Source organism: Telopea speciosissima, chromosome 10, assembly GCF_018873765.1.
Source record: "Telopea speciosissima isolate NSW1024214 ecotype Mountain lineage chromosome 10, Tspe_v1, whole genome shotgun sequence".
NCBI classification, from domain to species: Eukaryota; Viridiplantae; Streptophyta; class Magnoliopsida; order Proteales; family Proteaceae; genus Telopea; species Telopea speciosissima.
Window position 1 is genome coordinate 19,771,360 of NC_057925.1, and position 72,089 is coordinate 19,843,448.

Here is a 72,089-nt window from a genome sequence, read left to right on the forward strand (position 1 = left end):
TGTCAAGGACGGTGGCTGCCCCTCTTTAATGAGGAGGACCCCAACAAACTCCCTCTCAGACTCACAAGGGGGGACCTGCCATGCCTGCAATGCTTTTGTAAAAATTGTGCTTTACTTTGGGTAAAGCCTTGATCATCATATCTGCTCCGTTCTTGTCAGTATGAATCTTTTCAAACTGCAAATGTTTCTGCTCTAGTACATTTCATATCCAGTGATACCTTACATTGATGTGCTTGGTCTTGTAATGGAAACTTGAATTCTTAGTTATGTGGATAGCACTTTGACTGTCGACGTACTTGTCTTGCTTTAGACCTAGTTCTTGAGTGAACCGCTTCATCCATAACATCTCCTTACAAGCTTCTACAATAACTATGTACTCAGCTTCTGTGGTTGATAAGGCCACACATTTCTGTAACTTGGATTGCCATGACACTGCTCCCCCTACAAAAGTAAAGAGGTATCCTGATGTGGATTTCCTCGAGTCAATATCTCCTCCCATATCTGCATCTGTGTATCCCTGCAACACAGGTTTTCCACCTCCAAAGCACAAACAAGAATTAGTTGGACCTTTAAGATATCTTGTAACCCATTTCACTGCTTCTCAATGCTCTTTGCCTGGGTTAACAAGAAATCTACTTACAACTCCAACTGCATGTGCAATGTCCGGTCTTGTACATACCATGGCATACATCAAGCTCCCTACTGTTGACGAGTAGGGTATATTCTTCATTCCAATTCTTCCTTCTTCAGTTGAGGGGCTCTGGTCACTGCTCAACTTGAAGTGGCATGCAAGTGGAGTACTTACATGCTTTGCTTTGTCCATATTGAACCTTTCAAGTACCTTCTGCACGTACGTTTCTTGTGATAGCCATAGCTTGCCGGCTTTTCGATCACGGGAAATCTTCATCCCTAAGATTTGTCGTGCGTGCCCCAAATCCTTCATGGCAAAGGACTTGCTCAATTCTTGCTTTAACATGTCAAAAACATAGAGCAAAAGAATAATAAAGTTATTTTCTGAAAAGTTCTTAACAAATACACAATGGTCTGATGTTGTTTTTGTATACCCATGATCCATCATGAATGAATCAAATTTCTTGTACCATTACCTTGGTGCTTGTTTCAAACCATATAAGCTTTTTCTTAACCTGCAGACCATGTGTTCCTTACCCTTGACTTTGAAGCTTTCTGGTTGCTCCGTGTAAATTTCTTCCTCTAGATCACCGTGGAGAAAGGTTGTTTTTACATTAAGTTGATGAACTTCCAAGTTCATACTTGCAGCCAGACTTAACATTACTCGTATGGATGACATTTTTATTACGGATGAAAAAATTTCATCAAAGTCAATACTTTTCTTTTGCCCAAAACCTTTCACAACCAACCTTGCTTTGTACCTTGGTTGTGGGTTGTTCTCTTCAGTCTTTAATTTGAACAACCATTTGTTCTTGAGTGTCTTCTTACCCTTAGGTAAACTTACCAGGTCATAGGTATGGTTCTTATGCAGGGAGTCCATCTCCCGCATAGCTTTTAACCATTCAGCCTTGTGCTTATCAGCTTTTGGATCTTCGAAGCACTCTGGTTCACCAACATCTGTTAGTGTAATATATTGATGAGGTGGATACCTGGTAGATTGTTGTCGCTCCCTGGTGGATCTTCTTAACTGGGACTCAACTGGTGGCTCTTAAGTCACCTGCTCCTCCTGTTCACCATCATTGGTACCATCTGTAGGAGCATCATTTTCACCATCGACATCACCGGTTGCATCTTCAACGCCATCTTGCGCATCTACCCCATCATCATGTGCCATGGATGGAGAATCTGGATCAAAATCCATAAGGTCATCAATGAACGACTGAGATTTTTCAATCTTGTCAAAGTCTTCAATTGTTTGGTCTTTAAGAAAGACCACATCTCTGCTTTTGATTACCTTCTTCTCAACCGGATCCCAAACCTGTAACCAAACTTATCATTAGCATATCTTAAGAAAATGCATTGTTTAGATTTGTCATCAAGTTTGGACCGTTTGTCTCCTGGAACGTGCACGAACGCTCTGCAACCGACCACCTTCAGATGGTTGTAGGATAGGTCTTTTCCGCTCCATACCCGATCAGGAATATCTCCATTCAAAGGAGATGATGGAGATAAATTAATCAAGCAAACGGCTGTCCGCATGGCTTCTCCCCAGTATCATCGTGCCAATTTTGCATGTGAAAGCATGCATCGGATTCTTTCTATAATGGTGCGGTTCATCCTTTCAGCTACACCAGTATGCCGTGGGGTCTTGGGAACTGTTTGTTCATGTCGAATTCCATGGTCTTTGCAGTACTCTTCAAATGGACCAATGTCCTCACCACCATTATCAGTATGAATGCATTTGAGAGGTTTTCCTGTTTCTCTTTCAACAGTAACATGAAATTGTTTAAATACACCAAAAACTTGATCTTTAGTTTTTAATGCAAATGCCTACACTTTTCTAGATGCATCATCTATGAAAGTAACAAAATAAGACGCATCACCAACTGATTTTACTTTCATAGGTCCACAGACATCAAAATGTACCAATTCTAAGACGTCTCTTTTCCTTTGGGGAGAACTTTTGTTGAAGGTAACTCGGTGTTGTTTACCAACTAAACAATGAACACAGCGGTTTAGGGACGTACCTTTAATGTTTGGTAAAAGATTACCTTTTGTGAGAATTTGCATCCCTTTCTCACTCATGTGGCCAAGTTGCCGATGCCACACGTCCGTAGTGGATTCATCCTCCGTTGTGTTTATTTCAACCTTGCAAATTTGCACTTTTGTTTTGTACAAAGTGCAACACTTACTTCCCTTTGCCATCACAAGAGATCCTTTGGTAAGCTTCCATCGACCGTTACCAAAGTGATTGTGATAAAGGTTCTAAGACTTGGGTCTCGGTGGCATCTCAGCCAAGCCAGAAACCGAGTCGAGTCGAGATCTGTCCGAGATCTTGGCGAGTTGCTGCATTTTATTTTTTTTTTTACTCGGACCCCCAACTCGGTGGGTTTTACACATATTTTGGGTCTGAAACTTGGTTTTCAGCCTATTTCAGGCCATTTAAACATAATGACATGCCCAGATTTGCCAAAAAACAAGTCCAAAAATGAGTTTTACTTTGGAATCCTATAAATAGGTGATGATTCTTATTCTTGGACTGTTGGAGTTGAATCCTCACTGTAGCACTTGAATCTCACTTCAAACAATGCAATCCACCTAAGATTTGAAAGAAAGAGGAAGAAATTTGAGGGAGAGAGTTGTTTGAGTGTTTTCCCCTTTGTTTAGAGAGCTATGGACAGAACTATTGACATTTTCGAGTTCTGTCCGTTGGCCTCTTTTAATAAAAATGGGCACATGGATGGGTAATTAAAATGGGTAAAAACCATGTTCTAACCCGATACCGAGATCTCGGCGAGATGTTGAACTTTTAAAACTAAAAAAAAAACTGGAAAAAATGTGTATCGAGACAATACCAAGATCTCGCCGAGAAAGTGTAATTTTAGAATGCGTATGGCGTCTCGTCTCGGGATCTCATGAAACCGAGAAAATCGGCGAGATCTTGGCGAGATCTCGCGAGTTCTCGAACCATGATTGGGATATCCTTCTTCATCTAATTTTCCTGTAGAGATTAAATTTAAACGGACGTCTGGTATATACCTCACGTCCTTGAGAACCAATTTACAGCCAACATTTGTTTCAATGCTTACATCACCCATCCCCATAAGTTTTGAGGTGCCACTGTTGCCCATTTTTACAACACCAAAATTACCCATTTTAAGAGAAGTAAAAAATTCTTTGTGAGGGGTAACATGGTAAGATGCACCTGAATCGATGACCCAGCTTGAGTCATTGCATGCGAGGGTGAGACAAGATTTTTCACAGCTCGAGATGATGACAATGTCTCCATCTAAGCTCACGGCAGTGGTGTCGTTTTCTTCTTTCTTGTCATCCTAGTTCTCTCTTTTTGCTTTGAGCTTTCTGTAGTCCTTTTTCATATGTCCTACCTTTTTGCAGTAGTAACATGTGATCCTTCCTTTTGACTTGGATCTTCTCTGTGACTTCTCACGATCTTGTGGTCTTCTGGTTCTGCTTCTCCCTCGGCTTTCCGTGACAAGTGCCTCTTGCTGAGACAACCTCAAAGATTTTCTCCTTGTCTCATTTTCCAATAAAGCCGTTGTCACCTCATCAACTTCGAGAGTGTCTTTTCTAATCAATAGGGTAATCACTAGTGTATCAAATGAAGATGGAAGAGAAGCCAAAAGAAGAAGAGCTTTATCCTCATCTTCAATTTTTATTTCAAGGTTTAACAGTTGAGTAACAATTCTATTAAAAACATTTAGATGATCCATGAGGTTAGTTCCTTCTTTCATCCTCAATTGATATAATTGTTTTTTCAAAAACAATTTATTTGTGAGGGATTTTGACATATATAAACTTTCAATTTTTAACCACAATTTAAGAGCAGAGGTTTCATTCAACACATTATACTTTACCTCAAGTACGAGACATAAGCGGATGGTACTTACTGTCTTCATTTCATGTTCTTCCCAGTCATCATCAGACATGGATTGTGGTTTATTGGCTTTGCCAGACAATGCTTTGAACAACCCTTGTTGCACCAAGATGTCTTTGACCGTGCTTTGCCACAAACTGAAGTTATTTTTGCTATAAAAAAGCTCCATGTCGAACTTATCCATTGAGATTCCTTTTCCAGTCATCGTATTGCAATCAAGCTTTTACACATGTTCACGCGAGCCAAGGTTCTGATACCACTTGTTGGGAAAAGTGCGGAAATCCTTTTCCACCTGTGTGCAAAGAAAATTGGAGAAAATACGGCAGTACTTGAATAGTAATTGTGAATAGTGTTATGTGAATAGTAAACGTGAATAGTGACCACGTGTGGAACCCACGTTAACACAAAGTGAGAGCGTACAAAGAGCGTATAAAAATGATAAAAGCAAACAAACTCACAGACACAAGTGCTTACGTGGTTCGACAATGCCTACATCCACGGGCGTAATTAGGACTTCTTCAATATGAGAGAATTGAGACAATAATCGTATAAGTAATGACACTTGGATTTAAACCAAACCCAACACTATATCCAAAGCCGGATACCCCTTGTACACCCTCTCTCAACTCATACTCTCAAACCCCTGAAGAGATTGCACTAAACCCAATAGTTTGATGGATTTTTTCTGATCCAAAATCACTAGCAATCACTCTGGACCTCATTGGAACCTAATGTTTTTGGGCCTTCATTTCAGTTTGATGGATTTTTTCCTGATCCAAAATCACTAGCAATCACTCTGGACTGGAGCTTGGTCTCTTTGTGATCGTAGTACTCAATCTTTGTTCCTCATCTATCAGTCATAGTTGTCAAAGCGTTGTCTATGCGTCACTTAGGTGTCCAGGCAGAAAATCTGGGCCAAAGCAAGCTGTTGCATTATTGCCCATGACACTTTGGTGTCGGCAGCACATGCTCACCCCTGCGACTCGACAGTTGACTCCCCTACTCCTGAGAAGAAACCAACAACGGAAATACTGCCACTGCCATAGCAGCAGTGGCAGCAACGTAATACTAGAAGAAGATGAAGATGGAAGGAGGGGGAGGTGGAAGAATGGAAGATTGAAGAAGCAGTAGTAATGGCAGCCAAACAATTGCCGCTAATGAAGAGCTGTTGCCGGGGCCACTGCCACATCATCATTGCTATCATAAAAGAAAAAAAGAAGAAGAAGAAAGAGGAGGGAGCATACCTGTTTGAGTTTCCAGTGCCGCTGCCACTCCATTCAATGTTGTCGCAGCCTTGTCGAGAACATGCAGCCATAGAGTCGCAATTATGCATATAAGCACATTTCAGTGAGGATGAATGGTTTTTGCTCCGCTATTCCCTTGGACCTTCGGTCCCGCTTCTAGAATTGATCGAGAATGCCCTCAACTCCCCCCTTCTTTAAGATGATGTTTGTTTATCTTATTTTATAGTGAAAATTATGTGTACACCCCTGTACTTTGCCTAAAACATTAATAAATCCGAGGTTTCCAATAACCACCTTGTACACCCCCTCATTTAGAAAAAAAAAAAAAAACACAAAAGAAGGATCCAGATCCTCTACTGCCGAGCTGCCCGGCAGGACTGTGCTGCCTAGATACGGTGCTGCGCGCAATGACCGCATTATCCCTACTCGGACAAAGCATTTGGGCAGGGGTAAGGCAGACATTGCGCTCAACACCATGTCTGGGCAGCACGATCCTGCTGGGCAGCTCGGCAGTAGAGGATCCAAATTGCAAAAATAACAGTCCATTAGCAACTCAACGTTAAGACATGACGTGGAGGATAATTTGGACATGAAATGGCTCTTATACCCTCCTGTGTCTGAGTCTCCTCCCCCACTTTGGCAACCGACCTTCTCCCTCTCCGGCTCTGCAACTCTCTCCTTCCCCTCTGGCCCCCTCTCAGTTTCTCTCACTCTCCAACCGGCAAAAGCAGAACCGGCATTCCTTCTCCAAGACGAGGCCAATAAGGCCCTCCTCCTCGACCCAAAAGACTCCACCGCTCACATCCTCAAAGCCCTACCTCTTGATCCGCAGGGCCACGAATCTTCTCAGATCAATCGGTATCGCTCTCTCTGCACCAGCCGTCAAGACTCTCTCCGAAATATCAGACTCACACTTCCTCTGGTGTTCTTGAATTGGCTCCTCAAAGCTTCTGCTCTGATTTTAAAACATCTTGTGGCTGAACATCGATGAATATGGGAAAAACGGTTTGACCATTGGATAAATGGCATTCCCCTATCTCAGAAAGTTCCAATAGGCAATATATGCTATCTGCGTAGTGTTCAGATAAGACAGGAATCAAGATTCTGGACCCTCGGATTGCTCTTAGAAGCGATGGGAAAATCTCTTCTCCTTCCCAAAGTTCTTTGCTCTCTATGAAGGCTAAATTCCTTCTCTTGTTAAAGAATCGTAAAAGTTTTCGCGAGTATCTACAGCTCTGAAATTAATAAACACATCGTAAGAAGAAGGCTGGCGGGAGAAAGCAGATGAAGACGTAGCCCGTGATGATGAAGCCATGAACTTGCAGTTGCAGAGATATTGGGGAATGGGCAGCCCTCTTCTTTTTTCTTGTTAGACTTGAGGAGCTTCATTGCTACAAAAAGTGAATTTGAAAGTCTAATCTGTGCATGTGAAGGTGTTTTCTTTTTATCTCCTTGCCAGAAAAGGATGCGTTTCTTCTGGAAGCTGCATGAAGACAAACACAGTTAACCTTTTAATGGTACTAATGCCGTGCCATAGCTAAACAGTTGTCCTATAGCAGTTCTGCTACTTGTCTGTCTCATTTTCTCTTCCTTTGTTGGATATGGCGGAAGAAACGAAATTTTGGGTCGTCCGTTGCCCTAAGTGTGAGAATCTGCTGCCGGAGCTACCAGATTACACGGTCCTATGCTTGATTGAAGCTTTTTGGGTAGAACAGAGACACAGATTTGGGGAAGACGATGGTTATTGGTTTGTTAAGGGTGTTATGAAAGGGTATAATAGTCATTTCATGTACAAAGTATACTCCATGTCATCACTTAATGTTGAGTTGCTAACGGACTGTTATTGTTTGTGTGTTTTTAAAAAACAAGGGGGTGTACAAGGTGGTTATTGGAAACCTCGGCTGTATTAATGTTTTAGCAAAGTACATGGGAAGTATAATTTTCCCTATCTATTATATTAATTCCCTCAACCCTCTCCCCTTTCTTTAATTAATATTTGTGGCAGAGTCTATTGAGGATACCCTCAATCCCCCCTTTCTTTAATAAGAGATTTGTTTATCTTATTTAAATATTAATATTCTATTTTATTATAACCAAAAGGACCTCGGCGCAATGTTAAGGCTGCTCCATGCGACCTAGTGGACGCGGGTTTGAGCTTGGAAACAGCCTCTCGGCGAAGCAGGGGTAAAGCTGTGTACGTTATGACCCTCCCCAGACCTCGCAGTGGCAGGAGCCTCCTGAACTTGGTACGCCCTTTTTTTTAATATTCTATTTTATTATAACCAAAAGGAACAAGAGTAAAAATTAATGTATAAGTAAGGCTTCCAAAGTCTTTCTGGACAATTTAAGATTGAGATGATGACAAAGCTTATGAGAATACATTAAAAACATACTAAAGCACCTAGGCTGGCGCCTTGTCTCCTAAGCACTTAGCTGGTCCTCGAGCACCTTGGATTGCCTTGCACTTTGACAACTATGATAACAGTAGCCTTGGTATTGCATCTGCAACCTTCTTTTTCTTTCCTCATTCTAATGAAATTAACTTCATTGCCATTAACAGCTTCAGTTCACAACTACTGCCTCTGCTAGCTTCATGGGCTTTTTCTATGACTGCCTGCCTTTTCTCTGATCACTTAGACTATGGGAACAGGATATCTTTCATTTATGCCGGTTGTCGCTAAATGCACAGCTAATTGCAATTGTAAATTTGCATTTGTATTTTATAAGATGGCTGAAAGTAGGGCAATATTTACTTTGCCCTTGTATCAAACTTGATATGTGTTTCCATCATTTTGGCCATCCAGATGACTCTATTTTTCTTGTAGTCTCTCTCAATGCTGCCTTTAACTTCTAGATACTCGTTTGGATTTGGAACCAAATTGGTAGTGAAATCATTGAAGAGGTCAGACACCTGTTCGTCAGTTCCAAGTAAGTTAAGGAGTATGCCCTTTGGCTCTGTTCCTTTACTTCTTCAGCATGATCAATAAGTGCATCCATGAAACAGATGCAAGAGGCAAATGTATATTCATTAGGGAAATCAGGCATGCTTTGTAGGCAACCAAGTTCAAGAATATAGACTTGGTAAAGTTGTCGACAACAATTGGAAGAGGTAACAGATCTCCATGAAAGCTGTGAGTTTTGAAACTAACAGCCTTCAAGTTTGGACTAGTGCTTGTCTTGCATCCAATCCCCCCAAGACTAAGCTCAATGACTGAACGGAATGACTGCCAGTTATCAAATGCCTGTGGAGATTTCAGCTGAAGCACTGTGCCAACAAGCTCGTTCCAAAGAAGGTCAAGGAGACGAGGGGGATGATCATGTTTCTCCATGGAATGGTGGCTTTTGGACATAGTTTGCTTCTTGATGGATATGTGGACCAACTATTCTCCTCCCATTTCCAGGGATGTTCAAGCTCAACAAGGCCTGGAGAACTACAAAGGGAATTTGGTTCTCCAGTAAGAACGTGTCACTTGATACAAAAGCCGTTTGGTAGTTATTACTCTTTGTATCCTCGAGCTTGTCTTTCACCATGCAATCAATGAAATGGAGAAGAAAACAACTGTTCAGGAATATCATGCTCATGAATTCTTTGTCGCTGAACCAAGCTATCGATTCCTCGTCATTACACTCCCTTGCATCACGAGCCACCTCATCGAATTTGTAGAATTCTTCAAGGTCTCTACCCAAGACCAACTGCTTTGCTATTGTGATCTTCAGCTTCTCCAAAATTGCAAGCTTGGGGTTGCTATGGAGGTAAGCTTTTTTTTTTCATTTTCAGAAGTAATTCACGAGATCGTGCACCCTTCTTTCCTAGTTTTTAGTTTGAAAGCAAACAGGAGAATTTGTCCTGGAAGCGGAAGAGCTACTTAAACTCCGTGAAACCCTCACAAGGGTTTATGTACAAAGAATGGGAAAGCCACAAGAACCTAGATTCCAAATGAACAAATTCAAACTCGAAAAGGATCTTTCTGATTCTCGAAGAATCAGGGGCAAAGGGATTGATCGAGAAAGACCTCTTGTTCTTATTTTTCTATGAAACAATTGATTGAGTTTGATTACCCAACTTAATCTTAATTAGTAGTACCTCTAGAGTCTCCCCATACTACGAGGGAAAGAGAAAATGTAAAGACTACCATTAAAGCAGCCCAAGCGAGGCTTACTATATCCATGTAAATTATGTCCCCTATCTCTATGAATATGAAAGAATTATTCCGTTATGTTTTATTTTATTAATAACTAATATAATAAATGGGGTTGCTCCCTCAGCAAAACTGGGATAAAGTTGAGCCAAAAGATACCGATTCAAGATAAATTCATGAGGAAGTGGGATTTCTTTAGGATCTACTCCAGCGTCTAGAAATTGGTTCACAACTTATCAATGGATATAACCCTTTTTGTATGAATAGTTTATCGGTCTGGACGTGGATGTTTCTATTTGGACATCTTGTTTGGGCTACTGGATTTATGTTCTTAATTTCCTGGCGTGGATATTGGCAGGAATTGATTGAAATTAAAGACCAAATGAGACCACCATAGTATCAAAGCATTCCTTGTTTTTGTTGAAGTTATGCAGAATAGCTGGAACCTTGTGTATTTGGGGCTTTCTTGGAGATTGATGCGTTTCTTGCCGGCCACTGTCGGTCAGTATCGTCAGCAACCACTGTCTGGGAGCTTGATATCTCTATGTTAACAGAAGTCTTTCTCTCACACCCACAACCATAATGACAGGTTTGTTATTGCCTCTACTTGCTTGTTGTATTTCTTCCATGATCTTCTTGTCTTGGGCATCTTTAATGCAGAAACTAAATGGCTTTCTCTAATGCCAGCCAGGAATCGGTGGCTTCTCTTTTGCTAGGGAAGTAGTTCCACTTCCAAGGCAGGTATAAGGATTAGACTTTAAAGGATCAATTGCAATGTACTTACTTCTTGATGGTTCTTTTATGGGTTCTGCGTTTTCCAAAATTCACATTGGCTTCCTTTCTCTGAAATGTGCCTTACGTGTCCTCGCTGCTTAACAGTTATATAAAATTAGGAGACATCATCTCCACTAGGAGTAAAGGAGAGTTTAGGAAGAGAGCAGCCATTAAGTTTCTGCCGCAAAGAGGGATGGTCTGGTCATTCTGAACTCTTGAATCTTATCATTACATTTTCAGGGGAGTTTGTTCTGGTCAGTTCCTTGATCTCCCTCATTAGGAAACTTACTATCCTAATTAACTTTCATAAAAAGCATTATCCTAAAACTAACTAAAATCTCTCAACTTTGACACAGTTAATTATGAGACTAAAGGAAAGCCAGATAATTACGACAACGCCAATTCCTTCTTATGGTTATGTTGATGGGTGTTAGATTTTGAAATCACTCATTTTAACTTTGTGTACTGACACTAATAGCTAAAAATTAAAAAGAAAAGAAAGAAAACAATTAATATAATTGAAATTCATTCCACCAGCAAACTACTTAATAAACATATGGGAAAAAAGGCTCTCTGAGCCTAAGGCATATGCCTAATTAAAAGATCAGTGTAAGAGGATCTAGAGGACCCTGCTTGCTCAGAGAAGAACCCTCTCCCTAAACATATTTGAATGCTGTTTTAAACTTTGAATAGTAATGATGTATGAAATAGAAAATGGCAAAAATGGAAATTGGAACACATTAACCCAACCTTTGTAAGGGGAGATGCAGGTGATTTCTTTTAGACTCTTAATAAATCATTGTAAGGGGAGGTTGATCTAATTAATGTACGTTGTGAAGAAATGTTCTAGAAATACAATGTGGAAGTGCTATGGATGAAATTGCAGGCTGTCAAAGTAGCACCCTCTTGCAAAATACAGACCATTCTATGCAAAAGGAGCTGCTCATTTGGAGGACATTGGACTCCAAATGAACAGGCTTTTTTGTTCCCGTTATACCCTCATTCAACCACATATTATTGGCTCTTTCAATGGATACCTATAATATTATGCTGGAGGCATATGGAAATTGCTAATCTTGCAGAGTCGGTGATTTCACATTCCAATCACAGGCAGGAATAAAATCATTTCTTATTTAGGGTACGAGAACGCTAACCGGTCGTGTAGTCCCTGCACTAGTGCAGGAGCCAATGAGAGTACGCGTAGAGGTATTGGTTTGGATGGGATTTTCGATTTCACTAGAGGTTGAATGGTCTTTTTGTGCACTGTTGTGTCGGTGCAGTAACTACACGACCGGTTAGCTTTTTTTTTTCTTTCAATTTATCCTTTCTATTTTATGATGCAGCAAACCCAAATCGCTTCATTTTCCCAAACTTTTTTAATGGGGAAACCAGGAGGGTAATTTTTAGGAAAAAACTTAGATTATTCTTTGAAGGAAGAGGGTTTTTGGGGACAGAAATATATATATATATATATATTTTGAAGGACAATCCTAATCAAGAGCCAATGGCTACAGCCTACAGTTAAGAGTGGGAAGGGAAGGGAAGGGAAGGGGCTAAGACAAGCTAACAGATCTCCTCGGGAACAGAATCTCAATAGAGGGAGGATAAATATGAAACGATATTATTATCCAACAAAGACATTCAGAAAACAAGATCAATAACACGCCTGAAATATAGATAAAAATATGGTCCCAATTTCATCTTTGGGCCGGGAGGGGAAGGGAAGACATCGACTTTATTATCAAGTTCAGATTAAGTGTAGTCAATCATCATCTAACACTAGTAGTGAGAGGGTGATCAATTAGGGCTTCTTGGAGCTGTCTTTGTTGTTGTTGTTGCGAGGGAAGACTGTGTAATATGTTTGAACCATGGTAAGCAGGAGAGCCAATGCAGTAGCAACTAAGGCAATGACAGTCCATGGGTTACGGAAATATTTCTCTCGCAAATTAGTCATGCAAGAAGTCCTTGCAATGACATTTCGCCATTGGTTGTAGTACATCTCAATGCTGCAGTAAACATCTCGATACTCATTTGGATTTGGAACCAAGTTGGTAGCCAAACCATTGAAGTGATCAGCCACCTCTTCGTCGTTTCTAACTAAGTTAAGGAGTATGCCCTTTGATCTCAGCTCTTTCACATCTTCGGCATCATCAATAAGTCCATCCATGAAACAGATGTAAGAGTTAACTGTTAAGTCATTAGGGAAATCAGGGCATGCTTCATAGGCAGCAAAGTTCAAGAGCATAGTCATAGTTAAGTCATCCCCAACAATTGGAGGAAGGAACAGATCTCCATTCAAGTTGTTGAACCTAACATCCTTCAAGCTTGAACTATTCCCTTTATTGAATTTAATCCGCCCAGCCCTAAGTTCTGTGACTGAACGGAACGTATACCACGTATACAAGCTGCCTGATGTCTGTGGAGATTTCGGCTGTAGTACTGTGCCAACAAGCTCGTTCCGAAGAAGGTCAAGGATATGAGGGGGATGATCACGTTTCTCCATGGAATGTCGGTAATAGAGAATACTTTGCATCTTGATGAATTTGTGGACCACCTCTTCTCCGTCATTTCCAGGAATGTTCAAGCTCATCAATGCCTGGAGAACTACAAAGGGGATTTGGTTCTCCAACAAGAATATGTCTCTTATTACAAAAGCTATTTGGTAGTTATGCATCTTTGTATCCTCGAGCTTGTTTTTCATCAGGCAATCAATGAAATGGAGGAGAAAACAACTGTCCAGGAACATCATGCTAATGAATTCTGCGTTGCTGAACCGAGCGATTGATTCCTCATCATAACACTCCCTCGCATCATGAGCCACCTCATCGAATTTGTAGAAATCTTTAAGGTCTCTCCCCATGACCAACTGCTTTGCTATTGTGATCTTGAGCTTCTCCAACATTGCAAGCTTCGGGTTGCCATGGTGATAAGGACCAAATGTGACCACCATAGGATCAAAGTGTTCCTTGTTTTTCTTGATGTCACGCAGAATTGCTGGAACCTTGTGCATTCGGGGCTTTCTCGGAGATTGATGTGTTTCTTGCTGGCCACTGTCGGCCAATACCATCAGCAAACACTCAGGCTGGGAGCTCGATATCTCCATGTTAATAGGAGTCGTTCTCTCACACCCATCAGCCATAATGGCAGGTTTGATGTTGCCTCTGCTTTCTTGTTGGATTTCTTCCATGATCTTCTTGTCTTGGGCATCTTTAATATAGAAACTAAATGGCTTTCTTTAATGCTAGCCAGGAATCTGTGGCTTTCTCTTTTGCTAGGGAAGTAGTTTCAAGGCAGGGATAAAGATATTATTCCAATGGACACTTCTTTATGCGTTCTGCATTTTAAAAATTTACATTTGCTTCATTCCTTCCTTTTGAAATGTGTACTCGCACTGTGAAGGGTGACTCAGACTTAGTTTGGAAAATCCTTGCATCACCAACAGTTAAAAAATTATGAGGAAGATTTCCTCCAGTAGGAGTTAAAGGATATTTAAGAACAGAGCAACCTTTTCTGCCCCAAAGAGGGATGATTTGGTCATTCTGAACTTTGGGTTGACACTGGATGGGGAATGCTCTTGGTTTGTCAGTCCAATTTAATGGCCCATACCAAATTTTTTGTGCTCCATGCAGTGGATTCTTTATATTATACTTTCAATATTCCAAAACTTTCAAGAAATTCCATGATCTCTCTCATTAGGAAACTAATTATCCTAATCAAATTTCATAAAAAAATTATACTAATTAAGTAATTAACAATTCCATTCTTATGGTTATGTTGATGAATGTTAAATACTGTAACTTTTCAACATCACTCATTTTATCAGTGTACTGACATTAAGAGCTAAAAATTAGGAAGAAAAGAAAGAAATCAATTAATATAATTGAAATCCATTCCACCAGCAAACTACTTAATGAACATATTTAGCTATGATGAAAGAAATGTACCTATTGTTTAAATGTTGTTTATAAACTTTGAATTATTGATGTGTGAAATAGAAAATGCATGGCAAAATGGAAATTGGAACACATTAACCCAACCTTTACAAAGGGGAGATGCAGGTGATTTTTTTTTTTTTACTCTTCATGAATCTTAATATAGCGAGATTGATCTAATGTACTTTGACCCTATAAACAGGGGTAAGGCTGCGTACATTTGACCCTCCCCAGACCCTGCTAAACGCGGGATCCTTGTGCACTGAGTACTGCCTTTGATCTAATGTACTTTGTGAAGAAATTATCTAGAAATACAGTATGGAAGTCCCAGGGATGAAATTGCATGCTGTCAAAAATTCGGAACCAAGGTAGCATCCTAATGCAAAATACAGACCATTCTATGCAAAAAGGAGCTGGCATTCCATTTGGAGGACATTGGATACCCATCATATATTATGCTAGAGGAATATGGAAATGCTAACCTTGTAGATTCTATGATGTCACATTCCAACCACATGCATGCAGGGATGAAATCATTTTATTTTCTATTTCTTCTATTCTATGAGAAGATCTCTTGTGACATATCTAGGTAGGTAAGATGGTCACAGTCATTTATTTGAAGTTAGCAAAACCCAGATCTCTACATTTTCCTCAACTTTTTTGATGGGGAAATCAAGGTAGTTTTTAGGAAAAAAATTTAGATATATCTTTGAATAATGTTTCGAAGGAAGAGGGTTTTCGATGCTGCCTATGAAGGGGGAATCTCCCACGACAATTGAGGTAGATGAAATTGTTTGGGCTATAAGAACCCACATGGTTAAGGAGGAAAGATAGTGTAGGGAATGTGAGAGGGCATGGAAAACCATTCCCCCACTTATAGTATTAGCTGACTGGATTATTGATCGTTGTACAGAGACCATCCATGGTGCTTTGGTTATGAATGGATGAAGGGTGCCTGTTCTTTTTACCACCCCCTACCCCTCCTCTTTTCACCATGCGGACCTGATCCACGAGGATCAATCCTCAATCTTCAAAACTCATCTCTCTCATGCTTTCAAATGCCCTCCTTCCCTTCAGTTGCTCTGAATCCAAACACAAATGGGAGCAGAATCACAATATAGGATAAATATGAAAAATATATTATCCAAGACATTCATACAGCAAGATCAAAACACCTGAATTATAGGTAAAAAAATTATCCCAATTTCATTTTGGGCCGGGAGGAGAAGACATATTTTCTAAGATGAAATTGTAGTTCTTACAAACATAGTTGTCACGGCGCCATCGGCGATCCAAGTCGGTGGAAGGGTGTCACGTCGATATATCGACATGTCGACCATGTTTAATTTTTTATTTTCTCTATTTTTAATGTCATTGAGTATGCAATAATATATGTCCTATAACATCAAAAAGCAACATGAAAGTGTACTACACTACTCCTAATAAACTATGCCACTATGGTTTAATTCATGAAAGTGTAACTAATATCCATTAGCGTATATGAAAGTATGAAAAATTGAAAATATAGATGACCTATCAAATAATTGAAAGCAATAGTAAAAATCAAATGATAGTGGACAAACTATCAAAGTACTAGTTTTTCGCTATAACATTAAGTTGAAGGGGGAAAAGAAAAACAATCGAATTATGGACTAATGGAGTTGAATATGTGCGATGTTGTGTGTGGTCGTGTGGGGCAAGAAGAAGAAAAATAAAACACCTTCTCTCATTCTCTGTCTATGTGGAAGCCTGCAATTGCAAGGCAAGAAGCGAAAAGCTCAAAACCGAGAGGTTGTGTGCAAGCACGCAAGGCCGCAAGTGCAAGGCAACAAGAAGAAAAAAGGAAAAAAAAAAACGAGAGGTTCTGCTGTAAGCAAGCCGCAATCGCAAGGCAAGAAGAAGAAAAAGAAAAAAAAAGCAGTAATTGTGGTCATGTAATCGGAATAAATCCTCCCCCTCTCTGTCTCTCGACTATCTCCTCGTACAAGCATTGCGAAGAAGAAAAATAAAAAGAAAACCGAGAGGCTCTCCTCTCTGTCTCTCGAGTCTCGACTATCTCCCCGAGTCCCTGTTCACAGAGCGAACAAAGAGGTTGCGAAGAAGAAAAAAAAAAAAAAACCAAGAGGACCCCCTCTCTCGACTATCTCCCACTCGTACAAGTAGTTGCAACTTGCGAAGAAGAAAAGAGAAAAATAAAAATAAAAAACCGAGAGGACTACTACCCCCCCTTACGTCTCTCAACTCTCTCCCTATCTCTCGTGTGTAACACTCAGAATCGCGTATGTGTGGCTATGCAAGACAAGAAGGGGAAAAAAAAAAAAAAAAACGATACTACTACTACTGTGGGAGGAGAAGAAGCTGAAGAAGAAGAAGTTAAGATTAGAAGAAGAAGAGGATCTTGGGAGGAGAAGAACTCGAACTAAAAATCGAGTTGCAGAGGACTCGGGAGGAGGAAGAAGAACCAATTTAGACAAAAATACAAATTACAAAATAATAAAACCTTAGGAATGGAGTCCTAGAGGTTGCGACTTCCCGGAGATGTTCGTAACTTCGAAGGAGTGAAGAACTCGTTGCCTAGGAGTTGCAGGAAGCTTGCCGAGAATCTCGTCTCAACTCTCACGAGCTCTTCCTCACTTCCTCTCGTCTCGACTCTCCGAGGAGAACCTTGAAGTCTTGAACTGTTTAGGCGTTTAGCCTTTTGCGATTTCTATTTCCCCAAATTATTAGGGTAATATGTTTATTGCGGTGTATACTTTTAAGTTACACCTCCAATAGACATTAATAAAAAAGCATCTAAGCTATTAAATGGTTTAAAAAAAAATTTTAAATCTAACTTTTATATGTACAAATATCGACCGATATGCCAACATATCGTGGTATGGCGTCCATGGCGACGCCATGGAAGCCATATCGAACGATATATTTACATCCACCATGGCCTTACAAACACAAAAATAAGCAGAAAAACTAGTAGTCAATCATGTAACACTTGTAGTGAGAATGAATTAGTGCTTCTTGGAGCTGTCATTGTTGTTGCTAGGGAAGATTGCGTAATACGTTTGAACCATGGTAAGCAGGAGAGCCAATGCAGCAGCAACTAAGGCAATTACAGACCATGGGTTACGGAAATATGTCTGATGCATTTCAGCCATCCAGGTCCCTACATTGCTGTTGTAGTGCTTTTCAATGCCACTCTTAACATCTCGATAAAGCTCAGGGTCCGGCACCAAGTCATTTGTCAAGTCATTAAAGAGATCAGCAACTTGCTGGTCGCTGCCAAGTACATTGTGAAGTATTCCTTTTAATCTCAGCTCTTTCACATCCTCTGCGCTATCGATGAGAGAATCCAGGAAACAGATGTAAGAGGCAACGGTGAAGTCGTCGGAAGCATCAGGACATGTTTCATATGTTACCAAGTTTAACAACTTGGGCTTGGTTGAGTCATCTATGACAATAGGAGGTAGTAGCAGATATCCCTTGAAGATTCCACTTTAGAAACTGATATCCTTTAGGCTACAAGTAGTACTTCTCTTGCACACAATACGCGATGCTTTAAGCTCAGTGACTGCACGAAATGAATCCCAACCTTCCAAATCTGTGTTGGTGGCGGTGTCGCCATCTCTTGCTCGAGACACAGGCCAAATGTGGGAGAAAAGTGGCCTCTTGGAAGGTGCAGCACGGACTAGTTCGTTCCGAAGTAGGTCGAGGAGATGAAGGGGTTGACTGTCTTCATGTGATGGAGGATTGCTGGGGAAGATTGTTTGCCTTTGAATGAATTTGGTGATCAATTCTTTTGAATTGTCTTCACCGTATCTCAAGTTCATCTTTGTATCCTCGAGCTTGTTTTTCATCAGGCAATCAATGAAATGGAGGAGAACAACCGTCCAGGAACATCATGCTAATGAATTCTGCGTTGCTGAACCGAGCGGTTGATTCCTCGTCATAACACTCCCTCGCATCACGAGCCACCTCATCGAATTTGTAGAAATCTTTAAGGTCTCTCCCCATGACCAACTGCTTTGCTATTGTGATCTTGAGCTTCTCCAACATTGCAAGCTTGGGGTTGCCATGGTGATAAGGACCAAATGAGACCACCATGGGATCAAAGTGTTCCTTGTTTTTGTTGATGTCACGCAGAGATGCTGGAACCTTGTGCATTCGGGGTTTTCTCGGAGCTTGAAGTGTTTCTTGCTGGCCACTGTCGGCCAATACCATCAGCAAACACTCAGGCTGGGAGCTCGATCTCTCCATGTTAATAGGAGTCATTCTCTCACACCCCTCAACCATAATGACAGATTTGATATTGGCTATGCTTTCTTGTTGGATTTCTTCCATGATTGATCTTCTTGTCTTGGGCATCTTTAATATAGAAACTAAATGGCTTTCTTTAATGCTAGCAATGAATCTGTGGCTTTTCTCTTTTGCTAGGGAAGTAGTTTCAAGGCAGGGATAAAGATATGATTCCAATGGACACTTCTTTATGGGTTCTGCATTTTTTAAATTTACATTAGCTTCATTCCTTCCTTTTGAAATGTGTACTCGCACTGTGAAGGGTGACTCAGACTTAGTTTGGAAAAGTATCCTTGCATCATCAACAATTATAAAATTTTGAGGAAGATTTCCTCCAGTAGGAGTTAAGGAATATTTAAGAACAGAGCAACCTTTTCTGCCCCAAAGGGGGATGATATGGTCATTCTGAACTTTGGGTTGACACTGGATGGGGAATGCTCTTGGTTTGTCAGTCCAATTTAATGGCCCATCCCAAATTTTTTATGTTCAATGTAGCGGATTCTTTCTATTATACTTTCAATATTCCAAAAATTTCAAGAATTTTCATGTTCTCTCTCATTAGGAAACTAATTATCCTAATCAAATTTCATAAAAAAATTATACTAATTAAGTAATTAACAATTCCATTCTTATGGTTATGTTGATGAATGTTAAATACTGCAACTTTGCAACATAACTCATTTTATCAGTGTACTGACATTAAGAGCTAAAAATTAGGAAGAAAAGAAAGAAATCAATTAATATAATTGAAATCCATTCCACCAGCAAACTACTTAATGAACACATTTATCTATGATGAAAGAAATGTACCTATTGTTTGAATGTTGTTTATAAACTTTGAATTATGATGTGTGAAATAGAAAATGCATGGCAAAATGGAAATTGGAACACATTAACCCAACCTTTACAAAGGGGAGATGCAAGTGATTTTTTTTTTACTCTTCATGAATCTTAATATAGCGAGATTGATGTAATGTACTTTGACCCTATAAACAGGGGTAAGGCTGCGTACATTTGACCCTCCCTAGACCCTGCTAAGCGCGGGAGCCTTGTGCACTGGGTACGGCTTTTGATCTAATGTACTTTGTGAAGAAATTATCTAGAAATACAGTATGGAAGTCCCAGGGATGAAATTGCAGGCTGTCAAAAATTTGGAACCAAAGTAGCATCCTCTTGCAAAATACAGACCATTCTATGCAAAAAGGAGCAGACATTCCATTTGGAGGACATTGGATAGCCATCATATATTATGGTAGAGGAATATGGAAATGCTAACCTTGCAGATTCTATGATGTCACATTCCAACCACATGCATGCAGGGATGAAATCATTTTTATTTTGTATCTCTTCGAATCTATGAGAAGATCTCTTGTGACATATCTAGGTAGGTAAGATGATCAGTCATTTATTTGAAGTTAGCAAAACCCAGATTTCTTCATTTTCCTCAACTTTTTTAATGGGGAAATCAAGGTAGTTTTTAGGAAAAAAATTTAGATTTATCTTTGAATAATGTTTCGAAGGTAGAGGGTTTCCAATACTGCCTATGAAGGGGGAATCTCCCACGACAATTGGGGCACCTGAAATTGTTTGGACTATAAGAACCCACATGGTTAAGGAGGAGAGATAGTGTAGGGAATGTGAGAGGGCATGGAAAACCATTCCCACACTTATAGTATCAGCTGACTGGACTATTAATTGTTGTACAGAGACCATCCATGGTGCTTTGGTTATGAATGGATGAATGGTGCCTGTTCTTTTTACCACCCCCTACCCCTCCTCTTTTTCACCATGTGGACCTGATCCACAAGGATCTATCCTTAATCTTCAAAACCCATCTCTCTCATATGCTTCAAACGCCCTCCTTCCCATCAGTTGCTCTGAATCCAAACACAAATGGGAACAGAATCACAATATAGGATAAATATGAAAAATATATTATCCAAGACATTCATACAAGATAATCAACACACCTGAAATATAGGTAAAAAAAATTATCCCAATTTCATTTTAGGCCGGGAGGAGAAGACATATTTTCTAAGATGAAATTGTAGTTCTTACAAACACAAAAATAAGCAGAAAAACTAGTAGTCAATCATGTAACACTTGTAGTGAGAATGAATTAGTGCTTCTTGGAGCTGTCATTGTTGTTGCTAGGGAAGATTGCGTAGTACGTTTGAACCATGGTAAGCAGGAGAGCCAATGCAGCAGCAACTAAGGCAATTACAGACCATGGGTTACGGAAATATGTCTGATGCATTTCATCGGCTTTTCCTTCCATCAAGAATAAGTGCGCGGATACTTTTTTCCTATGACGCCGGGGGAATGTCAGGTCTCTCCCCCTTTCCACTGGCAGTATCAGAGGACTCAATTGAAACAATATCTGACCTCTCCCTGATGCATAAGCCAAGTTTTTAAATACTCTAAGGGTACACATGGGAGAAGAGCTGGTTCACTTCACCAACTAGTGGACCAACCCATTGGGCCATAGAACCAACCAACTTTAAGTTGGGCCAGCCCAATAGGGCTGAGAGTTGTTGGGTCTCTCAAACCCAGAATCGTGGGGGTATATTTGTCAAGATAATTGACAAAATTTTGTAACTCAAGTGTGGATCAATTTCACTTATACTGGTCCCCACTCGAAGGAGTGAAGTATCTACTATGTTTCTATTTTAGTTCAGTCAGTAATTAGAGTAGTTTCTAATTCTTAGATTGAGTTAATAAGTCATTTCTATTTTCTTTTTTTCTTGAGGAGCAAGTCTTGCCGTTTATTAATTGTAAGGATGTTGTAGCCACTCCCCATGATTTACAAGTTGAATGTAAATTAGCTTTTTTCTGCAAGTATGTTTTCTTCTCAAGTTTTGAGACTTGAAGGGTGAAGGAGCCTGGCGGGATAGCCAAATCCACCTATCCCAACCCCCACTGTCACCTTCTCCGTTCTTCTTCTCTTCCATCGAGCCAGGACTGCTGTGTGATCTTCCCTCCGCCTTGAAAGCTACTCGAGTGTGTTGTTCTTGTTCCTAGTGGTTCTTCGTTGTTCTTTGGTGAACAATATTGAAGGTCAAGACTTCTCTCATTCACCGTGATTCTTCTTCTTTGGGAAATCCATTGATTGAAGTGTACACCTCTGCATCTCTTCGATTGAAACTTTCTAATTCCATATCACCTTCAAATCATCACCAACCTGTGGGTTTTGAAACTCGATTTCCCCTTCCATTCCCTACACTCGATTGTCACTTCCATTCCATTCCACCGCCGAAACTTCCATAATCCACTCACTTTCTATTTTCATTTTCACCCTTCCATCTCCAATTCTAACCATCGAATTGATCCAAAGTTGGAGACCAGGCTTCATTCACCAAGCCTTACACTCGTGTTGCTAGAAGCCCAAAACAAGAAGGTTTCTTCAAACCTTCTATTTTGGTAACTCTTTTATATCTCTACATCGGACCATCGAATTGAACCAATTTTGGAGGCAAGCTTTCCCCTCGCACTCGATCCAAATGGGGTGACCATCACTTGGCTGGTTTGATCATAACCCTAAGTTTCTAATTGCGTTCTGTTCCTATTTGAATTTTTGTGGGTTTTTGGGACTAGTATCCTAGTCTTACATTCTTTGGTATTAGAGCCATGGGTGATGAGGAGAGTTCCAACCATCCTCACCATGCTCCATTGAGTACTAATGAAGATCTTCTTTGTAGATGTCCGACAGTTGATGGTAGAAATTGCTTCCTTCAAGAACGATGTGCTTGGAAGTGAAGGAAAACTCTAGGCAGCCTACTAATGAAGATCTTGCTATAGGTTTCCGACGGTTGATGGTAGAGATTGCTTCGTTGAAGAACGATGTCTTGGAAGTGAAGGAAAACTCTAGGCAGCCTACTATTGGAAGACCACCACCTCGTTCTAACTATCCTCCTCGTCTGTCCCAAAGAGTGTCACACAACCAATACCAGGATGATAATGAAGCTAGTGGTTATGGTGCTAGGTGTCAAGATGATAAACACAAGGTCAAGCTGGAGCTTAGAGACTACAATGGGAAATCTGACCCTATTGTTTTTTATGATTGGTTTTGCACGTTTGACGACTACTTTGATGGAGGAGCGTAAACTCAAGCTGGTCTGTACCAGGCTGATTGGACCAGCAAGAGAGTAGTGGAGAAATTATGAAGACAAACTGCAGCCAACACAATGAACCTACTACTTGGGAGGAGATGAAAGATCACTTGAAGGAGAAATAGCTACCTTCCACCATCCAAAGAAGGTTGCATGACCAGCTCAACACTCTTCGTCAAGGCAACTTGTCTGTAGAGGAGTACATGGACAAATTCAACAATTTGGTTGCCCATACTGGAGTAGATGAGGAAGACGATCAGCTTCTGTCCCATTTCAAATTGGGATTAAATATTGAAATTCGTGACAAGATGGGAGTAGTGCCAATTGAGAGTCTCAATGATTGCTTTGAGAAGGCCCTTGAAGCGGAGGGTTTATTGAAGGCAGCCCCTAGACGCTACAATTCTCAAGCTACTGATACAAAGAAGCCCTACACACCTTCTCACCCTAGTGGACAGCCTACACTAACCTGTTTACACTGCTCAAAAGAAAAGCAAGGCCCCTATGGATAGTAGGGAGAACAGCTCTGCACGTTGTTTTCATTGTGACGGCATAGGACATGTTGCCAAATCACGCCCCAAAAGAAGCAAGACAAACACTGTTAATTCAGCAATGAAAACAACCCGGAGATGCTTGTTTGTGAGCCCCAACTTGATGCTACATGGGCTGTTGACCCTGACCATGAAGGGGAAGATGATGGTGCCCTTTGGGACGATGGTGGTAAAGACAACTTCTATGAGGTGAACGTTGTCACAAGAATTTTGGTTGCTGAATAAAAGGGCGAAGATTGGAGGTGCCATTGCATTGGTTATACACTTATGACCTGTGGACCAACTACAGCTCAAGTCATTGTTGATAGTGGCAGCTGCGTGAACATTGTTTCACAAGCTTTTGTGGTGGATGGACAGCTCAAAGTGGAACCACATCCGCGGCCATATATGGCATCGTTGCTGAATAGTGATACTTTGGAGGTTAATCAACGCTGTTCTGTCCCTTTAAAATTTTCAGGTTATGAAGAAGATGTTTGGTGCGGCGTGATCCCCATGGTGCTCACCGGTGTGCTGCTTGGACGACCGTGGTTATATGACAACAATGTTCTGGTGGGTGGCACAAAGAACCAATGTTTCTTTGACTTCAAAGGGAAGCCCTTGGTGTTGACCCCCCTTAACATCCCACTGATGAAACCCAAGCCAAGTGTAGCCCAAGCAAAGAGATAGCAGATAATAAAGTCCCTTTCCAAGCAGCCCAAAGAAGAACCAAAGAAGGAGACGCGCCAAAGTAAGGGACAGCAGGCTGGAAAAAAGATATTAGCTTCCCTACCGTGAATTTATGTCTACAAGTGAAGAAACAGGCCTTATCTTAGATCTTGTGACAAAAGAAATTGAACCAGTGAAAGAAGTGCAAGTTCCTAAATCTATAAAGGAGCTGTTGTCTGACTTTGACGACCTTGTACCGGAGGACTTGCTTGATAAACTACACCCATGAGAGACATCCAGCATGCTATAGACTTAGTGCCTGGATTGGTGCTACCCAATCTGCCCACTTATCGCCTTAGCTCAAATGAGCATGCTGAGTTGAAGAGTCAAGTGGATGAGTTGCTGGGCAAAGGCTTCATCGTGGAAAGCATGAGCCCTTGTGCTGTTCCAGCATTGTTGACACCAAAGAAGGATGGCTCTTGGAGGATGTGCATCGACAGCTGCGCCATAAATAAAATTACGGTTAAGTGTAGGTTCCCTATTCCACATCTAGACCACATGTTGGACATGCTGACCGGGTCTTATATCTTTTCTAAGATAGATTTGAAGAGTGACTACCACCAGATCAGCATATGCCCTGGCGATGAATGGAAAACAGCCTTTAAAACTAAAGATGGGTTGTATGAGTGGCGTGTTATGCTTTTTGGTCCCACCAATGCACCAAGTACTTTTATGAGGAAGTTTTTTGTTGTGTAATTTGTGATGATATACTCATCTACAGCCACAGGCAAGAAGAACATGTTGAACACTTGAGGCGCGTTATGAGAGTGCTACATGATGAAAAGCTCTACATCAACCTCAAGAAGTGTTCTTTTATGCTGCCTAAGGTGATCTTCCTTGGATTCATTATTTCTTCAAAGGGAGTTGAAGCTGACCTGGAGAAAATTAAGAGTGTGCTGGATTGGCCTATTCCCAAGACCTTGACCGAAGTTCATAGTTTTCATGGTCTTGCAAACCCGAAAGGGTAAGTAAGCCAAGATCGAATCTGGAAGAGAATAGGGGTAGATGTTGGACAGCTTGGGTCAGATTTGGTTAGTTCTGATCCTGCTGTGTTGGTGTTTGAATGATGAAGGTGGAAATCGTGCAGATGGTGATGGATGATGAATGATGAAGATAGTAGAATAACTTTGGCAAGCTAGAGTCCCACTAGTTGCCCAGCCATAGGAATCCCACCTAGGCCCGCTGTAGGAATCTCACCTAAGCCCTCTTGAGTCATAAGAAAATATTCAGATTGTTTGTTGTAAAAATTCGTTGGGTGCCTTTGAGAGCAGCCCATGGTTTGCATTATATAGGAGTGGGGGAGGCTTTAAAAGCCTTGAGTAAATCAAGTAGCATTAAAGTAGACTCTTAGAATTCCAAAGCCCCTTTGGAATTCCCCATACATAGATAACAAATCCTAGACATGGAAAACTACCCCCCAGACCTAGAAATTAAAAGCAATAAAATATTAAAGACATAATAAATGAATCTAAGAATATGCAAAGATTAACACTAGACTCTAGATTAATACTTAGAAAAATTAAAAGACTTCACTAGCAGCCTACGAATAGGAAAAAGCTTATAAATATGCCTAGGAAATATGAAAATAAACTACTACTAAGCCTAATACCATATGCCTCCCTTGTACCCACATTTTAGGCCCATTAAAGTAGCCCATTATAAAGAAAATAGAGGGAATCAAAGGCCCAATGCATGCATAACCCCACCTAAGGCTTATTTCCAATAAAATAAGCCCATTATGTGACTTATCAGCATCAATTTTCCCCTTCTGTGGAAAATTCGACCTCGAGTTTTGATCAAGGAAGGGATTAGCTTGGTATGATGGAGATCAGACTTTAATCCAAAACAATGCTCTGGCAGCTCTCTGAAGTAGGGGATGTAGTCGTGCAATTGTGGTTCACGTTCGTCAAAACAATTGGGAGGAAAAATAAAATCAATATTCTCAGTCTCCACCCCTGGTTCAATCTCAGTTACAAAGGGAGTAACCACATATTCTTCAGAAACTATTTCACTATTCTTTATCTCAATATTGGAAAAAGTATCTATAGAAATCTTTGGATTGGCATCAACAATCTTTGCTTCAATGGAAGTGCTGAACTTATCGATCACTTTCTCATCTACTGTTTCAGCTTGGTCTTTTGCTTGAATTTCTTCAACATAGGCTGTCTCAGTAGAATCTCCAATTTGTTCAACTGTTGTTGATGATGCTTCAATAATTGTTTCTTCTTCTTGTGTTGATCTAGTCAGTTATTCCTATGCTTGCACGGTTGGTGTGGTCATTACTGGATTTAATCCTCTCAAATTTTGAGTTTTGTGTAGATGCGAGGGTCTTAGGATACAATGTTGTCAATCGGATCAAACTCACCCTTTTGCTGTTCTAGCCAATCACGACCAACTCTGATAATTCTCTTTGAACTTGGAAAGATTCGACATTGAGCATTGTCATAGCATGAAGTCATTTCAAATTCAACGATTACTTGATTGGCAGTCTTGATGACTATCTCGCCTGTCTGAGACAACACATCCACAATGGTTTGTGAAATGGTGTTGTCACGCTATCGTTCACCAACAACCAACAAGGCTGTTCTTCCATTAGGCAGTTGAACTCTGGTCTTGAATATGAAGGGATTTGAATCAAGGTTATTCTCTTGTCCAGCCTGTTCAGTTTTAGAGAAGAAGGAAAAAGGAGAAGAAGAGAGGAGAATCGATTTGTGTTAATCTGTTATGTCTCAACAAGAGACAAACATGCTTATATTGAAAAGAATGATAAATTACAGAGGGACCCCTGGCCTTATACAAATAACAGAAAACACATAAAACTAAATGGGGTTATGTACAAGAATACCCCTTAAACTAAACTCCTATCCTTAACACTCCCCCTCAAGCTGGGTGGTATATGTCATACATACCCAGCTTGTCCAATAAACAGTCAAAGTGATGAGTGCTAAGTCCTTTGGTGAAGATATCAGCCACTTGTTCATTTGTCTTCACAAACGGGGTGTAGATGGTCTTTGACTCGATCTTTTCCTTAATAAAATGTCTATCAACCTTAACATGCTTAGTCCTGTCATGTTGCACTGGGTTGTGGGAAATACTTATGGCTGCTTTGTTGTCACAATATAAACTCATAGGTTCAACAGTCTCAAATCCCAATTGTTGAACAAGTTTCTTTAGCCACAAGATTTCACACACTCCATGAGCCATGGCTCTAAATTCTGCCTCAGCGCTTGACCTAGCCACCACAAGTTGCTTCTTACTTCGCCAAGTAACTAGATTTCCACCAACAAAAGTACAGTACCCTGAAGTGGATCGTCGATCAGAAATAGATCCAGCCCAGTCAGCATCAGTGTATGCTTCAATCCTCAAGTGACCATTCCTAGAGAAGAGAAGGCCTTTTCCAGGACATGATTTTAAATATTTGAGGATTCTATAAACTGCATTAAGATGACCCATTTTTGGTGCATGCATAAACTGACTTACTACATCGACAGCATAGGCTATGTCAGGTCGGGTAAGGGAAAGATAGATTAGCTTGCCTACTAATCTCTGATATTTTTCAGCATCTACAAGAGGTTCACCACAATCTTCTCCTAGTTTGTGGTTCTGATCAATTGGGGAGGAGACTGGCTTACACCCCAAGTACCCTGTCTCTGTAAGTAGATCAAGGACAAACTTTCTCTGACAAACATTGATCCCTTGCTTGGATCTTGAAACTTCAATCCCCAGAAAATACTTCAATGGACCAAGATCCTTGATCTCAAACTCGCCGAGCCAAGTAAAGTTTAAGCTTTGAGATTTCAGCCTCGCTGTTTCCGTGACTACAATGTCATCAACATATACAATTAGGGCTGTAATATTGCTACCCTTCCTTTGTATAAACAAGGTGTGATCGGCTTGACTTTGGGTATATCCATTCTGTAGGATAGCTTGTCTAAACCTCTCAAACCAAGCCTTAGAAGATTGTTTAAGTCCATAAAGAGCCTTCCTAAGACGACACACTTTTCCATTGCCACTAGGATGCTTGAACCCAGGAGGGGAATGCATGTAGACTTCTTCTTCTAAGTCACCATGTAAGAAAGCATTTTTTACATCAAGCTGGTATAATGGCCAATCAAGATTTGCAGCCATTGAGAGGAGTACCCGAATGGAGTTATGCTTGGCCACTGGAGCAAAGGTTTCCTGATAATCAATGCCATACACTTGGGTATAGCCTTTAGCAACTAGCCTTGCCTTATATCTCTCTATAGTACCATCAGACTTGAACTTGACTGTGAATACCCATCTACATCCAACATGAACTTTCCCCTTTGGGAGTTCAACAAGATCCCAAGTGTGGTTCTTCTCAAGGGCCACCATCTCGGTATTCATTGCCTCTCTCCATTTTGGATCAGCCATAGCCTCTACTACATTCTTAGGTATAGAGATGGAGGAGATAACCACTGTAAAGGCAACACCTGTAGGAGAGATAGAATCATAGGAGACAAACTTGGCAATGGGATTAGTACAAGCTCGAGTTCCTTTGCGGTGAGCAATAGGAAGATCTAAGTCTGAGGATGGAGGAGTAGAGGAAGGTATACCTGTTTCAATGGATGGAGCCTCAAGATGAGGAGACGAAGAAGGATTTTGGCAGGTCTTCTTTATAGGAAGCCATGAAGGAGGATTTCTCTTGTCCTTTGTATAAACAAGTAGTTCCCCTTGTTCTCTGTTCACCGTGCACTTGGAGACTCCCCTCAACAACAAGATCCTCTGGACTTTTCTTTCCCTTGTCAAGCTGAAATGGGGAAATAGGAACGAAAGAGGAGGATGGAAAGGATACAAACTCAGGAGCCTCTTCAACCTCACCACCACGACACTCCCCTTGAAGAGGTGACTGAAAAAAAGGAATGGTTTCAAAGAAAGAAACATCTTTGGAGATAAGCCACTGACGGGTAGGAGGGTGGTAACAGGTGTATCCTTTGGAGGTAGAGGAATACCCAAGAAAGAGGCACTTCAAGGACTTAGGATCCAATTTAGTGCGGGCAGATTTGCTAATATGGACATAGCATATGCAACCAAAGACCCTTGGGGGAAGAGAGAAAGAAGAAGAAAGTGAGGGTAAGACCTCAAGAGGTACTTTGAAGTTCAAGACACTGTAGTGCTTTTCAATGCCACTCTTAACATCTCAATAAAGCTCAGGGTCCGGCATCAAGTCATTTGTCAAGTCATTAAAGAGATCAGCAACTTGCTGGTCGCTGCCAAGTACATTGTGAAGTATTCCTTTTAATCTCAGCTCTTTCACATCCTCTGCGCTATCGATGAGAGAATCCAGGAAACAGATGTAAGAGGCAACGGTGAAGTCGTCGGAAACATCAGGGCATGTTTCATAAGCTACCAAGTTTAACAACTTGGGCTTGGTTGAGTCATCCATGACAATAGGAGGAAGTAGCAGATATCCCTTGAGGATTCCACTTTTGAAACTGATATCCTTTAGGGTACAAGTAGTACTTCTCTTGCACACGATACGTGATGCTTTAAGCTCAGTGACTGCACGAAATGAATGCCAACCTTCCAAATCTGTGTTGGTGGTGGTGTCGCCATCTCTTGCTCGAGACATAGGCCAAATGTAGGAGAAAAGTGGCCTCTTGGAAGGTGCAGCACGGACTAGTTCGTTCCGAAGTAGGTCGAGGAGATGAAGGGGTTGACTGTCTTCATGTGATGGAGGATTGCTGGGGAAGATTGTTTGCCTTTGAATGAATTTGGTGATCAATTCTTTTGAATTGTCTTCACCGTATCTCAAGGTCATCAGTTCCTTGAGAACTATGAATGGCAATTGGTCCTCCAGCAAGAACAAGTCCCTTAACACAAAAGCCCTTTGATCAGTTTTCATCTTGATTTCGCTGGGCTTGTTTTCTGCCACGCAATAAATGAAATGGAGAAGGAAACAACCATCCCGGAACATGATTCTCGTGAAGAGATCGTTTGGGAGCTCAGTGAGAGTACCCAACTCGGAGTAGTGCCTTAGATTACTCAAATCATAGCACTCCCTTGCTTTCATAGCTACCTCATCAAAGTGTTTGTTAAAGGCTTGGAACAGATCACCCATATGGGAAATGAACTGTTTCTCCAGTTCAATCTTGAGCTGCTCCAGAAATTATGGTGGAAAGGACCAATTGAGACCACCATTGGTTCATAGCATCTTCTGTTTTTTTCGATTTGACGCAATATGCATGGAACCCTCTGTATCCGAGGCGGAGAATTGGATTGATTGTTGCTGGCTGCATCTACGGGGACAACAGTATGGGCCTGACAGTTCGACGCCATTGTTCAGGTTGTTAAGGCTCCAAACCAGTGACTGAAATTGACTAAGTTCGTTTCAGCTTTTGGGTTTGTCAATTGGCATTTTTATACTCTCTGAATGAAAGATCTTACCCTGTTCATATGCCAAGTTTGGTGATACAATAAGAATATATGCACTTTTCCTTGGCAGATGCTAGGCAATAGCTCCAAGTCATTAATAAAGATATTAAAGATTAAAGATCCATTGTAGCCTTGCAGGAAAACCCTTTTTCATTATTTGTAAAGCTTCTGCAACAACAACTTTCTTGCCATCATCTTCTGTATTAAAAAAAATAATAATAATAAAATAAAAACATTTTTTGAATTTCAGGGGTTTCTTTCTCTATGGAGATCAACCACTCCTTTAGTATAACTTGCTCGGGTCTTGTCCAAAGGAACCTGAGATGCATCAGTTGTGGTCATCTGAACCCAACAACTACCAGCTAACTCTGTATGTATTGTTTAATTTATCAGCAGCATATACTTCTTCCATTATATTAACCAATTCACTACATATATGATTTCTGTCATTCCATGGGGGCACGATGGTCATTTCGTCCGCACTTGTATTTGGGAGCAGGGGCAACGTACTACATGCGTTAAGATAACGTTCACTTTTCTATTTTTTATATTACACAAGAAAGATGACGAGATGATTAGGCCAGTTCGGATTTTGGTTGAAAGTAGAAAAGCACCTCTCCCTTCTGAAGGAAGGGATAGAAAGAGATAAGACTGACTTTTATAAATAAAGTGCAAGAATAGAGGCCACATTCTAAGGACCTAGATCCTCTCCAGCACGCATCTAACGGCTGGGCAACAGCCAGGCACACATCCCCTTCAGTTTCAGTTGTTGGATGCACACTGGATGCAATGGCGTGCAGAGGGAATCCTCTTCCACGTTTAAAACTCCCTTTCCCCTTAAAAAAAGGTGCAAAAGAATGCTAATCGGTTGTGTAGCTCTTGCACCAACGTGAGAGTCAATGAGAGTCCGCACAAAAACATTAGTTTGGATGGAATTTTCGATTTCACTAGAGCTGAGCGGTCTTTTGACATGCTCGTGTCTGGCACAGGAACCATGCGATAAGTTAGGCAGCGTTTGGTAAATGTCTAAACAGCGTTCAGAACAGGTTTTTCGTTCTTTAAGAACAAAAAAACGTGAAATTGCGTTTGGCTTGACGGTTCGTTTTTTTGTTCTTTAAGAACGAACCAAAGGAATCTTTGAGGTAAAGAACGTTCTTTACAGACCGTCTCCAAGACGGTCTGCAAAGAACAAAGAACAAATGCATCGCGATTGACGAGTAAAAACCCGTGAGCAAGCCTCGAAGACAAAAAAGCAAACTCAAAAGGCAGATCTAGGGAAGGAAGAGGAGGAGGAGGCGAATTTGCAGGTAGATCTCCTCTCTCTCTCTCTCGCTCTCAATCCCTCTCTCTCTCGCTTCCTCTCTCTGCTCTCTCTACCTCTCACTCTCCCTGTCCTGTTTTCTCTCTCTCTCTCACTCTCTGTTTCTCTCTCTCTCGGTCGTTTGTTGGGATGAAGACCTAACTACGAGTTTTTCTCCTTTGTCTCAGGATTTGGAGCAACAACCCTAACAATTGATGGTTTTTGCTATAGTGGTCCTCCCTAGCACGACCCTATCTGCAACTGAAGTTCACAACAACGATGGTGACGTGAGACCTCTCTCCCTCTCTCTGTAATTAGATCTTTGATCTTTGTTTTTCTTTCCGATTTTAGTAGATTAACTATGATGAACAGTAGCTGTTGTAATGGCTGTTTGTTTTCTAGAATTTGTTCTGAAATAATAAAACTCGATTTAGTTGGGTTTATTTTTCTTTCTTTTCTCTATTTACCTGAATATTTTGGTGTACGTTCTATGGGTAATATATTGCAAAAATTGCTCTGTATGTGTTTGTGTGTGTGTGTGTGTCTCAGAGAGAGAGAGAGAGAGATAGATTTGTTGGTTAATTGAACTTGGAGAAACAAGTTGCAGGTGGAGAGAAAGGGCCTTGAGGGGATACGGTCAATGACAGATCTTATCTCTGAGCCTTTCTTCTCAAATCCTTCTATTTTCTTCTTCATTTATTTGTTCTCCAACTCTGCTGCTTCTTATCTCCTACATAGGTCTCACAACAAGGTATATGGGATATACCTTCAGATTCTGAAATCAAGCAGTATCATTTCATTTATGAGACTGACTGGAACAAAATACATAACAGTCTTTCTTCAAATTGGATGGGAAATAAACAGGAAGTAATAGACAAAGAGAGATGAAAATTGAAAACAGAGACGATGATTTAGTAAGATGGATAAGAAACAGAAAAGAAAGAGAAGGAACAAAAAGATTTTAGTATTTCTTCCTTTATTCAAACTAGCGCACAAATCACAGCTAGGAGTTTGATTTTGGACAAGCTTTCTGAAAGCGCCAGTTAGGAATTTGTGAAGAGTAAGAGATGATTTCAGCTCTCATTTTGAAATTTCCAGGTAGCATAGATCCACAGAAGTATGAAAATAGAAGGCATTGGATGAAATGATTTGAGAGATTTAGATAATGCTTAGAAAGGAGACAGGCTGGCAGGGTATAGAAGCTCCCTTTTCTGGTTTTGCACACGACTCTAGTGCAGAATCAACCAAAATATTTGTGGAAATCCAGTCAGTCATGGAAGCTTTTGATAATAATTCTATGGTCAATCTCAGATTTTCAGCTTTTGATAATAATGCTATGGTTCACAAAAGTTCAACTACAATTTTGAGATCTTAAGCAATAAGAAGTTTTGGCTGAGTTGGTCCTTCATTCCATTTGTTTGCGCATAACACTTGGAAAATTACACATTATTTTTCTTTTGAAAAGTTATGCTCCTTTAAGTTCCTTATATTCTAATTTGTAAGTAGTTGTTTTCTTCCTTAGTTTTTATTTATACCTGGTTCAATGGCAAAAGTTAATGAGGAAGGCTAATTCTGCACTATTTTATAACAATGAAAGGAGATCAACAGAAATGAGAGCCTGCATTCCATTTATTTTCCAATAATGCGCTAGTAAAGGACAATGTTGTTTTTTTACCTTGAATAAGTTATGCTCCTCTAAGTTCCTTTGGTCTAATTTGCTTAGTTGCTTCTTCCATTTTTTTTATTTGGAATTGGTTCATTGTCAAGAATTCATGAGGGAGGTTAAAAGATGGTAGGGATTCATTTTTGTATTTCATCTGTCAGAATTTGCCACTGGCTTTACTTCATTGCCCATGCTTTGAGTTGGATCTTGGCATGCATGGGCAATGGCTCTTTTATCTTACTGTCATCCTTACACTAAAACAGAACCTTTCTTTTTTTGCTTTCATAACAAACAGCCGGGAGAATTGAGATGGTCTCCTTTCACTTGTTAAGGTTTGCTTATTGAGGGGAAAACAAAGCAAAACAATGTCTGTCTATGAGCTTTATACTCTTTCTTTCACTTTTTGCCTTTGCTCCATTATGCTTTTCCCACAAGAACAATGGTGGTTACCTCTATCCACAGTTCTATGACCATTCATGCCCAAAAGCCCAAGAGATTGTGAAGTCAGTTGTTGCAAAGGCTGTTGCAAAAGAGACTCGGATGGCTGCCTCATTGCTCAGACTCCATTTTCATGACTGTTTTGTTAAGGTTCTTTCTTTCTTCATAATCCATACTAAATGTGTCACTAGAAGACTAATAACATAACTTCATTGCTATCACCTCACCACCTTTTACTGTTTCTTTTATACATATAGTTCTTTTCTTCTCCTACTAAGCCTAATAGATGATTTCTGAATTATAGGGCTGTGATGGATACATTCTGTTAGACAGCAGTGCCACCATCATCAGTGATTTCTGAATTATAGGGTTGTGATGGATCCATTCTGTTTACAGGCTGAACAGATTGTATGTTTTTTGCATGTATAGACTGGTGGTCCTAGCTAGGAAGTACCACTGGAAAGAACACAGTAAATTAATTAACAATACTTTATCCTGTGTCCCCTAATCAATGAGTACTTGATGGGTCTTTAGCTCAAATTGGTAGAGCACCTGGAACATGAGCATGTTCCAAGGGGATGGTGGTTCGAATCCATCAAGGCCCAATTTTTATTCAACTATTCATAACATTGTCAGTTATGACACTAATACACACAATAACACAATTTTAATGGCATTTTCTAAATTGGGCATATTTTTATAATTACTTTGGTTATGTTAATGAGATATTTAATATGCTAAGGTTGGTAAGAGAGAAAAGAATTTTACAAGTATTTTTTGGTGTAATTTAAAAGGAAATGGCAGTATTATAATTAACAACAAATAGGGAACAGGTTTTCCCAAACACCATTTTCGTTCTGAACGGCGTTCTTGAGACCGTTACCAAACAGTCAATTTTGGTCTCAGAACGCCGTTCTAAACAAAGAACGCAAAAGAATGTTCTAAACAAAGAATGCCCGTTCTTTGTTCAGACATTTACCAAACGTAGCCTTAGAGTGCGTTTGGTAACGTTCAGAACAGTTCTTTTGTTAAAAAAGAACAAAAAAACAAGAAAAAGTGTTTGGCTTTATGGTTCGTTTTTTCGTTCTTTTAGAACGAACCGGAGGTCTTGAGCACCAAAAGAACGTTCTTTACAGACCGTCTCAGAGACGGTCTGGAAAGAACAAGAACGACAATTACATCACGATATCGTGAAAACCCGTGATTTTGAGAAAGAAGCCAACAGGCTCATTGCCTCCTTGCGATAGATTTGGGGAAGAGAAGGAAATAGGAGTAGGGGAAGAGAAGGAATTAGAAGGAGCAAAGGAAGAGAAGGTACTTGCAACTATGGCCAAACCATGATCTCATGTCTCTCTCTCTCTCTATCCCTCGCTCTCTCTCTCTCTCTCTCTCTCTCGCCCTCTCAATCTCACTCTCTCTCTCTCTCTCTCTCTCTCTCTCTCTGGCTCTCTCTGTCTCGCTCTCTCCCTCTCACTCTCTTTGTCTTCGAATTGGGTCACCAACCCTATACTTCGAAGGATTCAGCCGAAAAGGTATGGGATTTCAGAAATTTTTTTGGTATGAATCTGTAATTTTAGGGATTTTTTTGGTGTGATTTGGGAATTTTGTATGACCTATGACAAGGTTCATGTTTCTGTTTTTCCCTCCTCTTTTTATCTCAATTTTATTGGTTTTTTTATTTTTAGATCTGGTTTAAGAGTTGCAGATCTGTACGGATTCATTTTCGGTTCTCATTGTTCATTTGTTTCGGTTTTTTGATGCAGATGTGTTTCGATTGCAATGCGAAGAATCCGACATGGGCGTTCATCACGTATGGGATTTTTCTTTGCATCGATTGCTCCACTGTTCACCGAAGCCTAGGTATTCACATCAGCTTCGTGAGGTAATTCGATTGAAAATGGGGGATTTTTAATTTGAATTTGGTTGGTTCTCAAATTATGCTTGATGATTGGGGTTCTTTTGGCTGATTTGATCTAGAACAAACTTGTATGGTTTGCTCAACATTGATTTATTTTGTTTTCAGTATTAAATATTGTCGATTGGTTGAGCTCAAGTGTTAATCAACTGGTTTCATTGTATGGATTGATATTATGTGATTGCTGGACTATGTTCTGTAAGATGCCAGCTTAGATTGGAAGGCTTGGCATGGTAGTCAGGTCTCTAGCTAAAGGAATAATTCTTACAGAGCATTTGGTTGTACTTCAATCTCTTCCCCCCACCTCCCCCTTTCTAAATGAATAAGCACTTCAATTAAGAAGACAAAGAAACCCCACTAAGTGGGACGACAAACCAGATATTGTTCTATACAATAAAAGGTAAAGCAACATAGAAATATGGTGTCCTTGATGCATATACTCCCTTAAAGATACATCTATCTCTAACACATTCACTTATGAATTTGTAGAACTAGTTCTCTATGGGATGATCATGATGAGATGTTCCTACAGAAGCATGAGGATCATTATGAATGTGTTTCCTTTTTTTTTTTTTTTTCAATTGCACAACACGAATACCTGGTTAGTAATTGGGAATTAAAGTTTGGAGCTTCAGTGTTAAAGTAGAGAGAATCGAAGAGATTTTGCATTATGATGCTGTGCCTAATTCCTCTTCTTCTGCCCCCTCCCTCCTTTTATATCCTCTTGGCTTTCATTGTTTGTGTTTTTTTTTTTATCAGCATCCTGTGATTTTGGTTTAGCGTTCCAGCTAGTGTTATTGAGTTGGGTTTGGATTAGAAAGGGGAAGCAAACCCTTCTCCTTAGTTATTTTTATGGCTCCCTTGTACATCTCTTCTAAGCTGTACTTGAACTCAAATCCAAGATCTCGTAAGCTTTTAGAGGAGAAAACGACGACTTCTAGGCTTTCACTTGGGAAGTTAAACCGCATGACATATACCATTTTAGTATTAATGATCAAAGGACCTCCTAAGAACCGCATCAAAATATATTCGGTTCCATTTTTAATTGTTAATTTTGTTGTTAGGAGATCGAAGTTTCTCAGTAACAAAGTAAAATTCAGGAAGGCTTTAGCAGAGTGCAAATCTGGGATTTGCTTAGAATTGAAGACAAAGATTGTATAGATTGGAGATTACAGGCACACATATAGGGTAAAAATGCTTTCCTTTCCACGCTTCGTTGAGTGATTTCTTTTGTGCTTCTTGGGCCATTAAAATTCATTCATTGCAAATTGATTCAAAAAAGAATGGAGAATATAATTTGGTTTAATCTGTTGTGTTAATTCATTGACAACTTGATGGGTCTTTAGCTCAAATTGGTAGAGCACTTGGAACATGAGTATGTTCCAAGAGGATCGTAGTTCGAGTCCACCAAGGCCCTCTTTATTCAACTGTTCATAGCATAGCCAGTTGTGCCACTAATCCACACAAGAACCCAATTTTAATGGCATCTTTGAAATTTGACATATTTTCATACTTACTTTAGTTATGTTAATGAGATATTTTAATTTTATACTAAGGTTGGTAAGAGCAAAGGATTTTACAAGTCTTTTTTTGGTATAATTGACAAAGAAATGGCATTATTGTAATTAACATCAAATAGGAAAGAATAGGTTTTACCAAACACCATTTTTCGTTCTGAACGACGTTCTTGTGACCGTTACCAAACGGTCATTTTCAGTCTCAGAACGCCGTTCCAGACTAGAAACGCAAAAGAACGTTTCTAGTCAAGAACGGGTGTTCTTTGTTCAGACCGTTACCAAACGCGCCCTAGTAACTTAGCATTCTTTTAAATAAAAAGAGAAATAGAAAAGGAAAGAATAGTAGCTTGATAATTGATATGCCTATTTACACAAGCATCCTATTCAATATACAATTTCCTTTTCTTTCTTGGAAGATTCCCCTCCAGGAAAGCCTGATGTGTTTTTTTTTCTTCCGCAAAAGACTTACATAGAATGAAGGGTAAAGGGGAACCATCTAGAGGACTCCTTGATTTGATTGGGCCACATAGTCATAAAGGGGAACCATCTAGAGGACTCCTTGATTTGAGGGTAAAGGGGAACCATCCGTTTGTTGGGGACTTGGGGTCGGCTAGAACGAAGGGTGTCAATTTGGTACTAAAACCAAAATCGTTTATCGAATTGGTATTGTATCAGTCAAGGTTCTAAAACTTGGGTTTTGACTAGGTTTTGATTAGCCAGAAAACGAGTTCGTCTCGGTTTTGACCATATCTCGGTCGAAACTTGGGACTTTCTCTAGGCTAACTCAAACCTTGGTTTTGAGGTCCAGAAGTTGTTTATTTACCCTTATTCTTGTTGTGCTGCCTATTTTTGACATTTTAAACTCAATCCATGCATAAGTTTCACACAGAGAACCCTAAAAATATTACTTGTTGTTTTGATCCAAGTTTAATACTGTATATTGTTCTTGGACGTGGTATCAGATAAGGTTTAACTAAAACATAATTCCTTCAATATAAATGAGATTTAAGCAATCTTGGATTTGATAGAAAGCTTTGTTTTGATAGCTTTCCAATAAATTCAAGATTGCATAAATTTGATTTACATTGAAGAAATTATATATTGGTCAACCTTAATTTGGTGTACGCGAATACTGTCAAAATCTTTCTGAATAAAGAAAAAATATTTTAGAAATCAAAACAAATGAATTTGCCGTAGGAATATTGTCAAAATTGTTTGAATGAAAAAAAATAAAATTGGACATCAAAACAAATGAATATTTTACCATACTTTTGATTTTTAGCAATGTTTTACCATATTAAGATTTATGGAATTTTTAGATTTGAGAAAAACCCTAACAATAGAAAGTTGAAAATTGCACCTACCATCGAAAATCCAATTTTTGTTCTTGAATTGGGGGGGTTGACTTTTTTTTCTATTGGAATTTGATTTTTTAATTATTTTTATTGGATTCAAATAGAGCGGTATTTACTTATTTATGAATAATATCTTAAGTAAATGAAATACAAATACAAAAACATTTACTTAAATGAAATTAGGCATAACTAAGTGTCTGTCCTGGTTTTCGGAATAAATACTTGTCTGTCCTAGTTTTGAACCAAGTTTCCCCTAGTTTCAATGGACATATGTGTCGAAACCATCAAAACCCGATCGAATCCAGGGATTTTATAAAATTTTGCTTCAACTCGTCTCGAAAACCTGAAAAATCAAGTTAACTTGGTGGTTTCGACAGGTTTCAATCAAGTTTTTGTTCCATGGTATCAGTATGGGAAAATGGTATCGTACTCAGTACAGTATGGCATGGCACAACATCAATATTGAGGTTGATATCAATGGTACATACTGATATCGTACCGAATTATCAAATACTGGTATCACATCGTATTACCAGATATATATATATATACTAATTTATTTAATAAATAATATATATCTATAAGTATATATTTATAAAATATATATAATAATTTATATATATATGTATCAATTTAAATATATAATATAACAAACTACATAATGAATATTTTATACCATATCGAACACATACCGAATAAAACTATACACTGAATTGATACCCTATGGTACGGTATGGTATCAGTATGGGCAACACTAGACAAATAAATTGTAAAATGGAATTGGTTGGACCATGGGTTCACCATAGAAATAGTTTGGTTGGACCAAATTAATTTGACTTCCCATAGAAGCAAATAACAGAATTGAAGGCCTGATTTGGTATGATTTCTATTTTGGAAATTGTTTGGATTGATTTTTGCACTTTATTTTTCAAAAATAAAAATCAAATGAAATAAAAATTCTGAAATAGCTGAAGAGCTATTTCAGAATTTTATTTCATTTGATTTTCACTCTTGCTCTTTAATGAGCACATGGTTAATTTGATGAGCAAAGTAATAACTTTCTATTAAAAATAAAACACCACCCTTCTTCTTCTCCTAATGGTTTCACCAGTCACCATCACCCTACCACCACCACCACCACCTTCCTAGTCCCGCCCCTACCACCCTTCCCAAAGAAATTTGTAGAATCTATTTCTCAAAAATTGAACTACGACATTAATTTTTTTATTCTTGAAATATTTCATATTGATACGACTAAAACAATTTCAATTTCTTGACAAAAAATCTATTTGTTGACTATTTCACAAAAATCAATGCAAAATTGATATAGAAATCATACCAAAACAATTTCAATTTCTTTACCAAAAATCTATTTGTTGACTATTTCATGAAATCAATCCGAAATTAAAATAGAAAGGGGAAATTATGTGTACACCCCCTATACTTTGCCTAAAGTACTACTCAACCCATAGTTTGAGGTATTGGATCGGTATCGGTCGAGACTGATCCCGATACCGATCCGATCCAGCTGTACGGACAAGGGTAAAAATGTAACAAAATTAGTTTTTTTTTATAAGAAAGCAGGGACAAAAGTGTCATATTTGCTTAAGTTTGGGCGATCCCGATCCATATCGGCCGATTTGATCCGATCCAGCCAATATCGAGATCACGAACCATGACTCAACCTAAAGTTTAAAAAAACGTAATTGTACGTCCCTCCTATTTAGAAAAAACTATAAAATTGACCGGCCATTAACAAATCAATGTTAAGTGATGACATGAATATATTTTAGACATGAAATGACTCTTATACCCTCATGTGTTTGAGTCTCCTCCCCCACTCTGGCAACCGACCTTCTTCTCCCTCTTTGGTTTGCAACTCTCTCCTCTCCCCCTGACCCCTCTCAGTTTCCCTCACTCTCCCACCGACGAAAGCAGAACTGGCGTTCCCCAGTGAACTCTATTGATTCCCCAGTGGAAAATGTATGTAGTGCAATTCCTAGTGAATTCTATTGATCAAAGTTTGAATGCCGCTTCCCATAATGATTTCCAACTTTTATTTCTTCATTGAAATCTTGAATGAAGGGCTTTGATAACATTAGACCCGAGCTTGATGGTGAAACCGAAGAACCAGCAGTAAACTCTCTTCTCTAACCTGTCTCTCTCTCTCTCTCTCAAGCCGGTTTTATATTTCTTTTGAAGAAAGCTGAACGAAGAAGAAGATGGAGGTGCAGTCATGGCTATTGGGGTTCAGGATTACCTGGGCTCACATGGATGTGGCAGCCATGGCTACTGGAGTGCTCGATTCCTTGTTATCCCCTGGTTCGATTCCTTTTTCTTCTTCTGATTTCTAATATCTCCATTAAAGAAGAGAGAAGAGCAAAACCCTTCACAACGCCAAGTCTATGAAATACCTCCGATCTTGCATGGACTCCGACGTCTCCACAGCCCTAAAAAAGGCCAAACTCATCGAGGCCAGACTCGAAGCCCTAGACCGAGCCAACACAACCAATTGAAGCCTACCAAGTTGTGGGCTTGGAAGCTCCTCCGATCGCACATGAACATCTGTGGTGAGCGGCCTTAGGAAGAAACTCACGAACTCCTTGGAAGGGTTCAACAAGCTGAGGGAGCAGATCTCTGGAGAGTACATGGAGATGGTGGAGAGGAGATACTATATGATGACAGGAGAGAAGTCAGAGCTTCTTCTTGGCCGCTTAGATCTAGAGTGAGAGAATGCATCAGAACAGAGGAATAGGGCTGGTTCGCTTCTTCATCGGAGACAGGGTGGTGAGGTTTGAGGAAGATGATCGATTTGTGTTAAGGGTAGGGTGAAAGGATAAAAGAATCATTCCATGTTCAAAGTAGAGTCCATGTCATCACTTAACATTTATTGGTTAATGGACTGTTAGTTTTGTAATTTTTGAAAATAGAGGGGTGTCCAAATGCATCTTTTGAAACTTTGGGTTGAATAGTACTTTAGGCAAGGTACAGGGGGTGTACGCATAATTTTACCAAATAAAATTCATTCCAAAAAAAAAATAGAAGTCCTCTCTCTCTCTCTCTCTCTCTCTCAATCAAGATGTTAGGTTTCAGTCGCAATGCGGTCTTGTAGTCCCATAATCAATGGCGACATGAGATATTCTCCAGCAGTTCTCTGTGTCTCTCATGTAAGTTGGGGCAGAACCAACCTTTGAAGCCCAATTCTTTCCGTGGAGATTGCTGGTGATCTCTCTCCTTTTCCATCAAAATCGAAAAGTTAAAAAGAGGATCGGTTTATGATATTAGCAGAAGTTGTTTCTCTATCTCTTGCTTCCCCGCTTCGCTTCTTCCCCCCTCCCCACCCACACGCACACATTTTGCATCTCTATCTTCCCATCAATGGGCAGAGTTGAAAATATAAAACCAAAAAGAAAACCTTACCTTATCATGCGAACTCTCCAATGTTGCTGGAATCAAGACATCTAAAATCTAAATACTTTAAGTCATTGTAAGGCTGATAAGTGATAACCTTGAATAATACTCTTGGGCTTTAGCTCTTTCTGACAACAGATCTTTTATAGTTCTTATATTTATCAGCAAGTTTACCTTTTTCAATTTTCTTATTTGTTTTTTCAATGTTAATTAATTTATTAATCTTGTAATAGATTACCAGTCACTCAGTAAGATAGGTTCTCAGTCATTCTACCTTTTCAAGACCAATACAGCAAGCACTCTTCCTTGCATGAAACATTGGTTGGGATGACTTCTCATAACTCAGATTCAACCATGACCAGCTACTTGTAGCCTGGACTTAAAGCCATATTGTGCAGGGCTCAGGATCTCTTGTTACTAGAATAGCAAATAAGTCTTTTGGGTGTTCCACTCCTATACTTCGAGCAACATGAATGGTCATGGAGATCTCTTGCAGCCTTTCCCGCACCTTTTGCACACAAAGCTTGCTGATAAACCCAAAATCACACCAACCAATCAAAAGTCGCCACATGTCCCAGGCCCAAGGAGGTGGACCAAGGCCGGGCCAGCGAAAGACCAACTGTGGAAGCGAACCACACGGCCCTCTATGGGTGCGGCCCAAATAACTACCCTCCACGGACCTGGACAAGGATACTACCATCGTCCCCAATAAGAGGTACACCGCCACCTGGACTCTGTACCACCATCATAGACAAGACTTCTACCACCTTCAGGACTCTACACCATCCTCCATCAATCACACAATCCAAGACGGACACAAACACTTTACATTTATCTATTGGAAACATCATTCCTATCAGGACACTACCTCCCCGTAGAGAAGCAACCAACCATGGAAGACCCCTAACACTCCTGGACTCTATCTGCTACGGGGATTATTCGCCATCAACTAGGACTCTTCGCACTGCCATACTCCATTATAAAAAGGAAGGTATGTTACTCCATCAGGCATCTTGAATTCTATTCACTCATCTGTTTGCTCAAAGAGATCTAACTTAGGCATCAGATAGTCCTAGGCCGGAACAACACCGGTTCTTCTTTGTCACCCAGGGTCTTTTACAGGTTACGGCACTCGAAGGACCATCGGACGATTTCCTGACGCAATAGATTGGCGCCGTCTGTGGGAATAACGCTAGCCATTGTACCTACTAGCTTGTTTCCATATCTGCTCAACCATGGCACCACGAGGCAAGAAGACCATTCCCTCTACCAACAATGCTGCAAGGGAGGGGAACGGATCACCCCCTCCGGAGAGCTCACGCCAGAGAGCCACCGACCGTTTCTCTCAGGAGAGGAGGGTTCCAGAGGACCAACAGGTGGGGGTAGTCAACCTCAACCCCGAAACAGCCATTGAAGCCCCCGCGGAGCCAGTGCCTGATTCTAATGCACCAGCGACTGTGGGTCAGATCAATGACTTGCAACGATAGATCCTCAATGATCAATAACTCTTCCACGACTACTTGAGGTAGCGTGCGACATCACACCATCGTAGGACGAATCCCCGACAGGACCAGAGCCCTAGGAGATCACCTCCCAGGGGGGATAGGTCAGAGAGGCACACCAGGCAGCGGGGAGAGCCTTCCCAACCTCCAAGGGGAACAACGGACCTCCCAGTACGGTTGGACCGTGGAAGAACACCCTCACACCGATCCGTGGTACCCAACCCTGAAGGGTCCATCCGGAGATCGGTGTCCCAAGGTCGATTGGGAGGAAGTTATACACCAGAGCGAAGCCGAACATACCGCGAAGGAAGCCCCTCGCATTCACTTCAAGATTTGTCACGGCGTGATCCTTCACCATCTCGCTAACAGTCGAGAAGGGAGAGGACTTCAAGGAGAGGACGCGAACGAGGTCATAGTGAACGACCAGTCAGACGTGAGGGGAAATCAACTGGATGAAGAGCTAGACAAGAGACTGCGAGAGTTGGATGAGAAACTGGAAGGGTTGAAGAAGCAGACCAAGGGCGAGACGCACTCGATCCCTGGACAACACCCATTCTCAGAGGAGATCATGTCAGCCTTGCTCCCATCCAGGTTCAGGTTACCCACCTTTGAACTATACAATGGTACCACGGACCCTAATGACCACATCAACTATTTCAATGGCATGATGACATTGTATGGTGGATCGGACGTGGTCTCCTGCCGAGCATTCCCTGCATCCCTCAAAGGTGCAGCTACCTCCTGGTTCTCTAGGCTATGATCGAGGTCGATCGGTTCGTTCGTAGAACTATGCGAGCAGTTCGTCACCCGTTTCCAGAGCAGTGTCAAGCAGAAGAAGACCACGGTCAATCTACTGAACATGGTACAGAACCCTGGGGAATCCCTCAGGGAGTATGTCAGCAGGTTCACCAAGGAATCCTTAGAAGTCTGAGACTTAGATGATCAGACCCAGTGCGCAGCCCTGGTTGGGGGTATCAGGGACCTTGAATTGATCAAGCACCTGACCGTCATAAAACCCAGACCATGAAGGACCTCCTGGAACGGTGTGACGAGTTCGCCAACATGGCTGAGATAGTACAGGCCCGGAAGAAGGCGATCGAAGTCAAGCCCCAGGATAACAAGAGGTCAACGACGGATGACCGCAAAGAGAGCAAAAGGTCGAGGACTGAGCGTCGACAAGACAAGGGTGATCATCCCTCAGGTAGGGGTGACCGTCGCCTAGAAAGAAGTAAACGAGCAAGCAACCTAGAGTTCACACCTCTGAACACCACCAGGTCCCAGATCCTTATGCAGATCCAAGATCATGACCTAATCCGGTGGCCCCGACCCATGCTAGTAGGGCCTGAGAAGCATAACCCCAACAAGTTCTGCCTCTTCCACAAGCATAACGGGCATGATACAAAAGACTGCTACCAACTAAAGAGAGAGATAGAAAACCTCGTAAGAGCTGGGAGCCTGAACAAGTACATCAAAGGAAGGCGTGACGGCCGTCGGACCAAGGAAACTGAGGTTGTGAGCGAGAAAGAGAAGAACCAAGAAGAGATGAAAGGAGGGCGGATCGAGATAGGGAGAGAGACTGCACGGAAGAGACTAGAGATGTACCTGAACAGAGCGGCACCAAGGGAGGCCCCATCCTCACCATACTTGGAGGACTGGGGCAAGAGTCTACCAGAAAGGCCAAAGCCCATGCCAGGTTCGTGGGAGTAGCAGAGAAGCCAAGCAAGGTAGCAAAGACCGAGATGATGATCTCCTTTTCGGATGCAGACCTAGAAGGTGTGAGCTTTCCACATGAGGACGCCTTAATAGTGCAGGTGGAGATAGCCAATCGACCGGTACATTGGGTATTGATAGATATAGGGGCATCGGTGGATGTGCTCTCCTTGGAAGCCTATCAACAATTTGGGTTTGGGGATGACCAACTCAAGTCGGAGCCTACCTACCTCCATGGGTTCTCGGGCACCACAGCCTCCATTAGAGGCACCATAAGGCTACCGGTCACCTTTGGAGAACATCCTCGACAGGTGACCATCATGGTCAACTTCACGATCGTTGGGTCCATGGTCTCATTCAACGGCCTCCTAGGGCAACCCTCCTTGATAGCCTTTAGAGGGTTCATGTCATCGCTCCACCTGAAGATGAAGTTCCCCACTGACAACGAAGTGGGTGAAGTCCGAGGAGATCAGAAGAAGGCTAGAGAATGCTTTGCCACCTTCGTCAAGAAGAACAATGGTAACACCAAGGGAATGGCACTGTGCATGGAGAACCTGGTCAGCGACCAGAGAGATGAACAGACAAAGAAGAGAGGTAGGTCGGTGGAAGACCTCGTCCCATGGCAACTCAGCAAGGATGACCCTTTCAAGGCGGTACAGGTCGGTTCGTTGTTGAATGATGAACAGAAAGAAGAGCTGGCACACCTCCTCCAAACCAACATGGATGTCTTCACATGATCCACTACGGACATGCCTGGCATACCCAGATCCATAGCAGAGTACAGGTTACACGTAGACCCGACCAGGAAGCCCGTCTAATAGAAGCAGCTGAATTTCTCCCTCGATCGGGAAACAGCTATCAAAGAAGAGGTCGAGAAGTTGAGCCAAGCAGGGTTCATCCATGAAGAGAAGTTCCCTACCTGGCTCGCAAATGTGGTCATGGTACCAAAGCCTAATGGGAAGTGGAGAATGTGCGTCGACTACACCGACTTGAACAAGGCGTGCCCGAATGACGCAGAGACCAGGTACACCAGGATCGAGAAGGTAGCCTATGCACTGGTGATTGAGGCTAGGAAGCTCTGACCATACTTCCTAGCCCATACAATCATGGTACTCACCAATCTACCATTAAAGAAGGTACTCAACAAGCCAGACGTCTCCGGACTGTTGATCGCCAGGGCAGTCGAGTTGAGTGAACATGACATCAGGTTCCAACCCCGAACGGCCATCAAAGGCCAGGCACTGGCAGACTTTGTCGTCGAGTGTACCCTACCTGAAGGTGAACTAGGAGTGGCAGAACCAAAGGAGCAGGATCAAGGATCGTGGGAGATGTACGTAGATGGTTCGAGTAATGCAGAGGGAAGTGGGGTTTTCATACTCACCAGCCCCGAAGGATTTCGAATCCAGTATGCTCTCCGATACACCTTCCCCGCATCCAATAATGAATCAGAATATGAAGCATTACTCGCTAGACTCCGGGTAGCCAAGGCGACTCAAGTCACACATCTATCTACCCGGAGTGACTGTCAGCTTATAGTGAACCAGGTGAATGGAGAGTATGAGGCGAAGATCGAGCGAATGGCGTCATACCTACCACGTGCTCGAGCATTGATCGGGGAGTTCGAGAAGTTTGAGATGGTTCGGGTTCCTAGGATCAAGAATGCCACGGCCGATGCCCTATCCAGGCTATCCAACGATGAGCTCCGTAACCTGGCCAGTGTTGTCTACGTTGAAATACTACATGAGCCAACATATCAAGGAAAGCAGGTCAATGAGATGGAGGAAGGGCCTAGTTGGATGGACCCTATACTCAACTACCTACAGAACGACGTCCTACGGGGACGACAAGGTCGAGGCAAGGAAGGTAAGAATGAGAACTGCAAAGTACACCGCCCTGGATGGCGTACTATACAAGAGGGGGGTCACAGCACCACTACTCCGGTGCCTAGAACCCAAAGGAGCCCAATATGCCCTGGCGGAGGTCCAGGAAGGGAAGGACCTTGCATAGTTTCCAAGCAGATATGTCCAGGGACCTACCGCTTGAAAACTTCGGGGGGCAAGAAGGTAGACCGTACCTGGAACTCCGAACACCTAAAGAAGTACTACCAGTAAAAGCAGTAGTACCACCAGTAGCAGCAATACCGTCAGCAGTAGCAGCAGTACCACCAGTAGTAGTAGTAGCAGTAGCAGTAGCATAGTGAGATGTCAGGCAGGTGCATTTTCAAGGATAATTTGAAATTTATTTGAATTTTATTTGAAGTAAATAGTTGATTTTGGATATACTCGAGTCTACTGCACATCAATTGAATTGCTTCCATCGAGGCGTAATGCCACCAAGGCTCGTTGACCACCAAGGTCCGTAAACCACCAAGGCCAGTTGGCCACTAAGGTCCGTAGACCACAACCTCAACCCCAAAGCAGCCATTAAAGCTGTAGGGGGGCCAGCACCTGATCCCAACGCGCCAGTAACTATAGGTCAGATCAACGACTTACAGCTCCAGACATAGAAAAGAGAAGTAACGAGCTAATCGTTGATCGAAGTAGAAGCCGCAGGAACGGCTAATCGTCCAATGGTGGATCGGACAATCGCCAAACCACCGGTCGAGGGCCCCGCTCACCGCCAAATGATAGGCGCTAATCATCGATCGCAGGGTGGACGCTGATCGAGAACGAAGGACGGGCAGGTGTAAAATTGAACAAAAGACCCGCCAATCGCCGAACCACCGGTCACTGGACACTGATCGTGAATGAAGGACGGGCGGGCATAAAATTGAACGACGGACCCACCAATCCCCGAACCACCTGTCGCTGGACACTGATCATGAACAAAGGACGGGTAGGCGTAAAATGGAACGACGGACCCACCAATCATCGAACCACCGGTCACTGGACGCTGATCATGAACATAGGATGGGCGGGTGTAAAATCGAACGATAAACCTGCTAATCATTGAACCACCCGTCACTGGACGCTGATCGTGAACGTAGGATGGGCGGGTGTAAAATCGAACGACAAACCTGCTAATCGTCGAACCACCGGTTGGCGGACAATGATCGTGAACGAATGATGGGCATGGGGGCCAATCGTCAAGCCACAGATGGGCGCTGATCACCGATCATGGATGCTGATCATGAACGAAGAACGGCCAATCGTCGAACGACGAACCCGAGGACACGTGAACAAAAAATGGGCCAATCGTCGAACGACGGACCCGACGATCGTCGAACCATCGGTCTCGGGCGCTGATCGTGAATGAAGAACGGCCAATTGTCGAACGACGGACCCGAGGGCGCGTGAATGAAGGATGGGCCAATCCTTGAATGACGGACCCGACCATCGTTGAACCATCAGTCATGGGCGTTGATTGTGAACGAAGAACGGCCAATCGTTGAACAACGGACCCGAGGGCGCTGATCGTGAACGTAGGATGGGCCAATCATTCGAACGACGGACTCGACAATCGTTGAACCATCGATCGCGGGGCGAACGACGGACCCAACGATCAGAACCACCAGTCACGGGCGCTGATCGTGAACGAAGGACGGGCGAGCGCCAAATCAAACAATAGACTTGCCAATTTGTCGAACCACCGATCGCGGGCGCTGATCTTGAACGAAGGATGAACGTCTAATGATGGCCGCAGGAGCCAACCGAATGGAAGGCCCTGGGCGCTGACTGAACAAAGGTCCCGAGGATGAATCACCGAACGGTGGACCACGAATGCTGATTGTCGAAGGAAAGACCAAGACCGCCAATCAAAGGGCACTGATCGTCGCAGATGCTGATCGAATAGAACAAGCGTCACATGCGCAGATCGAATTGAACGGGCGCGGACCAAATCAAATGAGAGTACAAGGCATAGATCGAGTCGAATGAGCGTCACCAGACACGGATCGAACGCAAGCGCGGATAGAGCAGGAGCCAATCATGCACGAATTGGAGGGCTACTGCCGTGGATCGAGGCCATGGGCATGGATGAGGTTCGAGGTTCGTGGTCCAAGGATGAGGACCGAGGTCAAGGATCGAGGTTAAGGTTCAAGTAAAGATGTGTTCGTGACCAAAAATCAAATCAAGTAAACAAAAAAAAAAAATTTTGCCTCAGCCAAGACAGGCCATGGACGAGGATGAGGTCCGAGGTCAAGGATCGAGGTTCGAGGTCAAAGTTCGAGCAAAGATGTGTTCATGGCCAAAAATCAAATCAAGTAAACAAAAAAAAAATAAAAATTTTGCCACGGCCAAGACAGGCCATGGATGAGGTTCGAGGTCCGAGGTCCGAGGTCGAAGTTCGAGCAAAAATGTGTTTGTGGCCAAAGACCAATTCGAGTCAATATAAAAAAAATTAAAAAAATAAAAAAAATAAAAAAATAAAAAAAAAAAAAGAAAAGAAAAGAAAAAGAAAAAGAAAAAATAAAAGGGAAGTACGAGACGTCATATTTGTCGCGAGGCAGAGTTCAAGAAGTTCGTGGAGTTCGAGATGGTTCGAGTACCAAGGCACAATGCCACCAAGGTCCGTAGACCACCAAGGTGTAATGCCATCCAGGTCTATAGACCACCAAGGCGCAATGCCACCAAGTTCCGTAGACCATTAAGGTGCAACGCCACCAAGGTCCATTGACCACCAAGGCACGATGCCACCAAGGTCCGTAGACCACCAAGGCGCAATGCCACCAAGGTCCGTAGACCACCAAGGCACAATGCCACCAAGGCACAATACCAGCAAGGTCCGTTGATCACCAGGGCATGATGCCACCAAGGTTTGTAGACCACCAAGGCGCAATATCACCAAGGTCTGTAGACCACCAAGGCGTAATGCCACCAAGGCCTGTTGGCCACCAAGGTCCATAGACCACCAAGGCGTAATGCCGCCAAGGCCCGTTGGCCACCAAGGTCCGTAGACCACCAAGGCGCAATGCCACCAAGGTTCGTAGACCACCAAAGCGCAAGGCCACCAAGGTCCGTAGACCACCAAGACACAATGCCACCAAGGCCCGTAGACCACCAAAACCCCTAGACCACCAAGGCTTGAGGCCACCAAGGTTCGACAACCACTAAAGGCTCAAGGCCACCAAGGTAAAAAGGCAAAGTCTACTCTCTTGGACATTCTGATCCAAAAGAGTGGGGGGCAAATGATAAACCCAAAATCACACCAACCAATCAGAGGTCGCCATGTGTCCCCGGCCCAAAGAGGTGTACCAAGGCCGGGCCAGCGAAAGATCAATTGTGGACGCGAACCACACGGCCCTCTATGGGCGCGGCCCAAACAACCACCCTCCCCGGACCTGGACAAGGATACTTCCATCGTCCCCAATAAGAGGTATACCGCCACCTGGACTCTGTACCATTGTCATAGACAAGACTTCTACCACCTTCAGGACTCTACACCATCCTCCATCAATCACACAATCCAAGATGGACACAAACACTTTACATTTATCTATTGGAAACACCATTCCTATCAGGACACTACCTCCCCGTAGAGAAGCAACCAACCATGGAAGACCCCTGATACTCCTGGACTCTATCTGCTACGGGGATTATTCGCCATCAACTAGGACTCTTCGCACCGCCATACTCCATTATAAAAAGGAAGGTATGTTACTCCATCAGGCATCTTGAATTCTATTCACTCATCTGTTTGCTCAGAGAGATCTAACTTAGGCATCAGAGTCCTACGCCGGAACCACACCAGTTCTTCTTTGTCACCTAGGGTCTTTTGCAAGTTACGACACTCGAAGGACCATCGGACAATTTCCTGACACAACACTTGCATAGGAAACATTCCTGGTTTCTCCCCCATCTCTACTCTGTTACTTCTTAATGCTGCATAATGGTAACCTGAATATCAGTTATGGTCATCATTCAAGCACACAAAAGGTTAATTGGGTAGTTATCATCTATTAACTTTTGGCATTGCAGCATCTTCTTGATCTTCCTTTGGATTAAACAAATGAACTTATTGGGCTGTGCCCACAAGTCATGTAGAATAGGATTTCTATTTTGAAGATCTAAATCCTTTTCCTTTATCTTGATGCTTTCTGAGATTTTATTATTCCTTTAATGTCATTAGTCTTGATCCTTAATTAGTTCTCACAAGAAAAGAATAAAAAAATCTTAATCCTTGACTGACTGAGAAGATGTTGCTTTATGCTTTTACTTGTATAATAACTGTATTAAAATGCTTTCTCTCCCTTAAATGAACTCATTATATTCTTACTTTTTGAAGTATCCTAAGTCAGTAAATGCAAGTTAAGTAACTATTAATGATGATGTGTCAGGCCAAAATATGTAGGATAGAGAATTCAGGTACTAATGAACTGGCAAAGCAACAGCCTGTCATGGTTCACTGCGATTCTATAATAGCATGCGGAAAATGATCTCTGAACTTTGTTTCAGTGTCATAAATTTTTCTTTCATTCTTTCTTCTCCCCACTCATTTGTTTTTCCCTTCATTAGGGAAACATAAGAATCTTTAGTAAATTCTTAATTTGTTGAGGATTGATAAAGTTAGGTACTAATTTCATATTGCAATAATACTTGGATGAGAATATGTAAGCTTGCAGCTTGCTTCTGAATAGCTTGAAGAATTCAGGCAATACTAGTGTTAAGTTATTAGGGACTAAAATATAAGAGTATATCTAATTTAGGAGTATTATGAAATAGGATATTCAAATTAAGAAAGAGAAGATTTTGTTCGGTTAGGTTTCCCGTTCTATCATCTTTTTAACTTCTAGTTAAACCTTATAAGGGTTTCTATAATGCAAATATTTTCATGCTCTCTCTCCCCAACTCTGATTTTCCACATTAGTTTGAGCATTGCATTCAATAAGCAAGGGGAACCATTAATTTCTCTGATGTTAAAGGACTGTCTCCCTTTCTGGAAAGGCACAATTGGGGGGGGGGGGGGATGTTGGAAATGCTTGGGTTTTAGTGCTATTTGTACCCAAGTTGATGAAATCATATTTAGGATTCTTTTTGTAGGATTTAAACTAAAAAATGTGCAGCATTGATGTTGGAAATTATTACTGAAATCCTCAACATCTGCAACAGGCTTAGTATCAAAGAAATGGATCTATTTCATGTCAAATGGGGATATTTGGAGGAAAAAGTTCTGAAATTTGAAAATTGTTAAGCAGGGCATTCCCATTCTAATAGTAAAGTTTGCCAGTCATATTTCTTTTCCCCCTAAATATCATCCAGATATAGGTTCCCTTAATTGAATTCCACACCAAAGGAACTTTGTATAACATAAATGTCACCGAGGAAGAGACAATGGCATTTCAACTTACAAGCTCAGAAGAAGTTGATATTAGTACAGAAGCATCAAATGCAAGGTCAGCTGATAATAAACTGCAATTCAACTCCTCTCCACAATAGGTATTAAAAGCTGTCCCTAGATTTGTGGAGTTTAAAGCTGAAGGAAAATAGAATATTTGAAAACCAAACTAAATTTAGTAAAACAAGATAGAAATATATGAAATCATTTTTATCTTTTATCCCATCTATTTTGTGTGAATATCTCTTGTGACATCTAGGAAGGTAAGATGGCTGTAGTAAACCCAAATTTCTTCATTTTCCCAAACTCTTTTGATAGGGAAATCAGGGTATTTTTTAAGGAAAAAATTATATTTATCTATGAAGGAAGAGGGTTTTCAGGAATAGAATCACAATAAAGGACAAATATGAAAAATATATTATCCATGACATTCATACAACAGGATCAACACGCCTGAAATATAGGTAAAAATATGGTCCCAAATTTCATCTTTAGGCTGGGAGGAGAAGACATCCTTTCTAAGATGAAATTCTAGTTCTTACAAACACAAAAATAAGCAGAAAAACTGTAGTCAATCATGTAGCACTTGTAGGGAGGGTGAATTAGGGCTTCTTGGAGCTGTCATTGGCTGCATAATACGTTTGAGCCATGGTAAGCAGGAGAGCCAATCCAGCAGCAACGAAGGCAATGATAGACCATGGGGTACGGAAGTATGTGTTACACACTTCAGCCATCCAAATCCTTACTTTGCTCTTGTAGTGCCTTTCAATGCCACTCTTAACATCTTGATAAAGCTCAGAGTCGGGCACCAACTCGAGTGTCAAGTCATTAAAGAGATCAGCCACTTGCTGGTCGCTGCCAAGTGCATTGAGAAGTATTCCTTTTGATCTCAGCTCTTTAACATCCTCGGCACTATCGATGAGAGAATCCAGTAAACAGATGTAAGAGGTTACGGTGAAGTCGTCAGGTGCATCAGGGCATGTTTCATAAGCTACCAAGTTTAAAAACTTGGACTTGGTTGAGTCATCAATGATCATACGAGGAAGTAGCAGATGTCCCTTGATGAAGCCAGTTTTGAAACTGATACCCTTTAGGCTATGAGAAGTACTTCTCTTGCAGCTGATACTCGATGCTTTAAGCTCAGTGACTGTACGAAATGAATACCAGCTATCCAATTCCATGCCACCTCTCAGTTGAGACATAGGCGGAGGTGCATCACGGACTAATTCCTTCCGAAGTAGGTCAAGGAGATGAAGAGGTTGAGTACTGTCTTTCTGCAATGGAGGAGAATTGTTTTCGGCGATCCCCATTTGTCTTCGGATGAATTTGGTGATCAATTCCAAGCTCATCAGTTCCTTGAGAACTATGAATGGCAGTTGGTTCTCCAGCAAGAACATGTCCCTCACCATGAAAGCCCTTTGATCAGTTTTCATCTTGGTATCGCTGGGATTGGGATTGTCTGCTGCCATGCAATGAATGAAATGGCGAATGAAACAACCGTCTCGGAACATGATGCTCTTGAAAACATCTTTTGTGATCTCCCTGAGAGTACCCATATCGGTGAAGTATTGTAGAGCAATCAAATCGTAGCACTCCCTTGCTCTAATAGCTACCTCATCAAAGTTTCTGTCGAAGGCTGGGAATTCACTGCCCATATCGGAAATGAACTGCTGCTCCAGTTCAATCTTGAGCGGCTCCAGAAGTTGTAAATCAGGTCTGCCATGGTGGAAAGGACCAATTGAGACCAGCATTGGTTCATAGCATCCTCTGTTTTTGTCAATATGACGCAATATGCAAGGAACCCTCCGAATTCGAGGTGGAGATTGGTTTTGATTGTTGCTGGCTTCATATATAGGGACTGTAACAGTATGGGTCTGATTGGTAGCTGCCATGGTTCAGGTCATTCAGATGGCTCCAAACCAGTGACTATGAGGGAAGTTATTGTTTGAATTTGACTACGTTAATTTGAGCTTTTGCGTCTGTTAACTGGCATTTTATAGTGTGAATGGAAGATCTTACTTTGCTCATATGCCAAGTTTGGTGATAAAGTAAGAAAATATGCACTCTAAATAGTTTAGCATTAAAAATCCATTGCAGGAGAACTCTTTTTCGCTGTGGCATGAATTTAGAGTTAAAAAATAAAAAAATCCGATTAGAAAATATTCACTTTAACTTGGCAGATCCTATAGTTCCAAGGCATGAATAAAGAGTTTAAGATTAAAAATCCATTTCTGGGGAACTCTTTTTAACTGTGACATGAACTAAGAATTAAAAGAATAAAGGATCCATTGCTGCCTTGCAAGGAAACTCTTTTTCACTCTCTGACATGAATAAAGGGTTAGAGATTAAAGATAAGATCCATTGCAGCCTTGCAGGGCAAACCCTGTTTCACTGTTTCTAAAGTTGTGCTGTCTACAAGGAAAAGGAAATCTAATCCAAGGATAAGAAATAGGCCTCGAGGCTATCCATATTTTTAACATAGAAAGTTAGATATGGCAAGGATGAACAATTCACTATTGCCAAACATATACAGTGCACTTCTAGAGAAATATTACTTTGGGCAGATGATCCTCATTCTATAGCTGCACGGTAGCTAGGGATAAAGATGCTTGTATTTATTATATCTCACAAGAAGGATCAAGAAATGGTTTGGCCCTTCCCAATTAAGGTTGAAAGTAGAAAAACACCTCTCTCTTCTGAAGGAAGCAAGGAAGCAAGCCAAAGACAAGACTGACTTTTATAAATAAAGTGCAAGAAAGGAAGCTACATTCTAAACATCGCCCCTCCCAAAAAACTAATTAAAAAGAAAAAACAGAAAAAGGAAAGGAAAGAAAGGAGGCTTGATATGTTGTTTACTCTAGACAAGCATCTTGTTGATTGTACAATTTCCATATTTGGGGAATAGTTCTCTGTGGGGGAGTGTGGTCTTTGTGCACGCACGGAGGCAATGGGAGCACGTGTGGAGGTATCAATAGGGCAGTCATTACTGCCATTCATGGGGTAGGACAATCATTTCACTCCTCTATGTCTGGGCACATGGCGCACATTCCCCCACCAAAAACTTTCTTCCATAAACAAAGTAGAGATTCTAAATGCAAGTGCCAAATAGCTAAAATGAAGTATATCTATATTAAGGGGAACCTAGGGTCAGCCATCTATAGGTCTCTCAAATTTGATTAGGCCTAATGGCACATTGCAGTTTTGGGGGTTGGCTAGATAGGTGACTCTGGGTTCATCCAAGCATTCATTCAGTGGCAATCAACAAATTAACTACATTAAAACCCTGTGCAATGGCTAAAACCAATCAGATAATCAGTACATGTGATTGACTCGACCATGGGTTCACGAGAAATAGCTTGGTTGGACCATGTTAAATGTAGAAACCAATTAAGTTAATTTGACTTCCCATATAAGCAAATAACAAAATGAGAGTTTGTTTGTAAGTTAGATCTAGACAAACTTTATGTGGTGCAATTAAGCCCAAAGTCGTTGAAGGCCCAAGACCATGGAAAGCTTCCAACGGTAAAGGAGAATTCAAATCACTCTTTTGATAGTTGGAACACCACTTAGTTGTACAGTGATGGTCACTGAGTGGCGAGATCCGAAGTGTGAATTAGTGGACTCTAAAAACTTTACTTAAAACAGGTTCACCTCCCAGTAAAGCCATGGAAGGCCCAAGACCATGGAAAGCTTCAACAAAGGACCAACCAAGAGTGTTCGACCACTAAATGAACGATAAGCCAAGTCCATACTAGTGTAGAGGAAAGGGTCAAGTCACATAGAATAGCTCAACCTCCTAGACAAAGATAGATTGAGCATTATGGGTTGGTAAGCGGACAATCGCATAAGGACGGTTCGACAAAAGACCAACCAAGAGAGTCCGCCTAGTCAACAACAAAGATAATCCGAGCCTTAAAGTTTGGTTCGAATAGAACGATATGGTCCGAGCCGATCAAAACTTCGCCCAAGGTGGTGTAATACACGAGACCCTTGTCCAAACGGCCCGATAATGGCTCCACGCAACCATGAACTATGTCTAAGACTCCCCACCAGTTGGGACACTTCATCACCGCCATGATTCACTCTGACAGAGTCTATAAATACCCAGGTAACCCACATGACTGGGACATCTGATGACATTCACTATTATCTGTTGCTAAGAGCGATGACTTAAGCATCGGAGTGTCCCCTGTCAGTTCAGCCCGGCCACTCTTGTGCTAGTTGTTTTCTGTGCAGGACCTATTCGAGGAGATCGACCATACCAACTCTTGACGCAACAGCTCCCCTAGGAGTTGAGAAAAGTTTAGGAAGAGAGCGGAAGCCGTTTCTGCTCCCCCCCCCCCCCAAAGAGTGATGATCTGGTCATTCAGACCTTTGGGGGTAGACACTATTGTATGGGGTATCCCACTGATTTTCCATTCCAATTTAATGGTACAATCCCAAATCTCAAGTTTTTTGTGCTCCATGCAGGGGACTCTTTCCATTACTTTCAATATTCCAAATTTTCCTAGAAGTTCCTTGATCACCCTCATCAAAAAACTAGTTCATCATAATATTTTTTTGGTAATTAGAAGCTTTACTGATTGATAACATGTGATAAGCCTTGAGTAGAGGAACTTGGCCATTCTGTCGCACACATGATAGGCAGTGCCCTCCGAGACAGGGTATCTGCAATACAATTTAGATCCCTTAGAATAAAATGAAAAGAGACATGAGCAAAAGAAGCACCAAGATGCCTCAAATCATCAATAGCCACTGCTGCTTCTAGGGGGTGTCGTGAGCTCTCTTGAATAAGTTGGATTACTCCTTTGTTGTCTGATTCAACCTCCAAATGAGTGATGCCCAAAGAAACAACCTTTAATAAGGCCGTTTGAATAGCAACAACTTTCCCTTGATTAGGTGTGGTAAAACAGTGTGGGATGGAGAAAGCATGTAGAGCCCTGCTTTGGTCATCTCTAAAATAACTCCCAAACCTCCAGACATGGAACCCTGCTTCAACGTTGCATCACAATTCACCTTCTTGTGGGGGAGGGGTCCATCGACCATACTATTGAGGGGCAACCATAGAAGGGGAGTGTTGGACGGGTGCTTTAGAAGTAGCATTGTTGTACTCACTAAAAGCATTCTCAGCTACATGTAGACATTTCATTTTGTCTTTCCCATGGAGGTTTCCCGTAACGATGATGAGCACCCTCCAAGGCCTAGAGTCGGTGTATCTGTGGATGTAGCGTCAGTGTGCACTATCTGAATCTGTATACCGATCACCCATTCCCTTGTCGGAGCTCAATCTAGAGCCTCCAAGCCCTCCAAGAACCCTTGGAAAGGCTAGCCCAGACCCAGACCCCTTGGAACCAGCATGACCCAACCCAAAACCTAGCCCAAACAGCCCATTCCATCCCTGTCAACACCAAAACTCAAATCGACACTTAAAGGCCCCGAGTTGATATTGAACCCACCTGCCATCGACATCGAACCATCCCACCTCACTGTCTAGCAATCCATTTCTACTGTCTATCTCACTTCGACATTCAAAATTAAATTTTTGACACTCAAACACCAACCCTCGATGTCAACTCGGACAATTTCAATGTTGAATCTCTGCAAATCCAAGAAGTCAAAACTTGTCATATTTTGCTCTGATTGCGATCCCTTTCACAACCTAGCCTATTTTTGGCACCTTAGATCTCAATCTTGGCTCCCTTAGACCCCAAGAAACACCTCCTAAGGCAATTAAACACATGCCACCTATCTATTAGTCTTTACCTTGACTTTACACCTACTGTCGATGCAAAGACACCTCCTTTAGATGACCCGGATCGACCTACACCTACACGAATTTGGGAATGCACACACCCCTTTACAGCCACAAATACACCCCTTTTCACATTGAGGAGGGTTACATGAACCTAGCACAACCCTTTTTTTTTTTTGGTGAATAACCTAGCACAACCCGTACTTGGTGATTCCTTGCCCATAGTAAATTGAGACACCCTTCCCATCCATACTTAGCCTCCATTCAAGAGCATTGAAGTCTTGGCCTTAACCTACCACTCCTCTCACCTCCTGAACACTACAATCCTATTTGAGACTTCGAAATCAAGGCTTGGAAACACCAATCTGGTAATCTTGGCCGGACAGCAAAGTGCTCACATACAAGGGACAAGAGAAGCCACAAAAAATGGAGATAATTGCTCAACGTACGAATCTCCTGAGTTACAAAAGGGAAACCTCCACACCTCCATTTTAATTTTTCTATCAGGTAAGCCCTCTTTTGTTCTTGATATTTCCTTGATTTACGTTGCTTTCCCCTTTTATTTTATTTTTTGCATCTCCAGAGGAAGGTGATCCCATCTCTCTAGATGGTGATCACTTACACTCCTCGACTTTCTCTCTTTCTTTTTATTTGTATCTTACCTTCGATGCATGCATCTTCACATGATCCCCATCCCCTATAGTCTAAGACTCCCTCATGTATACATTTGCATTAATCTCTTATCATGCATATACGTTTCCTTGCTTTATTTTCAACCTTCATGCTGCTCCATGCATATGCATTGACTTATCATCCCTGTCTTCACATTCTTCTCTTACCCATGCCTAGCTTAGAGCCAATCATGTTTAGATCCCATAGGCTTTGACTCCTTTATTTTATAGTTCAGTATACTAACCCTTACTTTGCAGCCAAACCTCTGGGTATGTGTCTCTATACTTCTCCTGTATTTTATTTCTTTACAGATTTACTTGCATTTTACACTCCCTAAAGCATGTTATCCATTCTATTATGCCTAGCAATAGAGAGACCTGCAAGTCCGAGCGGGCTGGGATTCCTAATACCTTCTCCGGACCGTAACTTGACCCATACCCAGATAAACGGACCATTTGTCCCCAAAAGGGCATTGCATGGAAGTCATTACAATACAATTTTTGGGTCCTAGACCCTCCTCTAGGTGGGGACTTCATGACATACTTCACATTCATTCATTTCACCCCTTCTCACCCCAATTAGAAGGAATCCCCCGAAAAAGAGAGGGTGATGAGGTGGAGCCCACATGGCAATGCCTCGCCATGTCATTGTCCTCACACTATAGTTATTACTTCTTGAGGAGTCCAAAATTTGGTGCCAAAAGTATAGCTGTTTCTCGCTCGTCAGAGGTACCAGATGATAAAGGAAACTCTAGAGAACACTCCATTTTTGAACTCGAGAGGAAGAGGCCGTTGAGTCATTAGAGAGTTGAAGCTTATTTGATAGCATATGGTATGCGGACATCACCGAGAACACTCCATTTTTTTATCCACACAACACTTGTTTATTTGCACTTGGATAAAGGCTCAAGTTTATGCTTTTGATTGCTTTTCTCTCCTCTAGCCGAAATAGCTGATGAAGAAGATCCATCCTCCAGGATCTGTTTATAGGGTTTATCAACTCCAAAACTTTTGAAAGGGTACATCCAGTGAGTTTTGTACTCTGAATTTTATGGTACGGTAATGAAGGCACCCAACTATACCCCCAGATATCAATATTATCCCCACTCCCTACTTGCCACAGTAAGCCCGATTGAAGCACCTTACGCCCCTCAAACAAACATCTCCACCACCAAAATGGTTTATATATCGACCCAGCCCCTCTATTGGCATGATATTGTCCTCTCTGGCCTAATGGGTCTCAAGGCTTTAAAACGCGTCATACCAAGTAGAGGAGGTTACTCTTTATCAATAGCTCAGGATCTCCCTCCCTAGCTGATGTGAGACTAAGTTTGCACCCCCTCAACGATCTTCCAAGCGGGCCGGTACTAGGTCGTATTCTTGAGGCGTTACAATCTTCTCCCCTTACGGGCACAACATCCCAGCTGTGGCCCCACCACCGGTGTCGAAAGTTTGCTCTGATACCACTGTTCCGACCCAACCCCTCTATTGGCATGATATTGTCCCCTCTGGCCCAATGGGCCTCAAGGCTTTAAAACGCGTCATACCAAGTAGAAGAGGCTGTTTTTTATCAATAGCTCAAGATCTCCATCCCTAGCTGATGTGGGACTAAGTTTGCACCCCATCACTGATCTCCCATACCCCCTGGTACTCAACTGTGTCTTGGTAAGGATATCTCAACGATCTCACAGGCGGGCCGGTACTAGGCCGTATTCTTGGGGAGTTACAGTTTGTTACCCAACTTGGCATGAAGGAAATCCGTTGAAGGGAAATAGATTGACTTTATAAACCGGGCCCAGTAGGAATCTGATGACAACCCAAGCCTCCATGCAGCCTTTGCTAGAAGCGCCTGATTTTATAAATTTAAATCTTTAAACCCCAAACCACCTCTTTCCTTTGATTTACACAATCTAGACCATGAAACCCAATGGATCTTTTGACCTTTTCTAAAGATCCCCAAAGAAAATTTGCTACAGCCTTTTTATGGAATTATGGAAAAACATAGGTAGTCTGAAATGAGAGCCAACAAAATTTGACATTGGAGTAATAACAACCTTCAATAGCACCTCCCTACCAGAATGTAATAATAGATTTTGTTTCCAACTTTGAAGTTTTTCATAATTGACTTCAATAATAAGGGCCTCTTTGATATCTTTTCATTTTCATTTTCATTTTCTGACACATAAACACTTTTACAAATGTTTGGTATAATTTATGGATCCTATTTCTATTTACCAAACATCAAAATAATAGAAAACACTCACAAAATGATATTATGGATTATGAGCAAAAACCATTTTTTTTTTTTTTTCGCGCAGTAATGAGCAAATGCTTGTAAGGCAGAATAAGTAAAATAGACAATTTGTTTCGATTTTAGAAAATCTCTTCCTTCTCCTCTTCTTCCCCGATCCTGCACCTCCGCCCTTCTTCCTGCAAGGAAGATGATTCAGATCAACATTGAAAAATTACAGATATTATCGCAAAACCTCTGCGGCTTCCTTCAAGGAAGACGATCTTCGATAAGACAGGAATACTTGTTAAGGATTGCCGTATGAACCCACATGCAGATCTGATCGCAAAATCTCAACGGCCACAGCAGTAACACAACAAGAAGAAGAAGAGAAATCGAAAGGCACAGAAACGCGGAGTGATGACAGGATATGAACTGTAATCTTCAATAATCTAAAGTTTCTGGACACAAATCATCCATTAAAAAACATAAAACGGAAGTGTTAAAATAAAATAAGAAAAACCCTTTGCTTTCTTCTAAGCAAACCAGGTCATGTGCAGAATCCACCACCCTCAACCAAACTCCAAAAATGAAATGAAACATAAAAAAGGAGAGAGGGAGTGGGAGTGGGAGGTGGAAGTCCGAGTAGTTCAAAGTTCAAACTTAAAAGAGGCCAAAAAAACAGAACCCTTTCTGGCGTCGTTCACCGCCTATTCCTCCTCGATCCCGTCCTCTTCTCTCGCCGGTTTTTTTATCTCTTCTCCCAACTCCGGCTGTTTCGCCGGAAAATTTCAACCCAATAGTTATAGAGCTGTTCTTTTTTGTTTTTTCTGATTAAGTTGCCTATGCTCTAAGTGTGGCAGAGAAGTCGACGATTTGAGGTGTTTTGTTCTTCGATGATTGATCTTGTGAGAAGAATCGCCATCCCTTATTACCGTTTAGAATTGATTTGGGAAAGAAGATGGGTGATAGGGAGAATTTCTTCACCTACCATTAAAATATATGGGTTTTAAGTCAATTTCCCTAAAAAATGCGCCTGATTTGGACCCTTTGTTCACAAATGTCATAAAAATTATTTACACATAGGTAGTTACCAAATTTATTTTTCATTCCACAATTTATTGTGTTTAATAGTTACCTAATAGTTTTTTCATTTTTGATCAAAATGGGTTTTAGTAAAGAAGTTATCCTAAATTAACTGAGATCTCCTAATTCTGACACTTAATTTATTATAAGAATAAAGAGCAGCAAGATAATTATGACAACAATTCTAACAAGAAAAAAGAGATAATTGTGAGAATTCCGTTCTAATGATTATGTTGATGGGTGTTAAATACTTTAACTTTTTGAAATCACCCATTTTATCTCTATATATTGATACTAATAGCTAAAAGTTAAAAAGAAAAGAAAGAAAACAATTAATATAATTGAAATCCATTTCACAAGGAAACTACTAATTAAACATATTTAGCTATGTTTAAAAAAAAATGGATCGAATGTTTGAATGCAACTTGTCAACTTTGAATTGTAATAGAAAAATGGCAAAATGGAAATTAGAACATATTGACCCAGCCTTTACAAAGGGGAGATGAATGTGATTTTTTAGACTTCTATTAAATATTAGGGAAAAGAAAAAAACTTTATCTGGAGTGTGGCCTACGCCAACATACCCATTTCAGAGTCTTATTATATTCAACGGCACATTATCGGTTGTTTCAATGGATACTTGATACGCCTAAAAATAGCCACCAAATGAGCGATCAACATGTAGCAGGATCTACCTTTGGGATTGGTGTGTGGTTTGTATGATTACACTTTATTTCATCAAAAAAAAAAAATATGTAGCAGGATCTTATAAGGTAACCCACTAGAAGGACAACGCGATACGTGATGACAAGGCTTATCTTGGGAGCCATGCAATCGACTCAGGGTACGACCCAAAAACAGTTAAAGCCAACCGCACATAAGAGAAGATTCCGTTTTTCACTAGGGAACATCCCCCCTCACTAAGGCAAGTAACTGACCCATCAATGCCACATGTATGAAGATAGAATGAAGGAAGATTCCCAACCGCCTCGATAATCGCTCCAGATATAAGAGCATAGAGAGGGACCCAGGTAAAAGATTCTGAATTCTAACTTATTGCTCTCTTTGTACCGTTCTCATCAATTCATCTGTGCGTCAAACTGACTTTGGCATCGGAGAGTCCCCCTCAGAATCCGCCCCGGGTCTCTTCTTTGTCCTGTCTCCCCTTGTAGGCGCACGTCATCAAGAGACTTTTCGGCAGCAACAATACTCATCATATTATGTGGGAGGCATATGGAAATGCTAACCGATGCATATTGTGTGATTTCACATTCCAATCACATGTGGGGATGAAATCATTTTTATTTGGGAAAATTACATTGCGACCTCCTAAAGTTTGCCCTAAATACAGAGCTACTCCCTATGTTTTGAAAATATACAGCCAGCACCCCTGAGTTTAGGGTACTTGTTACACTTAGCCCCCATTCGTTAGAGCATTCCCGTTAGTTGCTGATGTCTTGGCTTTTGATGCCTTAAAATGACAAATATACCTCCGATGGGGTGTGAGCTTACCATTTTTGCCTTAGCGAAGCCCGAACTTCACACCCCCTTCCCTTCCCTTCCCTTCCCTTCGCCTACTACTTGAAGTTACTTGTGACAAAGAGGCCGCAGTAGGAAGGCACAACGACTAAGGGGGTTGCGTTTAGGCACAACGGCGATAGAAAGCAATTACCAGGGGGTCGCATTTGAGTTCAACGATGCCAGCATAGACAACATTAAAACTGAAGTAGAAGCAAAATAAAAAGAGAAAGTAATAACAAGAAAAAAAAAAAAAAAATTCCTCTGCTGGAATCACAATAACAATGGCTTTCAGATTAGGATGATGTGCACAACCTCTGTAGACATGTAGAAACTATTTGCAGCCTTAGCTCCAACCGAGAGTTCTTCAGAGATCAGCAACAATATCCACAGAACCTGTCATCACGATTTCCAGGGGCACTGCTTTGGAGGAGAAGAAGAAAGAAATAGAGAGAAGAAATTGGGTTGGTTGTTGGTGAAATCAGAAACAAAATGGAAAAGGGAAATCGGTTTTAGGAGAAAGGGGAGAAGAAGGGAGTTTCAGGTGAGTGGGTTAAGTGGGTTTAATGGAGAGGATGAGGTGAAAATGAAAAGACAGGTTTCGGTTGTGATAGGTTTGGGTGTTAGGAGATGGGAAGGTTGAAGAAATGGAGATGGGTTATTGATTATGGGGTTCTCTGTACCTGGAAGAAGCCTGGAGCTGTTGGGTTCGCTGGAATGGCGGCAATGAAAACAACGACGGCAACGAAAAGATGCAAAGAAGCCAGAAAAGAAGAAAATCAAGAAGAAGAAGAAAGAAGAAAGGGTTAGAGAGGAAACAGGATTTGAAGAGGGCAAAATTGGCATTTTATATTGTATTATTTAACACTATCCACTAAGGGGGTGCGACTGCATATTTTTAAATTAAATACAGGGGATCGCTCTATATTTAGGACAAACTTTAGGGGGTCATAGTGTAATTTTCTCTTATTATTTTTGGATGGAGGTTGGGCATACCCCTAGCTTTCCTGTAGCTAGCGGCAGGACGGGAGTCACGGGACACACATGGCCATGAACGCTTTTTCCATAGGGTGAGGGGAGAGAGGGAGAGAGACATAAGTCTGACCAGCCCATGGTGTGCCTGCAGACTTTTCCTTTTATATTTCTTCATTTCCCCTAAACTATTTTTTTTATGGGAAAATCAGGGTAATTTTTAGGGAAAAAAAAAAGTTAGCTTTATCTTTGAAGGAAGAGGGGTTTCAGGACCAGAATCATAATAGAGGTAAGAGGTAAAAATACAACAAGATCAACACGCCTGAAATATAGGTAAAAATATGGTCCCTGTTGGGATAAGGAAACGGACTCGATAAGAACGAGCTACAGAGGTCATGGGTCCAGGCCTAAGTCGAGAGCTCGCCTTAGGAGCAAGGTCGTCATTTTATATGATAACTCCAAAAATGAAGGAGATATCCCTTAAAGCTTATGTCAGGCACTCAAAGTCTATCACATACGGACCAACAAGGCCCGAAACTTTCGCCCACGTCACGCCTAATCAGGCGCGTGGGAAGCAAAGGGTAAACTCTATCCCCGTTTTACATTCTCCAACGGTCTCACTCCACTCTGAGATTCCAACTTTCCAATTCAAGCACAACTCAAACTACCAACCACCTTAAATAAGGGAGGTAACACGCATCTAATCCATCTGAACATTCATTGTATTGGCTATTGCTCAGGGATCTAACTTAAGCATTGGAGTGAGATCACCGGCAATGCCCAGTACTCTCTGCTAATCTCTGTCTTCCAAGAAGAACTCACTCCAGCAGGATTTCTGACGCAATAGTTTGGCGCCGTCTGTGGGAATGATACAACTCTCAAAGCCCTAAGTTCCCTCTCCAGTTGAACTTAAGATCATGGCAGGAGAACCAAACGTCGTTCCATCCAACACTTAGGCTCCACCAGCCATGGAAAATCCGGTAACTCGTCAGGCGACGAAGACCACTTGCGGTGGCGGGAATGCAGGGAAGTAAACACAACAACGAAGGACGGCAACCACACCCGTCGATCCCCAACTACCCGCGGCAGGGGAAACGACGAGAACCCAACCCTCTGCGGCATTGGAGATTGACCCAACGGCGACTCAGGAGCAAGGCCAATCCAGCTGCGACATCCAGGCGTTACCACCCCCACCACCACTGCCTCAGGGATATGTCCAGGAGATAGATCTTGGTGCGCCTGCCAATGTCGGTCAAATCCAGGATCTGCAACGGCAAGTCCTCAATCAGAGTGGGGTCCTAAGGGACGTGGTTCGAGAGATGCAAGAGTTGAGGGCGGCCACGGGCCTGCCTCTGACACCGATACTACCTCAGAGCTGATACCGCCTCCGGTACTCCCAAGGACGCCCAAGAGAATCCGAGGCCATTGAGAGATGACGTACGAGCATCAGGGAGTAGGGCGGGGTCATCGCACCCCTCCAGACGAGAGTTACCTCCTCTGGGAGTGGTGCGTACGGGGAACCAACCCACCAGGAGCAGGCCCTTGTGCGTGGAAGAACAGTCAATCTCCACCGGCAGAAGAACTCACAGCCAGTCTGAAAGGATTCGCTCCAGGGCCTCAGACATACGCATTGATCGGGTGGACTAGGGGTGTCAACCGGTCGGGTTCGGTCGGTCACGATCGGGCCTAGCCGGTCCTCACCAATTTTACAAGCTGCACCGTGTTTGACCATTTAGGTATTCATGCTTGCCTTGGGCGGGCATGGTATGGTTTCATTTCGGTCTGTCGGTGTTCGGTCTTTAATCGGGGCAGCCTTATTCGGGCTAAACGGGCCTAAACTGGGTCTAAAATAGGCTAATGAGTCGTTTAACTCTAAATGGTCTCTAAACAGTGTGGGCTTACTAATTGATATCTAACAAAGTAAGATCTAAAAACTAAAACTGAGCCTCATCTCTCCTACATTAAGTGTATCTAACCAATAAATGTTAAAGACCAACAAAGAAACAAACAAAAAAAAGGAAATTTGGAGGGAAGGGAAGGGGAAGTTTATAAGTTAAAGGGTCGATTGGGTCGGGCTATAACAGGGCGGTCTAGGCCGGGCTTGGAATCGGTGGGTCCGGTTGGGCGCCCGAAGGGCTAAGAACCTACATCGGGACCGCCCGATTACTAAACGTGTCGGGCTTTAGTAATCAGGCTGGGCCAGGCCGGGCTTTAACCGGGTGGGCTCAGTAGGGCCTGGCGGGCCGGGCCTGGAATTGACACCCCTAGGGTGGACCCACCAAGGCTACCCCGTCAGGACCTCAGGGACGAGTTGAATGCACGACGGGCCCGCATCAACGTCGTCAACAACCAGGTCGTGGAAAGCAAGCTTGACCGTAAGCTCAGAGAGATGAACACGAAGATCGCTACCTTAGAAAGGGGTACAGCCCCTGAAGAAAGTTTTAGACCGGGTCAACATCCCTTTACATGGGAGCTCATGAGAGCAGAGCTTTCCAAGGGATTCAAACCCCCTACGTTCGAGGCTTATGATGGGAAGGGTGATCCCAATGATCACATCAGCTACTTCAATGCCATGATGACGGTCTATGGTGGGTCCGACGTGGTGTCATGTCGGTCGTTCCCCACCTCTCTTAAGGGACCCGCAGCGTTGTGGTTCACCAAATTGAAGCCCAATTCGATCCGGAGCTTCACAGAGCAAGCCAAAGCCTTTGTCAGTCGCTTCCAAAGCAGTATGAAGCAGAAGAAGACCGCAGCCAACTTGCTAGCCGTTAAGCAGCGCTCTGATGAGTCCATCAGAGATTATATCACCTGCTTCAACACGAAGAGCCTGGAGATCAAGGACCTGGACAACGCAATGGCCTTCAATGCCTTGCATAATGGGGTCACCAATCACGACCTGGTGAAATCGCTTGCGCTAGACTCGGTGACGACCATGCCATAGCTGTTAGATTGCTGCTACCAATACGCTAACATGTTCGATATCATGAAAGCAAGGAAAGTAGTGGATGGTAAAGCCCCTGAGAGAAGGAGGGCAAGTGCGAAGGATGAGAAGAAGAAGGACACCAAGAAGGCGAGGTCGGATAGGGACCACAGCCCTGACTACACCCTGCTTAACACCACTAGGACCAAAATCCTGATGGAAGTCTATGACCAAGGACTACTACAATGGCCTCGGGCAATGTTCTCTAGGCCAGAGGACAGAAACAACAATAAGTTTTGCAAGTTCCACAAAGACGTGGGCCATGACACGGAGGACTGCAGACAGCTGAAAAGAGAAATCGAAGACATGATCCAAAAGGGTCACTTGAGAAGATATATCAAGGAAGATACGAGAGGCAACCCCAAAGGTCGTGAAGCTACTAGAAACGACCGAAGAAGGGATGATAGGGATTGAAGGGCAGAGGATCGAGGTTGCCAGGATGAACAGAGGGACGATCGCAAGGAGGTCCGCGAAAACTGGGACGAGGCCAATACGTCCACTGCCCTTGCCATTCTCACCATTCTAGGAGGACCAGGATAGGAGTTAGCCCGCAAAGTAAAAGCAAAAGCGAGGTTCATTGCGGTGGCTGAAGTCCCCAAAAAGAAACCACGTACTGAGCCCGTGATCACGTTCTCAGACAAAGATATGGAGGGGCTAAGCTGGCCGCACGATAATGCTGTCATGGTTCAGGCAGTTATAGCCAAAATACCTGTCCACAGGATACTAGTGGACACAGGGGCATCGGTAGACATGATGTCCTACGATGCATACCTGCATTTCAAGTTCGAGCCAAGCATGTTGAAGCCTGAGTCAGCACCCTTATACGGATTCTCAGGCACGCCAGCCCCGATCAAGGGGTCAGTAGAACTCTAAATGGCGGTGGGAACACCACCATGCCAGAAGACCATAAAAGTCAATTTCATGGTCGTTCGAGTAGCAACCGCCTACAAAGCAATCTTGGGTAGACCCAGCTTGAACGAGCTGGGAGCAGTAGTTTCTACCAAGCACCTGAAGGTCAAATTTTCTACTCCTAACAACGTGGGAGAGTGCCAAACGGAGCAGAAAAAAGCCTGGGAGTGCCACGGGGGATTCTTGAAGGGCATCAAGGGCAACTGCAGAGGAACGGCCTATCAGGTGGAGGTCACGGATAACCGCAAAGAAGATAAGCACTATCAGCAAGGCGAGCCTGTAGAAGAGCTCGTGAAGGTCCAGTTGGACCAACAGAACCCCACGAGAACTGTGAAGATCGGGTCCTCACTGAATAGCGAGGAGGCGAGAGAGCTCACCACGTTCCTGCAGAAGAATAAGGACGTGTTTGCCTGGTCAGCGGCTGACATGCCAGGTATACCCCGCCACATTGTAGAGCACGCCCTACACGTGGATCCCAGCAGAAAGCCAGTACAGCAGAAAAGAAGAAAGTTCGCGCCAGAGAGATAAGCTGTGATGAAAGAAGAAATTGAGAAATTGAAGGCATCCGGCTTTATTAGAGAAGAACAATTCCCCACCTGGCTTACAAACGTGGTAATGGTTCCCAAGCCAAATGGGAAGTGGAGGATGTGCGTGGACTACACTGATCTCAACAAGGTGTTCCCCAAAGACGAGTATCCATTGCCCAAAATCGATCTATTGATAGATGCAACAATGGGACGCAAGGCTAAGCTTCATGGATGCCTACTCTGGGTACAACCAAATTCTGATGAAAGAAGGAGATGAGGCGTACACAGCGTTTTGTTCAGACCAAGAAAACTTCTGCTACCTGGAGATGCCATTTGGGCTAAAAAATGCAGGGGCGAGCTACCAAAGAATGATGAATAGAATATTCAAGGACCAGATAGGTAGAAATAAGGAGGTGTACGTGGATGATAGGCAAGTAAAAAGCATCAAAGCCCAGGATCACTTAGCCGATCTGGACGAGGCATTCCAAGTGTTACGGGCTCACCAAATGAAGTTGAACCCTGCCAAATGCGCCTTTGGCGTCAGCTCTGGCAAATTTCTGGGCTATATGGTGTCCCAAAGAGGAATCGAAGCCAACCCAGCCAAAATCAAAGCCATTCAGGATAGGAGCCCACCAAGAACCGTGTGTGAGGTCTAGAGCTAAATGGACGAGCGGCGGCCTTAGCTCGTTTCGTATCTCGCTCAGGGGATAAATGCTTACCTTTCTTCAAAACTTTGAAGAACTTGAGGGATGTCAACGACTTCGCGTGGATAGAGGAGTGTCAGAAGGCCTTTTGAAGACTTGAAAGCTTACCTGGCCAATCCACCCCTATTGACACGCCCGGTGTCGGGGAAGGAACTGCTTTTGTATCTGGCCGTGTCACTAGTCGCAGTAAGCGTAACCCTAGTGAGCGAGGATGGAGGGATTCAGAAACCCGTCTATTACATCAGCCATGTTTTATTGGACGCAAAGACTCGCTGCCCTAAGATTGAGAAACTTGTATTCGCACTGGTTAAAGCCGCTCGAAAGCTAAGGCCATATTTCCAAGCCTACCCGATAGCGGTCATGACTGACCAGCCCTTGAAAAAGGTGCTTCATAAACCCGACGTATCGGGAAGGCTGACAGCATGGGCAGTAGAGCTGAGCGAGTACGAGATCAAGTATAGGCCTAGAACGGCCATAAAAGGGCAAGCACTGGTGGACTTCGTGGTCAAATGCACCCAGGACGGCAGCGAACTGGAGCAGGAGGGCCCGGAGGTAGCAGAACCCAATCCAGAGCCATACTGGACCATGTTTGTAAATGGGTCAAGCAATTCAGAGGTTAGGGGGGCAGACTTTATCCTGACAAGCCCCGTAGGATTCAAAATACAGTTTGCGCTATGGCTGAATTTCCCAGCCTAGAACAATGAGGCCGAATACGAAGCATTGATCGCGGGACTAAGGACTGCGAGGGCCATACAGGTCAGAAGGCTAGTCGTACGAGCTGACTCACAGCTGATTGTGAATCAGGTCAACGGGGAATATGAAGCCAAGGATGATCGAATGGCAGCATACATAAAGGAAGCCAAGAAATTAATGAGCTCATTCAAGATGTTCGAGATAAATAGGGTACCACGCACCGAGAATGAGAAGGTCGATGCTCTCTTACGTTTATCAACAGAAGAACTGGCCAGGCTCGATGGCCCAGTATATATTGAGCAGCTCGAGGGACCTGCTCATCTAACCCGAGAGAGCGCGTAGGTCGAGATCGAACCCAGTTGGATGGACCCAATCATCGCATACTTAAGAGACGACATCCTACCTGAGGATAAAGTGGAAACGTGAAAGGTTCAAGGTCGTGCCGCTCGATATACATTGATAGAAGGAGAGCTCTACAAAAGATCAGTTTTCGGCCCGTTCCTCAAATGTCTAACCCCCACACATGTTTTGAATGCCCTAACAGAAGTTCACCAAGGCATATGTGGTAGTCACATGGGCGGGAGACATCTGACTTACAAAATACTGAGGGCTGGGTTTTACTGACCCAACATGCAGAAAGAGGCAATTCAGTACGTGAGGAGATGCGAACAGTGCCAAAAATTTGCAGACATTCCACATCAACCAGCTACAGAGTTAGCTTCAATACTCAGTCCTATACCCTTTGCCATGTGGGGAATGGACATCCTGGGCAACTTCACCCCAGCCTCAAGGGGAAGAAAGTATCTCGTAGTCGCTGTAAATTACTTCACCAAATGGGTGGAAGAGGAGCCATTAGCAAGGATCACACGGCAACAAATGGAGAAAATTTTCAGAGATAAAATTATCTACAGGTTTGGACTGCCAAAAATATTAGTGACTGACAGTGGAAAGCAGTTCGACAACCCGCAATTCTGAGCATTCTACACCCAATACGGCATCGAGCACCGAACGACCTCGGTAGCATACCCCCAAGCAAACTGCCAAGCTAAGGTGACTAATCGCACCCTACTAGCAGGAGTGAAGAGAAGATTAACCAAAGCAAAAGGAAGATGGGTTGACGAACTCCCTAGTGTGTTATGGTTGTATCGAACCACCGTTCGAACGCCCATGGGGGAGAGCCCATTCTGGCTTACCTATGGGACAGAAGCACTACCTCCCATTGAAGTCATAGCGGGATCATTGAGAAGTCTAAACTTCAACAAGAGAACATACCAGGATGGGCTGAGAGCCAACCTAGAATTC

At 42.2% G+C, this 72,089-nt stretch overlaps 5 protein-coding genes, 1 long non-coding RNA gene and 1 pseudogene across 6 annotated transcripts in view; 3 read left to right on the forward strand and 4 right to left on the reverse strand.

The window, feature by feature from the left end:
• The window catches only part of LOC122643540, an 11,794-nt gene extending 2,196 nt beyond the window's left edge, over positions 1–9,598 (forward strand). Inside the window, exons 2-3 of the long non-coding RNA XR_006330180.1 lie at positions 382–386; positions 9,528–9,598. This is a non-coding gene — a long non-coding RNA (uncharacterized LOC122643540). The remainder of the gene's footprint in view (positions 1–381; positions 387–9,527) is intronic.
• Positions 9,599–12,483: 2,885 nt separating this feature from the next.
• Positions 12,484–13,946, reverse strand: LOC122643393 (UPF0481 protein At3g47200-like). Its single transcript, XM_043837017.1, has one exon. The coding sequence runs from the start codon at positions 13,867–13,869 to the stop codon at positions 12,484–12,486; it is 1,386 nt and encodes a 461-aa protein (XP_043692952.1). The 5' UTR covers positions 13,870–13,946.
• Positions 13,947–17,619: 3,673 nt separating this feature from the next.
• On the reverse strand, positions 17,620–18,438 carry LOC122643394 (putative UPF0481 protein At3g02645). Its single transcript, XM_043837019.1, has 2 exons — positions 18,141–18,438; positions 17,620–18,059 (listed from the first exon to the last, which is right to left on the reverse strand). Exons 1-2 carry the CDS (start codon positions 18,436–18,438, stop codon positions 17,620–17,622), a joined length of 738 nt encoding a protein of 245 aa, XP_043692954.1.
• Positions 18,439–21,023: 2,585 nt separating this feature from the next.
• LOC122643395 lies at positions 21,024–30,593 on the reverse strand (annotated as a pseudogene).
• Positions 30,594–44,825: 14,232 nt separating this feature from the next.
• Positions 44,826–46,210, forward strand: LOC122643396. The gene is made up of 2 exons (XM_043837020.1): positions 44,826–45,377; positions 45,575–46,210. The coding sequence occupies exons 1-2, from the start codon at positions 44,826–44,828 to the stop codon at positions 46,208–46,210; spliced, it is 1,188 nt and encodes a 395-aa protein (XP_043692955.1).
• Positions 46,211–53,347: 7,137 nt separating this feature from the next.
• Positions 53,348–54,637, reverse strand: LOC122643398. Its single transcript, XM_043837021.1, has one exon. It carries the CDS (start codon positions 54,635–54,637, stop codon positions 53,348–53,350), a length of 1,290 nt encoding a protein of 429 aa, XP_043692956.1.
• A 12,726-nt stretch (positions 54,638–67,363) lies between these two features.
• Positions 67,364–67,915, forward strand: LOC122643399. The gene has a single exon (XM_043837022.1). The coding sequence runs from the start codon at positions 67,364–67,366 to the stop codon at positions 67,913–67,915; it is 552 nt and encodes a 183-aa protein (XP_043692957.1).
• Positions 67,916–72,089: the final 4,174 nt, after the last annotated feature.

Excerpts from the sequence above, each read along its gene's own strand:
- LOC122643394 (XM_043837019.1), bottom strand. The coding sequence starts at position 18,438 with ATGAACTTGAGATACGGTGAAGACAATTCAAAAGAATTGATCACCAAA. Across the intron at positions 18,060-18,140 it reads GCGTATTGTGTGCAAGAGAA|ATGACTCAACCAAGCCCAAG; the intron begins GTACTACTTGTA and ends CTATTGTCATAG.
- LOC122643399 (XM_043837022.1), top strand. The coding sequence starts at position 67,364 with ATGAACACGAAGATCGCTACCTTAGAAAGGGGTACAGCCCCTGAAGAA.
- LOC122643393 (XM_043837017.1), bottom strand. The coding sequence starts at position 13,869 with ATGGAAGAAATCCAACAAGAAAGCAGAGGCAACATCAAACCTGCCATT.
- LOC122643398 (XM_043837021.1), bottom strand. The coding sequence starts at position 54,637 with ATGGCAGCTACCAATCAGACCCATACTGTTACAGTCCCTATATATGAA.
- LOC122643396 (XM_043837020.1), top strand. The coding sequence starts at position 44,826 with ATGGCTGAGATAGTACAGGCCCGGAAGAAGGCGATCGAAGTCAAGCCC. Across the intron at positions 45,378-45,574 it reads AGATGTACCTGAACAGAGCG|GTGGAGATAGCCAATCGACC; the intron begins GCACCAAGGGAG and ends TTAATAGTGCAG.